At 39.8% G+C, this 72089-nt stretch overlaps 2 long non-coding RNA genes across 3 annotated transcripts; both read right to left on the bottom strand.

The window, feature by feature from the left end:
* Window positions 1–16607: 16607 nt before the first annotated feature.
* LOC130251758 (uncharacterized) lies at window positions 16608–28578 on the bottom strand. Its single transcript, XR_008840228.1, has 3 exons — window positions 28433–28578; window positions 27005–27177; window positions 16608–16693 (listed from the first exon to the last, which is right to left on the bottom strand). It is a non-coding gene; the product is annotated as an uncharacterized LOC130251758 (long non-coding RNA).
* Window positions 28579–34514: 5936 nt separating this feature from the next.
* On the bottom strand, window positions 34515–47307 carry LOC130251497 (uncharacterized). 2 transcript variants are annotated; one of them, XR_008840169.1, is made up of 3 exons: window positions 47251–47307; window positions 39447–39569; window positions 34515–34767 (listed from the first exon to the last, which is right to left on the bottom strand). It is a non-coding gene; the product is annotated as an uncharacterized LOC130251497 (long non-coding RNA). The 2 variants fall into 2 exon arrangements; XR_008840168.1 differs by lacking the exon at window positions 47251–47307 and adding an exon at window positions 40826–41218.
* Between the last annotated feature and the right edge of the window lie 24782 nt (window positions 47308–72089).

Below are 72089 nucleotides of genomic sequence, written 5' to 3'. Positions count from 1 at the left end.
AAATATGCAACCTGCATGTGTCTACAGTAATGGGACACCTTAGGATCTAATTCTTCAGTCCAAAGAAAAATAATCTGTTCTCTCTTAATACATTAAGGAGTAAGACACAATAATCATAATAATTCTTAATGCAGAGTAGAAAAATGGGAAGCATTATCACGACAGGAAAAACATTTCCTCTGTCAGCATTCAGAGAAAATGCTACCAGGAAAAAGGAGTTTCGGGATGCAGACACCACCCACACCTGCCTGTGCCTTCACACAAACCCCAGTGTGTATAAGAGCAGCTTCCCAGTCTACACAAGAGGGGTGAGCATAGCCAGAACCATCTCAGGGCACAGACTTCAGCCAGAAGAGGTGGATGTCCCACCAACAGAGGATTGAGGACACACCAAACTGTGGAGAAGTATCTGAATCCTCAGCTTCAGCTTGTGTGTGGTTAAAATTATCACTTCAGCTTATCTCAAGATCCAGGGCAAAGATGTCAGCTCCATTATGTTTACCTCTTCAGAGTCTGACAAAATAAATTTAATACCTAAACGCACTGTGCCCTACAAACAGCTAACCTTGGAGAATTCCCCAGACAAAACAAGGGAGAGCTGCCCACTTCAACATACCACCTTCTGCAATGTGTGCAATGCTGCATCTGTAAAACATCTCCTCCAGATGGGTAAAAAAAATAAAAAAATTGAGACAGCATGAGTGTAAACATATTCCCGTAACACATGAAGTAGGGACAAGTGGACAAGTACTTGACTATATGAGTTTCACAGCTCACTGGGTGTCATTCCAAAAAGCATCTGTCACCGCCACTGGCAATAAATTTTGAAAACAACTGTATTTTGCTTCTCAGTTTAACAGGATTGCACAGCTGTTGACAAACTACCTAAGCCGAGAGACCCAGGAAATGTGTGCCTTACCTCCCCAGATCTTGTCCCTGCTTATATTATCAGTGACAGGAGTGACAATGTTGCTAGGATGGTGTTAGACAGCACATTCACACACAGATCTGACTTGTCAAGTCAGTACTTTCTGCCTGAACTTTTACACAGTTCTATTAAGAGTAATTTCTTCTTCCTTTTTTTTTTTTTTTTTTTTTCATACAAAACACGTCTCACTTGAGGTTTTACCCATTTCAGTAATTCCAGAAGAGCAATACAGGCTTAGAAAATATATTGTGCCTTGCAAGAAAAAGAGAAAACACTTGCCACCTCCATGCTGAGATGTAGGTACAGGAGAGATGTTTATAGCAGCTAAAAATCAAAGAGGAGAGGGAGAAGGGCGAAGACAGAGGCCTCCTACACCACTGGGAATTTGGCTGCAACAGCATTGGGATTTACTCCTACCTTCATATTATTCTTAGATGTGAGAAACTATTGCACCAAGGGCCATATTAATGCATAGCAAGACAGAATCCCACAACATAAAGAATGAAAATTTTAAAAGGAAAAGGATGGAGAAAGAAACAAGACACTGAGAGGTAAGTTAATTAGCCCAAGTTCAATGGTCAGAAACAAAAGCCACATTTCTATTCTTCAGCATTCATTCTTCTGAAATAGGTCATTCTCCCATACAGGGCTGTTTGAGGGCTGTCACTGAACTGTGCTGAGGAGCTGCCCTTTAGCCAGAGATAAAAAAGTAGAATTTAACCATGGATAAAATTACCAATTTAAGCTGTTTTAGTCTACTATAAAAACAGAATATAAAACTTTTATATTAATTTAAATAGCACCTGAATTTATCCTTCCAGTGTACCTGGAAAATTATTGCTGTGAAAAAAAATCAAAATGGGTCACAATTTTTCATAAAATACTAAATTGAATTTGTACATTTTTGCCTCAAAGACCCACTGTCTCCTGCAGAAATGCTGGGAGTGTTGTTATTCCATCACCTGCTTTGGCTGGCAACACACAGGCTGCTGGACAAGGAGTGGGCATAGGCAGTAACCTCAGTGTAGGTTTGTCCAAAACAGAAGGAACAACCCAAGAAAGGCATCCTGTGATCCTATTAACCCATGTATATCTTTTACTGTCCAAACACCCTAACCTGTTTTTGCAGTGCTCAGCTCTGGGATGTCTGGGCTCCAAAAGTACAGAGCTCTACTTTGATGCCTGTGAGTGAGAAGAAAGGAAGGAATGGAAGAGCCAAAGGCAGCAGTGTCATGGTTGAATTCCTACTCAACAGTCTACACTTTCTTGCTGCAAACACTGCTGGCAGGTGACACAGTTAAGGGCTGGGTTGTGGCACTCCAAGGGCTGTGACACTGCCCACACACTTACACACATCTCTGTTTAAAAGATTTGTTTTAGTTGCTAATGTTTCTTCTCTTCTACCACTGTGTATTCTGGTTGGATCTTGATTTTGGTCCCAGCTGGGAATTCAAACACCTACTTGAGCATACCTTCCCAACCACTGTTGTAGTAACATCAGTTTCTACCCTACAAATAGGAAAAATATAAAACTTGAATAATCTCTCTACCCTAGGAGCTAGAGAAATATCCCTGTTAATACAGAACAGAAAATATGCTTGGTTTTATCATCACTCTTCTAGGCTGTGAGGCATTATTGCCCATTTAATATATGTGTATGTTAAGATTAAATAATGTATTGGAAATCACAAAGTTTTTTTCTTCCTAGCAGCTGTATAGCAAGCTAACACTTCAGTTTTTGAGAGACTGTCTTTGGCTAAATTGTGACAGAAAAACTAGGTTAAAAAAGAATAACCTCTGCAGAAATGAAAACAATGTTTGCAATAACTGCCTAATGATGTTATTTTCTGCTTCTGTGCTAGGAATTGCAGTTTGGATTATACAAATGTTTTACAGGGTGGGTAGTAAATTGTCATTCTCTCTATGGATTTACAATATCAATCTTGGTAATTTGTTAGTTACAGGGTATGTAATGTGATATTATTGCTCATGTTACACAAGAGGATTACATGGCTTACTAAATAAAGCAGTGGTCTTTCCATTAGGGACCGTACTTCCTTCCAGACTGATGCCAAGACAAGTGAAATTGGATTGGTGATCTCAGCCCTAGGACCATCCCTGGTGAATATAGGCTGAGATCCCCAAACGACTAAACTCACAGAGCCAATCACTCATCTCTCTCAGCTTGCTCCTAACACCTGGATTCCAGATTGTTACTTTTTGTTTTCATCAGCTGTTGAAACACACTGATGTGTGGTTTTCCAGTGCAAGATTTACCTTGCCTCAGATTTGTACCTATGCTCCTGTTAGTTTACTAGATGAAATTCTATTCCTGTTGTATAAGGGCACATTCAAATGGTCTGTTTGTCAGGCTTCAGTGTTTTGCAGTTTGAAAATCCTCCCCTATTTCATCTCTGACTTTCAAGATAAGAAGGTACTGTTATTACTGTGTTGGATGTTTGATGCAAGTCAATGAATAAAAAGGAGAAAGAGCTACAAAAATCTGCAGTTATGTTTGAATCCAATTTTATTCCTTGCAACACTTTTACTCTTAAAGTTCTTTTTGTGACATTCTGCTGCTCAACTTAAAGGCTTTTTTTTTTTTTTTTTTAATTTCACTTGTCACAGACGATATCCTTTTCCTCTGTCCATAAAGTTCATCCTTTTTATTATTTGCACTTATCTGTCTATAGTTGTCTTATCTCTCCTCCTTGTGATTGATTATAACATTGTTTTCTAAGCTCTGGCTATCATTTCAATATATTTCAGGTGAAGTGGATGGAGTGGGTCCTACAACTGAACATAATATCCCAGACATAGCTCGAGAGATTGAAAGAGAATGGCATTTTAACCACCTAGAATAAAATAGCTAATGTTTATTTTATTTTATTTTATTTTATTTTATTTTATTTTATTTTATTTTATTTTATTTTATTTTATTTTATTTTATTTTATTTTATTTTATTTTATTTTATTTTATTTTATTTTATTTTATTTTATTTTATTTTATTTTTTTCCTCATTCTAAAACTTTTGAATAAACTTTGTATCGATTAAAAGAGTTGCACAGACAGCTTTAAACCTGCCAGTCTCTGTTTAACTGCATAAAGGGTGAAAAGCTCAGCTTTGCTCTGTCAGTCTAGATCAGCCCTGATCACAAGGGACTTTATCTGTGGCTGAAAGACTTGCATTTGAGTGAAGTCAGCCTAGCCATGGACCCCTTAGCACTGGTGATTTTTGATGACTCTCAAGCAGCTACCCATCCTTTGCATGGCAAACTCAGTGAGGAAATTAATAGCGCTCAGATTTTTCAAAAATACTTAGGTACTGAAAGACATGGGGCACATTTAGAGCAAGGGCTGACCTTAAGGTCACTCTAAATCACAAACCCACCACTTGTTTCGACAGCAAGCCTCTTAGACTGACTGCCAGCACTAAACCTGCAAAAGCCCAAGACCCTGGTGTGGTCCCTGTGCTGAGGCCAAAACTATCCCTGCTTCTGTATCCTCTCCTCCCACTGTGGTGTGGCACACCCAAGCACTGGAAGCACATTGCTACCAGTCCCACAAAATCCCTCTTCCTGATTTAGGACTCATCCCTCCTTCACCTCCTGAAAGCTTTTGTGGGCCAAACCTGGAAAAGCAGATCAACAGTCCATTCCCCATTTCAGCAGTTTTGCTTGCCCCAGACTGCTTGAGGACTCTTCTTGGTGAAAACTCTAATAGTAAATGGGCCATAAAACCAAACAATAGAAATTTTGGATGCTATTTGTTGCATTAATTTGAAAATAAAACTCAGCTGAGTTTTTAAGTTCATATATATTTCTGGGGAATACCTCTCCATGGCACAACCAATATAGTAAACAAACAAACAAACAAACAAACAAATAACACATGGCCCCAGTTATCTTAAGGCTCTATTGAGAGAGGCACAAGAATACCACTTGCTTGAATAAGTGAGCTTTTTAGATGAGGCAGCTGAATTATTGGGAATGGAGCTGAGACTGTCTATTTGTTTTAAGTGGACAATAATGTCTGTTAATCACTAACTTCTGGTTACTGCTGACCAAGACTACTTGAACAAATAACCTGGAGGTCCAAGTATCTGCATTCCATTACCAAGCTCCAAAAGCCACTTAATCACTTCACCACAAACACTGCAGCTGCCTTGCAATGTGGCAGACAGATCTAATGAGTAGTTTCAACAGCCTTGGTTTGGCTTTGTGCTTTGCAAAAACACAGGCATGATAACGGGCAAGAGACAGGCAATTTGTGAATGCTTTCTGCATTTTTTTCTGTTGCAGCTAAAAGAGAACAAGAACCCTCAGTAGCTGAGGCCAGTGGAAGCAATACCAGCCCATTGGGCAGAGGCAGTGTGTGCCTGGGCTGGGTTCAGGGTCTGTGCTGGCCATTGTGGCTGATGCCAGCAGATCATCCCTCTGTACAGACCAGGGCGCAAGGGACAGAAACCTGCACCTGGAAGGGAGCTGAGGAGCAGCTGGAAACCTGAGATTACAAAGCATAACTCCAAGCCAAAGGAGATGATGTGGTCCCAGTGTCCTTCCACTTCCCTCCTGTCCCCACCTGGAGATTGTCTCCAGAAAGGGGCAGACCCAACACAACCACAGACCTTGCAGACCCAACACAGGGCCAGCAACCATGGGTGGCTGCTCTGAGGGGCTCTTGGAGGGGACTCCAGCTGTGCCACACTGAACCCACCACCCAGTGGCCACAGCTCAGACGCAGCAGAGCTAAACCCCTTTTAGACACCACTGAGTCTGTTGGTGATCCCCAGATTAAAAAAATGTCAGGGAGAGATGGGGAAACCCATAGAAACCCACTCCCCAGAGATGTCAGCTGAGGTCTGACAGTAGCAATTTCCCACAGTTTACTGCAGACAGAGACCCCACATGCCCATGTCAGATAGCAGGAAGAGAAGGAGCAAGGTCATCCTCCTAAAATCAGTTCTGCAAAAGGATTATTGCTTTATGCAGAGGAGATGTGGGAGTGAGAGTTACAGAGCTCAGGAGTTCTGCTCTTTGAGATTTTACAAGGGAGCAATGAGCCAGTGTAATTACTGGGCTGAAGCTCACAGCAGAACTTATAAATTCATTGTCAGGGCAGTTGACTCCATTCCCAGATTCTTAACTCTAGTTCAGTCTTTCCCATCCATTCACAGGTACAAATGCCTCTGGCTTCGTGGAAGTGACTAGAACAGAACTGACTTGCTACTTTTTACCCTAAGAAACTGTTGGTAGCCTACAGGTAGAAATCAAAAGCATGTCAGTTGAGATTTGGGTAAAGTAAGACTTGTACAGCATTAAGGAGGTTTAAGTGCTCAGATCTGCAAATTAGCCTGGTCTTTGTACTTTTCCTTGCTTTACCAAAAATCTAGAGTGAAACTTGCCATTCTGGGTTATCTCACCATCAATCACATGCACAAATAAGGCTTTGGGCACACACCTTCTGGGTTTTTTTCAAATATAAGTTCAAAGAATAAGAGAGCAGGTACTGATCATTTAGAAATCCTTTATAACAAACAGTGTTAAGAAAGTCAGTTTAAATTAATTGGTACAGCACATAAATATGTCAGATTTTTTTTCTGTGCTATATTGGTGATTAATATCTTAGGAGAGGAAACATATGCTACAGTCTAGCCAGTAACATTTAAATAATGCTGTGGTACTATCTTGACAATGAATGTTCAGGAAAGTTTACTTACTGTGAAATTATGTACAACTTTGAGTTTTGATAGTTGCTTAATGAAAACTTCTGCACTTTAAGATTGGGATCCATCTTCAAACAAACTGCAGCTCATAATCAAACACAAATTACAACACATGACTTGACAGAAGTTCTCTGAGGGTTCCACTGGAATATAAAAAAGGTGATGTCTCCAAGATGGCAAAAATGCTTCTAACAGAGACAAAAAGATATGTCCAAAGGCTCCTTTCTTTGAGCACCACAGAAAATCAAGCTGGCAAGGCGGGGATGGGAAAAATCTTTCCGTCCAACACACTTTCTCCTAAAGGCATCAGGAATCATTTTAGTCCATGTATCTCAGGAGACTGACACAAAGTCCCTTTGAATCAAGTGGGGGATTTTTATTAATATCAGCAGGCATTTGTTGGGGAGCCAAAAGCCTGTGTGAATTAGATCAGTGAATCAGAAATGGAAGAAGATGGAGTCAGGCCCAGGCTGGACTTCAGGAAGGAACAGAGTATACTTCAATCAAAGGAATGAAAGCCAGAGCCCCAGCTTCAGTATCTCCCCCTCTGTAATCCCTTTGCAGGCTGCTGCAGTTGGATATACTGAGGGACTCACTGCTGGGGGTGAAAACAGCAGTTTCCCCATTCTAGAAAAACAACTACCCAGCCACCCCTGTTTCCCAAACCAGGAACTACATCAGTGGTTCTCCAGGCTTTGCCATGCTTTATAGATTTAAGTAAAGGCAAAGGTATCTGGAGTTCAAGAGGGACAATTTTTCATGTCACAGGCAGTATCTTATGCTCTATTTCCAGCTAAAACACTCAAAAATACTGATTTCTTTCTAATTTTCCAGATTGAGCACAATGAAGCATGCCACAGCAACAAAATCCTTCATAAAATTAGGCCAATAATATTATTTTAAGAAGTTTTGCCAATGGTTTGTTCGTACCTCCTGCAGGAAAATACAGAGAATGACATGTCCCTCATGTCAAAGCCCCCAAAAGCAATAAAGCCAGCATGAAATACAGGGAGTTTTTAAGGGGTTATTTTGTCAGCCTTCTTCCCTCTGCCTATTTTCCCAGAAGACTGCAAATAAAACCACAAAGATGTAGAATGAGAGGAGCTGAGTAGAAAAAGGCAGATCTCCAAGGTATTGCCCACCCCAGCCCTCTGCTCCATGACAGCTCCCACCTCACCAGGGAGGTGGTGGCTCCCTCATTGCAAACACATCAGAGGATTTGGTGAGATCCCATCTCCTGTATTTGCATGGGGCAGGCTGGACCAGGAAGCTCAGTACAAGACTGAAGGTTGAATGGTGCCTTCCTAGAGCATGGTTCTGTTCTTACCCATCCACTATGGAAAGGCCACAAGTTCCTGGGAGTCTGCAGGCTCCAAAAGGCAAAGGCTCCCCAGAGACAGGGAGATTTCTTTTCCTGATGCCATGGAGAAACCAGGTGTAATGATGTAGTCATGTATAAATGTTACAATAGATGAAGCTCAAAAGGTAAACCTAGCTTGGACTGCACTGGTTGTAAGTACTCTGAAAAGATTGTGGAGCTTTAAGCTGCTCTCAAAAATTACTACTGAATTTTTGAAGTGGGGTTATTTTCAGAAATGTAAGTCAAACACACTTGACTAGATGGAGGTAGCAATATAAAGTGCATCCTCATTTAGATTAAAAAGTAATTGCTTTCCATAGTGGAAAAATTAAGGAAGTGAAATGTATTGTTTAAAACTACATTTGATTAGCTGAGACAGACCTTTGCACATGCCAATTTTTACATTTTACTCCTGAGATATCCATCTTTACTAGTAACATATTTTATGGGTTTATTAAAAACATCACGTTGTCTTATCCTGCTTAACTGCAAATAATTCAAACAGAATGTTGGAAGATTTCCCTTGCAGCTTGCAAGAAAAATATGTTATCTTTCCAAAACAGTTGTTTTAGAAAAAATCCTAAATATTTCAGAAACTATTTCAATAGTCAAGTGAAGTCTAACACAGTGAAAATATAATTCCTTAATACTTGTGGATCTTCACCTCACAAGTTGTTGCACAACAGTTTCCCCTTTTTCAGAGGGGCTCTCTGGAAAAGCTCTATCTACAGAGTGCATTGAATATCATCTGGCTGCAGAACTTACCCACAGAGGCAACTCTCATGCCTATAGAGTAGCAGAGAAGTTCAATTCCAGTCCAAATATTTTCCCTTTCAGGCAAGGCATGCTAGTCTTTTTACTTACACAAATAAATAAAAAGCAAATACTTCTGTAAAAGAAGTCTCACATCATCAGAATTAGAGCTGTGTAAATTATTGGATCTTTTGGTGTAGTCTAATTTAAATACTAATAGGAATAAAAACAACAATTAATTTTCAGTCTTGCTAAGTTTATTTACTAACCTATTTGTCACACTTATTTTCAGAAGATCAAACCACAAACCACCAAAATTGCCTATTCATTGAAAACCTTGGGTGTTGACCTGCTCCATCCATGACACAGCTACCACAGCCTGTGCTATTCTTAATAGAGCTCAGAAGAGGCAATCACCAAACCAGGATAATTTTAAATACTGCTGTTGAAAATACCTTTCAGTCGAACTCTGAAATTCTGAGATGTGAGTGCTGTGGTTAATTTCAAGTTTACTGATTGGGAAAGAACTTCTAAATCATGCCATTCATAAGAAATAAAAATCTACTTGAAATGAGTCCAAGACAAATGTTTTTCATATATAGGCTCAAATCTAGATTTTGAAATCATGCAAGACTGTTGAGTCCAATCAGTTATTCCTTCCTCACAAACTCCATTTTCAAGTATAATTCCATTCCATTTTATGTCTCCCAACATTCAATGACCTTTCTCTCTAAATATATGTTTAGGTCATATGAAGACAAGTATGGCATTTATAGGTCCATTCAAGATTAACTATATGAAATAATTAATGTACAATGATTAATGTAAAAATGCAACCCCAAAGCTGAAGGTCAGACCCCATTAAACACATGACTCTCCATATTTTCAGGAGATCCTGCTAAGTTGTACAGGATATCTGAATTTTTGTTATCTGGTCCTCACAATGTGGGCCAGGGGTTTTGTGCATGTTTTAGAAGTTAATCAGCCTTTTGTGGCAGTAACTCTAAAGTAAAATGTTACCTGGTGGGCCAGGAATGTCCTGTTTTCTTTTGAGAGGAGGCTGCCAAGGCACTGCATTACCATCACGTGCCTTTCATAACTGCTCACCATTATCAGCTTCTCAGTTTCATCTCTTGGATCAGCAGCAATTTCTGAGAAGTATTTATTTTCTTTGCTAGCCCAGCAAAGGGCTGTCAGAGCACATTGGATTACACCAGCAAACAGGCCCACTGGAGCAGCAGGATGCTTGTCCCTCCCCAGCCTTCTGCACCCCTTTGTAGGCATTGCTGGGGGTGCATGGTGGGTCACTCAGAGAGGAGCAGGAAAGGTAGGTTTCATCTGCTGCCATGGAAGGTGCCCATCCTGCAGTGGCACTGCCTAAGGGCAAATAAATTGCTGCTGTACTGCACTAGGCTGCAGCAGACAGCAGGTAGGCTGGCAATACTTTTTCCAGAGAAGGATAATTTCATTGCCTTGTAAAGAAACTTGACATCTTCTTCCCTCCACTTTACAAATCAAAGAACACAGGAGCAGACCAAAAGGAGCCTGCATACTCTGTACCAGGCTGGGAAACCATTCCTGTCATAGTTGCAGAAAAGCACAGCTGAGAACCCACTCACAAGTGCCAGCAGAGAGAGTTGGAGTTGGTTTAGGAGAGCAGGATGCAGTCTGGGTTACGTCTCCTGAGACCTGGGAGGCTGCTGGCTCTGGGAGCAGCTGCCCCAAGAGCCATGCTGGTGTGCTCACCTCCTCCATACCTGTGCTGCTCACTGTGACAGAAATTGCTCTTCTCCCACCACCTCTCCACTGCCAGTGCCCAGGACACAGGCTGAATCAGCAAGAACATAGCTCCATTCCCATTGGGAATCTCACAGCAGGCAAGACAAATGATTTTGCACTTGCAGACAATTGTTCCACTGGACAGATTTCTAAGTGAAATCAAAGACTTAGATAGGGACATCTCAAGGCCATTGCATGGACTGCTCTAAAGCTGAGAAAAATCTTAGGGTTGAGTGGCCTCACCAGCTCCCCTCCACCTAAGAGGTTAGTCTAGTGCTACACTCGAAGGTTGTCCCCCCAAGGTCATCCCTCTGTCCTTATCCTTCCCAACACACAGAGAACAAATCACCCTGACACCACCTGTGGCACAGAAGACCTCAGCAGGCAAACATTTCCAAGAGCTCCTGCACACAGCACTTCAAAGAAGGTCAAAAACTCTCACTGTTGTCTCACTGTTCCAGACTGATGGCTGTCACTGCTCTGTGTTCTCCGTGCAGAATCAATTAGCAAGAGCCAGTCTCTGGTGACTCTGCAGAGGCAGGACTTCTTCCTCTTCTGAAACACCATCAAGGTTTTCTCATCAAAGGATTATGCCTATGACAAGAAAGCAAAGTAATTTACTATAAGCTGAAAGGGAAATGGAAAACTCTCCCACCTAGGGCTAAAGCAGGGACTACTATATCTGGAAACACCACTATAATCTCCAAAACTATTTCTCACCTCTGCATCAAAAAAAAAACCAAACCAAACCAAACCAAACCAAACCAAACCAAACCAAACCAAACCAAAAAAAAAACAAAAAAAAAAGCAAAAAACCCCGAAATATCTTTTCCAGAGTATATGTGTGCAAGGGGGTAAATTGGCTTAGGTCAACCTCATGCCCACTAGCATAGGTCACTCCCTATTTCAGATACAGTTTTGCTATTTGTTCTGCATGGAAAGATAAAAACCACTGTAGACAGAAGTAAGGCTGAATGTCATGGGGTTTTGAGGTGACAAAAGAACAGTTAGAGCAAAACAAAATCAACTACTAAATAAACAGCATCAAAAATCTACCCATCAAAGAAGGAGAAAAAAAGCAGAGAGAGCAAGAGGAGAGCAGATAGAGGTTGCTTTGGCAAAGTAAAATAATGTTAATTGTTAAGTAAAAACCATATGTAAATATTACTATTAAATGTCACTGTTATTTTCTGTATATAACTGTACACTGTATATATATGTGTGTGTGTGTGTGTGTGTGTGTTTGTCTATAGAATTAGAATATATATTAGATATAGTAGTAAGCTGACAATATAAGGATAAGGGGTGAAATGTATTGAAGTGACTTTATAATGCTTGTATCTCCAAATTGTCTGTTCTGTTAAATATTAGGTTCTGCAGCTTTAAAACTAGTTCCAAAAGTAAAAGAAAAAAAAGTGCAGAGACAGAAGAACAGACAGAGCACTCCCATCCCACATGGCATCACTACCTTCTGGACACAATTTCACATGGTAAAATGCCACATGAGGTTTTAAATGCCTTGTCATTCTGAGGAACTTTGTAACAGCCTTTTTTGTTGTTGTTGTTGTTGTTGTTGTTGTTGTTGTTGCTTTTTAAATAAAGAGAAAGAATTGCCAATAATTTTGATTCCAAAGAGAAAATTCAAATTCACCAAAGAGTGCGTGTTTTCAGATCTCTTTTATTTGGATTCCAGATCAATCCAAAACTTGTATAAATCCTGAATTGAACTTAACTGAGACTTTAAAGAATTGTCTTCTTTTCTGTAGCAAGTGGCTTGAGATGAAAGCACCAAATTGTCACCAAGGAATTTCTCTTGTCATTAGTTCCACCTTAACTATAAGCAGAAAATACGTGCAGAAGATAGCCTGAGAAAAGAAATATTTTAAAAATTTTATTTCATTTTGTTCTTTTGCTCTTGCTCACATCCACATTAAAATAATGCTGGAGAGTGAAGAGTGCTTTCCCAGCATTTTCCCAGAGGGATGATTGAGTTGCCTACGGTAAGGGCAAACTTTCTTGGACAAGAGACACAATTTCCTTTGCAGCCTCTACAGAACTACAAAAATGCTCTGCTGGATGCAGGAGCCACCAGCCTTATTGGCTTTCCACTCCAGGAATAAGACCTATTCCTTCAATCAAAAGTTTATGTAAAAAATAATAAAACAGCACAAAAATCACATAATGCAGCAGATATAAAATAGTCCCAGGTAGCAGGGTAAAAACTTAAGTAAAGCAGACCTGATTTAGCATCTGTGAGATTTGTAGAAGTAATCAGTCCTTAGGAAATGTATGACTTAAGAGGGAATTAAGGCCTAGTCTAAGGGATGATCCTACTTCAGGAATGCCACAGAAACAAGGAAATGGAGGTGAGAAAAAAAAAAGGAACAAAAGAGGTTAGGAGACAGACTCTGTTTGAGGGCAATATGTTATTCCCATCAAACTGTTTCCACTCTGAGTTTTCATACTTGAGAGGTTGGATAAGCCTTGGACAAGCCTCTGACCTTTTAAATGCTTAGCTGAATCTGGAATTCCAAACCTTTTGAAGCTATCCCATCATAAACACTAACATACAAACAGATTCCACATAAATATTAAATGCAAAAGACATAATTTACAAAAATGTCAGTGTGCCAAAGAATGCTACTGAACCTGTAAAAAGATGGTTTTTTACACATAACACACACTGAAAAGACTAGCTAGACTAGCTCAAGGCTGCTTTTAAAAGTGTTTCACTATAGCCAGCATTGCTTCAGTGGGTCCCCAAAGGCACTTGGGTTGCAGTGTGCAAAACTCAGCACTTTCACTTTGCATCGGATTGCATTGGTATCTCCTTCAAACTTGAGATCCTGAGAAGATAGCCTGAACAAATCAGCAGAAATCCCTTGAAGTCTGGCTATTAATATTTACTATTTGTATTCAGAAGCTCAGCTATGATGTCTTTGTGACAGACACTTTACAAGAAAATAATTTGCTTCAGATAATATATATGGTTGTATTCCAGTACTGCTAACGACTACAGGAGTTCAAGGTTACTTACTAGATCCATGTGTAAGATTCATAAGGGTCCTCATTTTTCATGATATCAGCATACTTGTAAATTGCATCTCTTCAAACCACTTAAAACTTCCCTGTTCCCTGGAAGCACCAGTGAATACAATTTTACAGGCACACCTTAGTTCAAAGGCAGCAACAATAAAACTGTTTCTATCATTCAACAGAAAGATGCAGGCCATGTTTTCCATGTGCTCTTATTATAGCAGTCTCACCAGAAAAAGCCAACATATGTTCTATTTGTGCACATCTTGAAGTTCAAGCACTGCACACAGACTTCCTGCCACTGAGAACCAGTCACATTGTTGACATCCACCCATCTACATTCAAGACATTCTTCAACAGCCACCAGTCAGCCACTTGGAAATGCTGCTCAAGGAGCTACAGTGATTTGGGTAGCAGAAATAATGTGGTTACTGGGAGAAAGTTTGTGGAGATGTATTGGCAAGATTAGTGGAAGAGCATTTCCTATAATTTGTTGACCACCAAATTAAAGATATTGCTAGAGCTGACTTGTAGTCTGTTTGCAGCTCTTTGGACATGTAGTCAGGATAACTGAGCTGAAAAAAACTGGGCACTCAGTGGCAGTGTGTCTTTTTCCTAGAAAAGTAAGGTTGAATGAACATGATTAATGAAATTCAGATACATACTTTCCAGAACAACTATAACTACCCAATCTGTGCCTCTGCAGTACTCAAAAATACTTTCTATATTCTTGAATCTTTCGACAGTATATCTGAGCCAGAGTCATTTGTAGCAACTGTAGCATAGACATAAATAACCTTTAAAAGTTTCAGCCATATAATATTCAAATGATGCAGGTTATCTTCTGCTTGTTTGAAGGCAAAAAACTACTGTTGATTTCCCCTTGAAACAAGTTAATAGGATTTTAGCTCAATAAACATGATTCTAAGCATTTCTTTTCCTTAATTCTTTAAATAAACCAGGGCTCACATGCTGGATTAATGCATGACACAATCCAAGTTTGGCATCTTTCTCTCTGATACCATAACAAAAAAATGTGGCTTCTCATGGGGAGCCCATACAGCCCATATGGCTTGTATTTCTTTCAAGAAAGTGTCAATATATTAATTTGTCTGAGCCTCCTGTCTGAACACTACCCAACCCAACTCCTGCTTCAAGGGCCAAAGGGTATCTTCCCAAACCAAGCTCTGCCCTTGGGCTCTTTCACCAAGTTGTTGCAGATACCAAAAAGTCACAAGTCAACAGAAAGTCACAGTTACTCAGTGATAGCAAGGATAAGTCACAAGGGGAAAGGGACCCAAAGAATGTCTTTGTTAGGGCAGCCATTAAGCAAGGCTCCTCTCAAGCACGTGAGCACTGCAAACACATACGAGGCTCCAGACTTCAGTAAATGGTTGAACAAGTTCACTGACATGACTCATTCTATTGCTATGTCTAAACTGAATCAATTTTAGCTGCTCAGCTTTGATGAATGTTAAGGTCATAGCAACCATAAAAAATAAGAAAGGCACCTGAAAACATTAACAACATGGGAAAAATATGGGGTTTAGATGAAAATAATTTCAAAACAAAGAGGAAGTTTATTTGTTCTTTCCCAGAAAGATTACCTTCTCTCATAAAAGGATCTTGTTATTAAAGTTCCTTTGCTTCCCCAGCAACGGTGTCGTGGTTCTGTAACACTGTTAGGCTGGTCAAAGGCTATGTGGGCCACAGAACCAAGGCAATGACAGTTTATGAGAGCTGGAAGCAAGAGAAGGATGAGAAAGATGAGGAGAGACAATATTAGTCATCTACAGAATAAAGAGCTAGGCAAGAGGGCAAAATTGCTGAAGGGTATATAGAGCTAGTAGTGCAGAAACACCATCAATTTCTTTTTAGGAAAAGGGAAGAGGAAATCACACATGCTCAAAGAAAAGTCCTTGAAAGTACCTGACAGCCAGCTCTGACTGAAGGGGAAATAAAAATTAGATTGGAGCAACTTAGATCCAGCAAAATCTTATTCTGTTAACCCCTTTTGTTTAGAAAATTCCCTTCAAATTGCTTTTCCTGATAAGGAATTTTAAGGCCCAATCTCTCAGGAACTTGTAGGAATAGCACTTTATCTAGTGAGGTGTTTGAGCTGGCTGAAGCCATAGTAGCTGGAAATGCTGAAGTACATCTATGTCTACACTTCATACAGTCTCCTATTCTTAGTTCAGTCATTGCTGAAGTTCTACACAGGAGGTCACAATTTGGGCATCAAATAGAGTATTTTCCATCCACCAGCTAGAACCTAACAAACATTGCCTTAAATAAATTTGTGCCCAGGCCAAATTCAAAATTAACTTCCCAAGCCAAGCTAGGGTTGATGGGATGGGGCCAAGGGGCCCACAACTCTGCTGTTGAGCTAATGGAGCAGTCTCAAGCTGCCAATCCAACAAGGGAGACTTTTTTATTTAACATATACATTACACAACGTGTGCAATATTTTCCACATTCAATGAGAAGACTTTATTTATAAGCTGCCTGTGTTGAAATGGTCTCTTATTACAAGGAAGCAGCAAGCCAGGTTGAGCCTGGAAATGAACTCTCATTTTCTCCTTCACTGCAACATTCAGTGACATTTTCCTCAGTCACTCCGAAAATATTTTACAGATGGTTTTGGACATTTACTGGATATGCAGGCCCTAGAATAATGAATTATATTCTTTATAATCTTTTCATCTTGTTCAGTTTTCATTACTTACCGGAAGAGCCAGTGAGATACCAAGTTTAAGGAAGTGCATCTACCTCCAGAAGGAGTACCTATGGTGAAGATATAAAGATTTTTTTCAGCCAGAAAAGTGTCTTTTGTCTTAATCAACAATTTCAAATGGATCAACACGTTGCAGATAGGTTTCATACATCATTTTCAGTCTTTTCTACTAATGGAAAATTGAATTAGATACCTCAGAATTTGAAAGAGCAGGCCAAGTCTTCACATCTATGCTGACTGCAATATGAATTGATACTTACACAAATAGCAAAAAATATGTCCATAATTCTGTCTTCATTCATGGGCTTGGGATACTTTCTCTAAAAATTGCTAGGTCCAGATTCTGATGTCAGTCAAATTTCTCATAACGCAGGAAACTAGTCAACATCAAAAAGAAGTCAGTGCATGTATGAATTTCTTGTAGTGCTGCATAATAACAATTTATTATGTAAGCCTTTGGAATATCCTACAAATATATATATAATCAAAATGGCCATTCAGTTTCTAGATCCTTGATCTCATGTCAAGTGCTTTTGCTACACCTAAGACATTCAACAGATGGTCTTGGGTGACAAATCCCAGAGGAACTTTCTGAATTGTGAATGCTGGTCCCACAGAGGCATCATCTACCAGCTTTGAATTAAATACATATTCCTTACTGAGAAATGTATTTTCTAACCTCAGTGTCTTCTTTGTATTTCCTATTGCTGGACTTAAATTACCTCCTGCTTGGAGAGTACTCATAGAACCAAGAAGCATTGGTGGCTGTGTGCTTCATTTTGGATATCTGCCATTGCTCATGTACTCCCCATGTTTATGTACTCACTGGTATGTAAACCAGTGCATTGTCTTGTGGAGCTAAGAGAGATATCTCTGAACAAACCAGCTGTGCTGCAAACAACACGACTAATTCAGGCTGATAGCTCTAATTCGACCTCTGGTACAACCTTTTCCACTCCAGGAGAGACCAGATTCCACTCCACTGTTGCAACAGATGTTTATTTAACAGAGGATATACATTAACCTCAACAACTGGTATATAACATAATTATTCAAATGCTCTATAAATTAGCACTTTGTTTAACTGCTCTCTCTCTCTGACCAGAGACTAATTAAGAGAGAGGAACAATTAGTAATTAAGGACACTTTTGAAATGGGCCTACAGAGGAAAGAATCGCTTGTCTACATCAAAAAAGTCACATTGTAGGCACTTAAAGTTAGAGGAGTGTCAGGGGAGTTTTAAAATGAAAGGCTGTGGAAAGAGCACAAAGATTGCAATGACTCATCCTCTCCTGGGAAAGCAATAAAAGCTCTCTATCCTTTGAAAAAACAAAATTTAAGTCTGATATCAATAAAATTCTAATCGGAAACAATGACTTTTCAACAGCATTTCAGTAGTAAAGTCTCATTTATGCAAAATTGATAAGAAGACCACAAGTAAATATTTATTTCCATGCAAATAATAGAAGTCTAACAGTGCAAGGACTGACCTAGGCTGTCTGAGTTTAAACACTGACAGCACTGACTTTAGGGTCTCCTGGTACTTGAGAAAAGACAGAATGACAACAATATCATTTTATCAGTGGAGACATGCTGAGTGAGATCAGAGCCACTGGACGGACAGACAGCACAAGGCAGTGAACAAACTGCAACAAAAAGTTGTCCTCCACACACTCGAAGAACTTCCGGGCTGCCTTTTTTCTGCTGTATTAAGTTCCCAGCAGATGTCTGGTAGGTTGAAGTCACCTACAAGAACAAGGGCTGGTGTTCCTAAAACATTATCCAGCTGCTTACAGAATAAGTTGTCCACCTCTTATTCCTGATCAGGTGGATGATAACAGACTCCCAGTAGGATGGCCTTCCTCTTAATTCTTACCCAGAGGCATTCAACTCCATTGTCATTAGTTTGAACATCCATGGCATCAAAAGCCTTCCTAATATAGAGGGCCATCCCTCCACTTTTTCTCCCTTTCCTGTCTCTTCTGAAGAGCTTGCAGCCATCCAGAGCAGTGCTCCAGCTGTGTGAGTCATCCCACCACATTTCTGTGATGGCAACTACATCATAGTTCTGCTGTTGCACCATGGCTGCCAGCTCTTGTTGTTTATTATTCATGCTGCGTGCATTGGTGTACATGCACCTCAGCTGGGCTACTGATTTCACCCGACTCAGGCTTAACACCCTTGGGGCTGCTTCCAGACAGCCCAGCTGCATCCCCTTCCCCCTTCAAACCTAGTTTAAAGCCCTCTCAACAAGGTCTGCCAGTTCATGAGTTAAAATCCTTCTGCCCTTAACGGAGAGATGCAGCCCATGCAGATCCAGCAGGCCAGGCGCCATAGAAGTTGCCCCATGATAAAAGAACCCAAAATTCTGCTGATGACACCAACTCTTGTGCCACTTGTTGGTAATGTGGGCTCTCCCATTCCTTTCATCATTTGTCTCTGCCACCCAAGGGACTGAGCTCCTGCTCTACATGTGCTCCTGCTCTATCAACCACTCGACCCAGTGCCCTAAAATCCCTTTTAATTGCCCTAATACTTCTCTTTTCAATCTCATCACTGCCAGCCTGGACTACCAGCAGTGGGTAATAATGAGAGGGCTGAATTAGCCCAGGATGTCTCCCGGTAATACCCCATACCTGGCCCCAGGGAAGGAGCAAACTTCCCTGTGGGATGGGCCCTCTGTTCCCCTCAGAAGGGAGTCACCCAGCACAACTACCCTTCTTTACTTTTTGATATTAAAGGTGGTGATCCATCTGACAGGTGAAGTGCAATTGCGAGGCTCGCTGGGCAGAGAATTTTCTTCTAAATCATCTAAATCATCTGGCTGAATGAAAGAATGATAGAATGAGAAAGAAAGAAAAAGAACAAATGAAGGAACATGGAATGAGAAAGATCCAGGGCCTCATTCCTGTTCTGCAGTGGCACCTAGCTGGGTGATGGGGGTCAGGAGGAATTTTTATCACTACCTCCCCGAGTAGGGACTCATTTCCGCTGCCCTTCATTGACCAGCTGCCCTCCTATTTCCTGACAGTGGGAGACAAGGGAGTCCTCTGGCTCCTGCTGGCTTCTCTCAGGGATGGAAGGGTGGAACTCTACCAAGCTATTTCCCTTTCACTTTCCCTAATACACCTTAGTCTTTCAACTTCCTCCCTCAGTTCTGCCACCAGCAAAAGGAGATCATTCACCTGCTCACACTGCAGGCAGGCTTCTTCTGCAATGCCCCCAGGTACCTCTGATATGCTCAAACACTCCACACAGGAATGGGTCTGGACAGACTCATCCTTCTTGAAGGGTTCCATTTGGCTACATACACTTGTACTAACTGCAGTTTCTGATCGTGTAAAAAACCATTCCCAACAAAAAAAACCCTAAACCAACCAACCAACCAACCAACCAACCAACCAACAGAAAGACAACAAACAACAAACTAAACACCCCACTAGCAGGAGGAAACCTTCAACCCAGCCTGCTCACCTGCACCTGTTTGCTGTGCTCTGGCTCACCATGCTCCCTAGAGCCCTTTTTTAATCACCCCTCTGCTCACCAGAGGAAAGCCCAGCCCTGTGCCTGCGTGGCTAATGAGAACCAAGTGCTGGACAAGTGCTGATCCTCACAGTGATTGTATTCTTGAAGCAACTGGTCAGAGAACTTCCAAATAAACAAAAATAAACCTTTGGTTAATTAATTTCTCAATCGAGAAGAGATTCAAAATGTTACTTTTGAACATCTTGACCATGATGTATTCACAATCTATCTACTTGATATATATACTTGTATTCACTATCTATCAACCTGAAAACCTCAACCAGGAACTATTAATTGCTAAGTTAAACAAAAAGAAGCAAAAAGAACCAACAATATTATTAACAATTGGTACAGAGAGTTTTGGTAAAAAATACAGGGCTGGCTGCAGATTTTGAAGATTGTTAGATAGAAAAATAGTAGAGCTAAGCACCAGAGTAAAGAAGAATATTAGAAACAAGAAGGAACCCTTCAAAACATGCAGTTTGTACACAATGGAGAAAATAATTTAATAGGTAAATTAAGGCACGTCAAAAGTAAAACCAAAATAAGAAAGGACAAACATGACCTTGAGAAAGAACTTCCTAAAGTAGTAAAAAATAACAATAAGAATCTATTTCTAAAACATCACAAGCAGAAAGCCTGCCTGAGAGCCTTTAGGGTTGATAGATAATCACAGTCTAATAGGAGCATTTGCAGAAGTACTGTTAGGCAAAAAAAACTGCTTACCTGTGATTCATTAATGAGAAACTTACAGAGGATTCTTTTTTTTTTTTTTTTTTTTTTTTTTTTTTTTTTTTTTTTTCCAACAGAATGAGTTGGAAGAACTGTCTCAAACTGAAAAGTCAGGAGAAAAGTTCTTAAAATAGATCACTAAAACAGTAATAAATTGGCTGGAGCAGGTGACATTTGCCCAGGAGTCCTAAGGAAATTTATGTATGAAATTCTCAAGCTACTAGCTGGTACAATTTACAGTCGGAACATCTGTCAGTACCATAGCAAGGGTACTCTGCTTTACAGAGTAGACATCTGAGAAATTTAGGAAAGTACAAGTCAGGAAGCCTGACTTGCTTATTGGGCAACTTGGCAGAAAGCAATTTGGGATCCTAGTTGAATATATATAGGATTAATCTGGGATGTCAATCTAGGTGCCTTCAGCATTGGAATGAAATGCAGAAAAGATCTGTTCAGATTCCTTAAAAGAGTAAATGAGCTGAAAACTTTGGTGGTCAGTAAAGGCACATGAAGAAAATGGCATTTTAGGAGTTATGAAAAAAATAGGAGCAGTGAAAAAAATGCAAACAAAATACACAAATACAAACACAATATTATACCATGGTTCAGCAGCTCGTTCTGCCTGTGCTGTGCACACTTGTAATTCCTACATCTCAAAAATAGCATGCCTGAGCAGGAAAAGAACAGAAAAAAGCAAGAAGAATGGTCAGCAGGCTGGAGTGACTCCTGGAAGACGGGAAATAGACTGTTTTTCCTCAGTTTTGAATAGAAATGGCTGACGGAAGATATGGTAGAGTCTTCAAACCATGACTGGAATATAAAGGTTAATAAGGGCCCATTATTTGTTATTTTTCCTGACACAAGATCCAGGGGATGCCAAAGCAAACTCCCAGGCAGCAGCTATAAAGCAAATAAAAGGAAGTACTTATCTCTCATGGGATTATCATACATTAATTGCCATCCAATGTTGTGGAAGGAAGAAGCTTCCAATTATAAATGTGTTCAACAAACAATTTGACAAAATAATAGAAAATAAAAGTTCACCCGGAGTCATTAAATCCATGGATAAAGATTTTAGTCATGAAAGTCTGTGGGAGTACAGTAAAGACTGTTGGAGTGCACAAAATTTTAGTAAAAATGCTAAGACTGCATGAATGGAAAATGAAGACAGACATCTGTGCCTGGGAGCACGAAAGAAGAGCAGAAAAAGGAAAATATGAGTTATAGGCACTAGTGGCACCCAAACCAGCATATGCTCAAATTCCTGGCACATCTACATGCAGTTTTCCAGGACAGTTGAGGTGGGGAGGCATCTCAGGAAACGATCTAGTGCAGCCCCATGCTCTAAACAGGGCTACAGCCAGCTGAGTTTTGAATACCTGCAAGGATGAAGATTCCACAACCTGTCTGTGTGAGCCATTCCAGTGTCCAGTGTTTGATCACTGTCACAAGACAAGATTGTTTACTTATGTTTAAATGGGTTTTTCTGTGTTTCACCTTGTGCCATTTCTTCTTGTCCTTACTGGGCACTACTGAGAAGAGTCTTGTTCCACCTTTTTAAATTCCCAACACACACATTGATAAGAGCCCCTGAGCCTTCTCCAGGCTGAACAGCTCCAGCTCCCTCAGCCTCTCACCATATGTCAGGTGTCCCAATCAGCTTTGTGGCACCGATGGCCTCTCCTCTGACCAGGTTTCAGACTAAGTTTTGCTGTCACGTTTCTGCAATGGCACTTCAGTACATATCACAGGTGAATTATCTCTGGATTTGCCTTATTCAGAACACAAGCCTTTGGCTGGATCCAGTACAGCTGGTTTTAGGTGTCTCCACTGCCCTTCCTGTTTTCCTCTCCTGCTGTCATGCAGACAGTCCCTCTCCCAGTCAAATGGGCATCTCCACTACAGTGTACCCAGTGTGCTGGAACTTCCCACTTCCCTCAGTGCAAATAGAGTTGAATACAGCATGAACAAATTTACAAAGAAAAGGCTTAAAGACATTTTTCTGAAATGGCTCTGAAAAGCTGGTGCTGCCTCCCAAAACACAATGCTACAACAGAGGAACCAGGGGAGCTCAGCTGACAAAAGCAGAGAGGTCTAGTTGTGTTATATTTATTGCAGCCCATACAAGAGCAGCAAATAAAAGACACAGGAAAGTAACGGGGGACTATAACAGAACTTCAATTTCCAGTGATATAGCTGGGAAATGGGTTCCCTGTTTCTATACATGCCTTTCTTTATACAACCTTCATTTAGACAGCAAAGCTTTCTCAAAATGGTTTACAATTTTATAAGGACCCATTGAGGTAAGAACACAGCCTAAATTACTCGCCACATCATGAAATGAACTTTTTTACACTCGGACAGTAGGGAGTTTTAAATTCACACTGCACTTCAAGCATGAGTTATTTAAACTGGGAAAATCTTTTCAAACTTCAGACAAAAAAAAAAAAAAAAAAAAAAAAAAAGTGAGATTCATTATATATAGTGCAAAAGCTACCAACTCATATACATGACATCAAGTCGTATATTACAGACATGAAACTTTTCACATTTTACAGAATGTCATAAGGTTTGCAGTTCCCACATTGTGTTTCAGTGTTTCTGCCAAAATTGCCAACAAAGAACGTGTCTTTAACTTCTCTGACCCTATTGTGTCAAAAACATTTCTCATGCACCCCATACTGTATCTTTTAGACCTACTTAGTGTTCATTTCTGAAATTTCAGAAATGCTCAATAGGAAAACCTCAGAACACACAATACAGCTTCTTTACATCTGGAGCCATACATCAAAAATCATGGCTATGAAAAAACGTTCTGCAATTTTTTTCCTCACAAATTTAATGAAAGAACTACTAATATTTCCATCAAAATAAGCTGGATATTGTAAATGGCTAAAAAAAAGAAGTAACTGAGCTGATTAGAAAGAAATTACTTTTGCCATTTAACTCTTCGGCAGGCCTTAAATATCTATCAAGAAGAAAAGGCAGAGCTCATTAATTCTAATATCAAAATTGAAATTTCATATTGGTTACTGTATTTTTCACTGCATAAAATTACTTTCTGTTTAGATTCTGATTTACAGTCACCCTGAAATGCTTGTCTCCTTACTCATTAGGCATAGCTAAAAGAAATTATTATTCCAAAGTCAGCATGTAAAAGGTCAGTAATTCTTGGCTGTATCTTGGCTCAACAAAATATGAAACAAGGGTATCTGCCTCCTATTGATTATTGCTGTGTATTCCGATTCCTATTTTTTTTACCAATCTTATGGATGTTTGAAGAAAGGCTCTGATTATGATCTGGAAAACATGCTGGATTTCCTTTAGGCAGAGCCTTCTAAAAGTGCCATCTACTCCATAAAAGTATTTACCAACACAAAAGCTCCTTTTAGAAGGTAAATTCTTTCCTTGAATTGAGCCACAGGAGAGGAAGAATCCCTTCCATGGTTGAATTTAAAAATAAAGAGGATGCTGAAGAGGCATTGCTTGCAAAAGTTAGCATGATGGAAATAGTTCTCTTTTATTATTCAGAACAACATACCACTGACCAGAGATGCACAGAAGAATAAAGGATCTGACATAGAAGCTGACACTTGAGTTTGAGATGTAAGCAGGTTGATATCTGGTAAATTTCAACCAGTGACAGACAGACAGGGATTTACACTTTGGCCAAAGACTGTCAATACTAAGAGCAAAGCTCAGGAGTGCTGTAAGTTACTCCCTAGAGTGTGCAAAGACTGTCAAGCAGCTGATAGTCCCCATAATCTGTGTGCACTGAACTCTCCTGTCCAGAACACCATCTCACTGTATCTGACCTGCTTTGCCTCTGCAGCACAACACCCTGTTGTGGAGGTAGAGTCACACTCCATCAGCAGCACCTACTGTATTATATCCTGTTTTAAAACAGGATGTACACAAATATCGAATTTCTGCACTATCAAAATAATATTATACACTTTAACTTGTTACAGCTCTAACCTTGGCTGGATCTGTGCACAATTGGTGGACATCAAGCAGTGAAGCTCTTTAATCACTGACAGGGAATCAAATGCACACAAATTTTCAAATGCAATATATTTACACGTTCCAGTTTACATAATAGCTGTAGCACATAAGCCTGCTTATTAACAGAAAGAACTCAAACAAGGCACAAGGACATTTTTCCCACAAAGCTTTCTATTTCCTTTATCATGTCACAGTTGCAGTTATACCAAGAGTGAACAGTTATACCAAGAGTGAAATTGGTTCTAAAGTCTGTTTCCATGATAAATGCTTGGGTATCCAGATTTTATTTCTTGACTGAATCCTTGGATTCAGGATGCCTTGGATGCCAGGAGCATCCTTCTTGCAGTTTTTTATCAAAACAGTTGAAGACAATAGCTTGATAATGTGTGGAAGATATCAGACAGATAAGCTCAACTCCTTGAGAAGGAGATTGGCTTCTCTACAAAGAATTCTTTAACTCCTCAGTAAGGAATGAACCTGTGCTAGATGGCTTTCCAGTATACAAATAAGCTTACTCTCTTTACCTTCACACTACTAAAGAAAGCTGAAATAACCATTTCTTGGTGTTTTAGATGTCTGTATTTCTTCCATTATTTCCAGAAGTTTGGTTCAAGACCTATCATAACCATGCAATTACCGAGAATGTACCAACACTCCAGCTTTTTTTTTTTTTTGGTTTTTTGTTGTTTTTTTTTTTTTTTTTTGTTTTGTTTTGTTTTTTTTTGTTTTTTTTTGTTTTTTGGGATATTTAAAGGTGCTGCATAACCTTACAAATCTAACATAGAAGTCAAGACTAGCTTGCCTTCCATTAGAAGTAGTAACACACAAATCAGGAAACTCAGCCTTCCTATCAATCATATTATAGTGTCTGAACAATTTTTCCACCAGTTTTGAAAAGGAAGAATTATCAATATGTTAGCAGATTATGGATTGTGGATGCATGTTTATCCATGATGACTACAGGCTTGAAGAAAGAAAAGTGCAAGCCAAGCTTTATGCCCAGCTATGCTATGAACAGCTCAGTACCTAAGACCAAAAGTCCATCCCAGTACCTCCTCATAATCTTAAATATAACTAGTAGAGATGCTTGACAGGAGAGCTCAAAACACAGGCAAGAACACAATGAAGCTTTGTCCAATTTACTAAATTCTGGTGGAGTTTAGTGATTACCCAGTCTACTGCTGTATTTTTTTTTTCTGCAATACAACCTAGTTTCTTAGAGTCTTTGCCAAGCACACCTTGGAAAATGCTTTTTTTTGAAATCAGAGTTCAAATTGTTTAACCTCTTTACTCGGTCACCTAGATGGAGAGATAAGATTAAAATGTCTTTCTCTGTGAAGCATCTTTGAGATATTCCAGGCCAAGTCTCCATATAAATGTACAGTATTAGATTATTAGTATAATTTTTGATAGGGCTTCTGTCTTTCATTTTATCCTGAAGTCAGTAAGCACAGCACTTCTCATATTCCATTGTGTGGTTTGCTTTGTCAGACAAAACCTGATATCTGCTTCCCTACTAATATCATCGCACTGTCTGAATGTATTTTAAGAGCTTATGATACTTGGCAATGAGCGGGTTTGCTTTTGTTGTTGTTGGGTCAGAAAGCAGTGCATTTAATTTAAACGTTAGCACAAGATGGGATTTATCTGATCAAGAAATCATGCAATAATAGAAAGGGGCATATTTCCTTTTAAAAACAGGGACCCCTTGATATCTTTTCAATGCCAAAAGTTTTCGTCTGTTTGAATGACAGCCACATACTCCCATTACACTGACTGAAACCAAGCTGGACAAGGATGCAAAAGCAGATTTTTTTGGCAGCTGTCTGTAATACATTTGAACTTGTGAATGAAAGATGGTGACATGGCTTCAGCTACCCAAAAGCCCTTTATCAGGCAAAAATATCCTTGAAACATATTTGCAGAACAGTGTTAAAACAATTAAAAATTATTGACGCATTTTTACTGGAACATGCAAATAGGAATTTCAGCCTTTCCTTGTCAGTGATACTGATTAATGGAGCCTGTCCACGAGGAGTCAGCCTCTGTGCTCGGTAGCCTTCAGCACCCCAGCCCAAAGCAGCATCACCCAGACACCAGCACAGCTTCCCCCACCATGGTGTGTCACTGAGCCCAGGGCAGAGCAGGTGGCAGGGGCTGGGGCTGCAGGCCCTGCTCCTGGAGCAGCGCCGCTCCCGTGCTTCCCAAACTGGGGCCTCACCTCTCCTTCCGTCTGATTAAATCTGACGTTTCCCTTCAGTAAGAGAACATATGCAGGAACTCCACCAAAAGTTTGAACCTTGCAATAATTTTATTAGTAGTGACAGCAGCATCTGGGGTTTCCAGAACCTACACCCCAACATAGTCACCACATTTCTGCAGCAAGCCACCATCCTGGAATTAAAGATTTTATGTTTTATACTCACCTTTACAATGGGACCATGTCTGACACAGGTACCTGGGCACGGCTTGCTCTTTTGAAAGAAACATTTTAAGTGTGTATTTCTATCTTCCATGTTTTTCTCTCCTCCCCTTTGGTAGTGGCATATGTTGACTCTGCTAAGCTTTAACAGCAATGTTATATATATAGAGATTCTATCTGGACAAGATATGAACAGAAATATTATACACAGCTAAGTAAGAAAACACTGATTTTTGTGTGAGCCCCCAAAGGCCTACTTTGTCTGTGCAACAGTTTGTTTTACTTTTCATAAAATTTATTTTGTCTCTAGCCAGATTGATAGTGATTATATTTGAAATCCCTCCCACAAATCTGCCACATAAACACATCATTAATTTAGGATCTTTGAAATTATTTGGATAATGAATACATTTTCTTATTCATTAGCAGATACCAGTCATTGCTATAAGATCAGCAAACAATCTGAAACATTCCTTGTGTTAGCAGCCCTTGGTGCCAGGGCTTGCTACTGGTTTAAATACATTCATACTATTTAGAAATCTACACAGCTTTAAGAAATAGAAAAAAAAAAAAAAAAAAAGAAAAAAAGCACCTCAAGTGATATCAGATGTCTTATTAGCCTAAACTATGCAACCTGAGCAATGGCCAAATTTGCAGGTTCTCCTTTTGCCAAATAACAACAGTGAAAGCCAACAAAACTCCCATCTTTAAAGAGATTTTTGAAGTTTGATACAAAGTAAATCCTGAGCTTCATCGGTGTTTCTGCTGATAATACTGGTAGATTTGATATCTTCCAGCAAAATTAAAAAAAAAAAGGTGCAGAAAGAAAAAGCAATCTCGAGCTGCTGCAGTGAAGGGGGCAGGAAGTGCCCACTGCAGGGTCTGTGGTCCACACAGCTTTTATTTCATGGAGACACACAGACAGCCTATTCCCTGGTGACGGCTCTCTGCGCTTTCCAATCCTGCACAGGATTTCCTTCTGTCTGAAAGTGTAAGAGTCGCTCCAGTAAACACTCTGCATATGTGTTCCAGCTGCTGCACTCCTTCTGCCAGCACAGCCCAGTGACAAGAAAAGTATTATTTCCTACTAAAACCTTCTAATCACCAGACCATGCCATTTTCATCTGGCTGTTCAGGCATCGAGAGCTTGCATTGCTTTTGGTAACCTAATCATGATTAAGAAATTAGCTTTTGCATCCCAGCACAGTAAACCCCATCTCAGGATTCTGCAAGCTGCACTTGTGAGCAGGCTGGGCTGTGCTGAGAGCTCAGTTTCCAGGAAAGCTTGCATTGATTAATATAGGATCCAGAGCCTATATTCTTGAAAATATTGATACATATGCAAATGCAAGTAAATACACAGGTCTATACACACTGTATATTGGTATTCATATTATATATAATACATACACACATGGTTAAAAGAAATTACCATCTGTACAATTTGCTGATGTCCCTATTTATTTTGGCAGGGTCTTGCCTTTACAGGAAGAGGAGTTTTTCTTGTTGCAAAGCCCTGCACAGTTTTGCCATTCCTTTCTAGAACAATTTCATAGAACATGATGGAGAGAAACTTTCTCAACCTGCAGTAAAGAAAATAAGAACAAGCTTAAGGCATATCCTATTACTAGCATAACAATGACTTTTTTCAAAACTGGACTATCCTGTCCCTAGGGACACTTTAGCAGATTTCTTTTAACCCTTTCTTTAGAGGAATGTGGCAATTTTTAAAAGACTAATTCTTCAAATATTGTTCAAAGATAAATTTTGTTTAGTACTAATACTTTTTTCTTTTTAGGGAACCACTGTCAAGAACTCTGCTATGCTGCATTTCCATAAATCTTCTGGAAAAACAAAATGAAATACAAGTCCAACTGTCATCAATTTTTGTTGTCAGGTTTAAAATTTTTATCCCTTTTAATGAAACAAAATCCTCACAACCCACCCCTCTGCACCCACAACAGGAAGTTTTTAATTGTTCAACCCATGTATCCTGAAACAGAACTGACAGGAGAACCCTGATTGTTCAAATGGAAATTGGAGCATGGTAATTACACACTCAAAACTGACTTCAAATAAAGGGCAAAGCTTTTTCTATACAGCACAAAATATGCAAACCTAAGTTCAAACAAGGGCCAATTCAGCAAAATACTCTTTTCTATACAGCTTAGAGCAATTTTGGGATGAAGAAGATGTTTTAACTCTCATATTTACATTTTGATGATTATTTTAATGTATTAATATACATAAAGGAGGCCAAGGAAAAGCAAACATTTCCAGACCTGTAAATATGATGAACGTATTATCAACATTTATGCTGGCACCAGATTTCTCCACTTAGTGACACATTAACACAAAGCTTTGCATTTAAAATATTCACACAATTATTATGTTTTTCTAAAAAATTATGTCTTTCCATAACCCATTTCATATGAAAATATCCATGTTTTATGCCCTTCCTTTAAAACCAATCAAAATATTTTACTAGGTTGATGAAGTAGCTTGGCAATTTGGCATCTACATCTGCATGGCCATTGAGGAACACAGTTCAATTCCCAGCTCTGTGAGCCAAAACAGATGTGGAAACCACACCACTCATCTTCACATGCTGCAGGAAGGAACTCTCTCCTTTGGAAGAACTGCATTCCCTGAGAGCAGAGTGCCAGGTGAGAGTAATGAAATGAGCTAGGGCTGTGAATCCCCAAATAATGGAATTCATGGAAGACTTGCCTGCTGTGGACAGACACTGTGTTATCACAGGCCACCATCATTTTTATCCATCTGTACTGCAGGGATGAACTCATCCATGTTAATATCCATATGATCTGTGGTCAAAGTATAGAAGACAAATATATGAGGAGGAAAAAAGAAAACCACAAAAAAGTCCTTGCAATATTTTGCTCATTAAAAATAACTCCTTTGGGGTGTCTTTACTGAGGAAAAATTGACACAAATAAGCCTTACCACATTAATACTCACACTGGGTGCATTCACCAGTTTGTCTGTTCCTCTTAATATTGTTAATAAATAAATTGTTAATAGTTTCTCCAGACAGGGCATATCAAAGGGATTATTGCACTTAATGGGTGATTAAAGCCACTCGCCCTTCAGCCTCATGCCTGCAATGCCACCTTAGGCAGAACAATAATAACCCTGAAATGACTAGCTGTCACGTCTCATTGCTTAATTATATAGTCAGGAAGGTGCCCTCCTCAGAAACCTTCTTAAAAAATCCAAAATAAACACACTCCAGCAGTAGTTTTCTTTTCTTCAAGGGTTTTTACAATTATTATTATTTCTTAAAAACTTAAAGAAAACACCAATAGTCTTAAACAAGCAAATCCATAGAGCTCCAAGCCCAAAGAGTCCCAGACCTCAAGGCTGATGTGAAATATCTCACAAGAGATGGAAATCCTGTCCTGGCAGGAATCCACTATGGCAAAGAGCAGCTCAGTGGTTATTACAGCTTGTAATACCTATTGTTTAGCAGTATTTTTCAAGGGAATTAATTTCAATTCAAATGAAATGTCCAGGGACTTTCCATACACCTTGAGTCACTGGCTGCCAGATTGCCCCAGGAGGGACAGTGGGGACCTCTCAGGCACTGCCTACAAGTTTCTTGGTGGCCAGAGCTGCAAGAAATGTAATGACCATCTCATTTCGCCCAGTTTGGTTGAAGTCCAATATGACTTCTGTACTCCAAGGGCAGGCCCAGACATTCCCTGAAAAAGCAGACCTTTTTCTTCATGTGGAAACACTATGAAAGAGACTTTATTATTATTTAAATTCTCCCCAAACTTGGCTGCGTACAAGTAAGCAATTGTTTTTTTCTTATGTTTTTCTTCAGGAGTAGATGATGTTGAAGCGTTCCTAATTGCATTGTTTGTAGACGTATCTCATCCTTTGTGGGGAGAAAAGGAATTATGCCCATGGAGCTTAACACAGATTTCTAACAATGCTCACAGCCCTCCTTCTCTGCCATCCAAGAGGCACAATGGAAGGCAGGCCACGTGGGCAGTCCTCTCCCATGCATGAAGCTAGGTCTGAGAATTATTTCCTCCTTTTTGTGCTTTTACACATATTTATACACAGGCAGATGCAGAATTGTAGCTCATTTTCAATAAATATGACCAAGACCAGTTCCATTAAAAAATTGCTACAGGCAACAGCATAAGGGAGGAAACCATTCTGCAATGCATTAATCATGAAATTATAAGAGTTTGACAGCTGCTCATGACAAAACATTGAAGAGTTTTACAGAGCTGTGATTTGATAGCTTCGTATTATGACAAGCTGGTCCTGTCTGTTCGTGTTTCAGTGATTAACTCCCATCACTCTGTCTAGCTTTGTGCAGTAAGAGCAGTTTCAGAGGTGGAAACTTTGCCCTTCTGCTACTTAGTCAAAGCAGCTATAATGTGTCTGAGTCTGTCATGACAGTATCAGCAAGAGACAAATCTGGGAATTCAGCTTAGGCTAGATAAGCCTCAGGAATATGGCAAAGAGCACAGACCCACAGATTTACTCCCCTAATCAATTTTTACTTGCACATTGGTAGCAATGAAATCCATGAGCTTCCTTGATCAAGTATTCCCCACTGTCGTGGCACTGTGCATGTTGCTTTTGCATGATGCTACCTGCACCTCTGGCTCTGATGTCAAACCAAATATATTTATAGCAACTATTCATGTGCTCATACAAAGTAGCAACAGATATATAAGCAAGCAATATTATGTTAAAATAGATCTATCAGAGTTTCAAATAATGTCTTGGAGTCCAGCATTTTGAAGTGCACAGCTGACTTTCAGAATAACTGAAATTTTCCTCTGAAAAAAAAAGATCCTGTTCTTTGCAATTTCCATATGTGAAGTCAATCCAGTCCATTACAATTCAATTCACTGACTCCAACAGTAAAGAAAACAACCATTAGCTAGCAACCTATAGAGATTTCCTTTCTTCTCATGGTCCAGAGCCTTTAATCTCTTAGCAAGTACAAGTGGCTGCTGAAGTGAATTTGTTCAGGGCTCAGTTTAAAATATGAATTAGCAGAGTTGTGATACTGCCTTAAATGAAGATGTTTAACATTATCCTTAAACATTACAGCTAGTCTACAGCAGATTAAATCCACTGAACACCCAGCTACACATATTTATGCTAGTTGGGTGTCTAGTAAGGTGTCTTTATTACAACAATAAGAGAATTCAGCCATAACTACTGCATAGCAACATCTGTAATTAGAAGACTTCCCATAATAGTACAGAGCAGCAACAGTTAATGGAATTATTTCTTTTTTTTTTTAAAAAAGCAAGCATTACCTCAAGAGGGAATATAGTTCTTCTTTTAGAAAAATGACTTTTAAATAACATCTTAAAAGGCTAGCAGGTCATTAGTCATTTTCAATAATGACAACAGGTAATTTATTGTCATGCACATGCCATGCAGTTAACAAAGGGGTCAACTCTAGGTGTGTTAGCAGCAGGAGTTCTGAAAATAGATGTGCAAGGAACAGTCACACTAATCTAAAAATCAGGTCAGATTTTTTATACTTTACTTTGAATCAAATTATTTCCTGATAGAAATACTAAAATTTACAATGAAAAATATCCAGAATCAGGTTACATTCTTGAAAGCTGCTAATAATTGTGAGCATTCAATTGGCAATGCATTAACATAGTCAGATTATCAAATCTGGGATCAGATTCTCCAAAAACAACAACAGTAACAAAGGCTATTTAAAGTGTCACAGATAATTTCCACAAAGGCAGAACCTTGTAAAAGTGACTGTTTCAGAAAGTGTACCTGTTAGTTCATATGCTGGTATGTTCTAAGTCCATGGACAGGTATGTGAGGGTGACATCCATGTAGTCATCAACCCTTAGCAGATTCCAGCATCATCTGCACCTAAGTGTTTTTACAGCCAGGGTTTCCTGGATGCAGGAAAGAAGTCTGTCTTAACTACATCATTGCACAGAAAGCATATAATGTGTTTTAAAGAACAACTGTTATATGATGTTCTGTTACTGTCAATACTGAATCAGCTTGTATCTCAGCCTAGAGCATAAAGTGTTTGAAAATCCATCCATCTATCCGAAGAAAAATGCTTAGAGTTTTCATTTTTATCAGGATTACTATCAGGGGAACAAATCTGTATGATACCTGGTGGAAGTCTGTTGCCAGGGTTCCCCCAAGTTCTTCCTTAACCTGCAAACACCACCTGGGATGCGTAAGAAGCCGGGACTTGCTGCCTTCATAACTTCACTGGCTTGGTGACATGTTATGAATAGGAGAAATATTAGGAATGATTTTAAGCATTCCTTCCCTGACGCTCCAAATCCCTTGTTTACTTTATTGCCTGAGAGCTGTCAGATTGGCCCCTGAGTTGACAAGTCTCAAAGTTGAGTGAAGCTGTCAAACAATGATTTGCAGTAGGCAGCCGCCTCTGAAGGGTTTCAGTACACAGGAATTCGAAGAGAAACAGTGATAACCTTTCAAACTCCCCTAGCTTTCTGCTGTTTGACATGCACAGAGTTTGAAGCAATGCCATTTAACACAAAAACATCAAACTGAAAGCAATTACTCAGCTGCACGGGAAGAAGTAGGAAAATACTTTACTTTTCTTAAACCAGATTCCAGGTGGTGCTGATCTTGAACTTCAGAAAGCTTTATCAAAAGTTATCAGCCTGGAAAAACACAGCCATAGGAAAGCTGCTATTGCTAAACCAATATGGCTACCAAAGTCAGTCTAAACTATTAAATTCAAACCCAAGTATGAACTAATGCAGAAGCTTGAATTTGTTTGGGTCTGGAATTTTGATGAAGTTTAAGCCCTCCCTCTTTCAGTATATGAACCTAGGAAACAGTGACAGTTTTCGCAATTGTTTACCAGGAAAGAAAGTTTACAACTTGATTTGGAAATTTCCACAACTTGTGATCCAGGAGGGATCCTTTGGGTTCCTCCCTGGAAATTGCACAGACTGTTTCAGTACTGAACTCTGTTCTTTAAACAGCAACTTTAAGAGGAGCCTGAAGTTCAACGAGTATTTCAGGAAAGTGCATACACTTTTCAATAATAAATCCATCATTAAACTTCTTGGCCTCGTGGCCTGCATCTCTTAACACCTTGTGCCATTTGTATGTGTTCTGAAATGCTATGGAAGGATGCTGTTGGCTGATGGGGCTGCGCTAGCAACTCCAGGAAGGAATTTAAGGAAGAACAGAAATCTTTTTTTGAGTAAGATGATCAACTTGATATATAAGTGCTGAATGAATATCGAAAGAAATTCATTTTGCAACAAAGTACATATTTTTTGTTTAGATTGCAAGAAAGGAAAATATATTTCCTTGTTTATATTTACACTTACATAAAATTGTGTCATACAAGTATGGCATGACTACATATGACTTCCTGATGGAAGTGTTTTCTAGGTTTTTAGATTGTTGTATCTTTTCTGATTTAATAGTTAATATGATATACTCATGATTTATATTTTCTGTACAAATTTCACAAAAATCAGCTCTGTAGGTAATTCCTCTTTTATTAAATTAATTAAATCATCAATCAAACCTTTTGTGACTTCCTCCCTCAAGTCGTAAGAAAAAGAGCAAAATTCCCTGTTTCATTATTCTCTTTTAAATCTGTCCAATAGAAGGAAATGAAGTTTTCAAAGGGATCACATGGAGGCTACAGAGTCGGGACTGGCAGGGTCCGTTTGCTCTCCAGCCCTGATATCCTCTGTGGCCTTTGGCAAGGCACTTTCCACTTCAGTCTCCCTGGAGAGAAAAAAACGATTTATGTAGAGTTAGACACATCAGCTACAAGAGTCTTGCTCTTTTATTTCCTACAGTACTTATATGAGTCCCACTCCCTTTGAAAGAGGTTTCTGGCAACACTCGGTACTACACAAGCACCAATACCAAACCCTAACCCTTCACAGGAGGAAATCGCTCCTCCAATTAAACCTGGTCCAAGCAGCATGCACTGTGTAAGTGACCTTAGATGGAGGAAAGGGTGCAAGGAAAAGTGGAAAATGCTAGACTTCAGTCAGGCCAGCTAGCTAGAGACTGCAAACTGCTCCGGGATTACACTGAGACAAGAATGCAGAGCACACACTACTCTCCTGACACTGCAAAAAGAAAAAAAAAAATTAGCAGAAGGCAGCCAAACAAAGCAAAGCACCTGCAGCATGAATTTCTGGGCTTTGGCATGAGAATTAGATCATGTTGCTTATAGGACAATAATTAGGAAGGGAGTTTCTAGGCTCATAATTAAAGAGTTAAGGGCTTACCAGCCCTGAGTTGCAGATGTATTACGTGCCATAAAAGGTGTCAAGAAAAGTTCAGGAGAGTTGTGAAGAAATCCTGCCAAAAGTCATGCCCAAACACATCTAATAACAAAATATGTGTATATGACAAGCATGTCTGACAGTTCAGTTTTCTAGACGCTACATGGCGTTTTGAAGAAACATTAGATGTTGATGGATCTGCTTTTTACATTTAATGGTGCAAACCAAAAGGAAAAAGGAGATAAACATTGTATAACCTAATTAATGCATTAGTGTAGCTTCTTCCTCATAAACCTTGGCAGCAAACCATTTTACTTTTGACAAAGAGCTATTCTGATCCTGTTACAAGCACTCCTGCTTGCTTGGTAAAAAGTAATAATATTCATTTGAATTCTGGATACATCCCTGCCTTCTTCTCCAACTTCATATTAGCTACTTGTCGAAACCAGTGATGCTCTTTCAATCCACAGGCTATAACTCAGTTTGCTAAAAATATCTCATTTCATGCACTTAATGCCAAATGGTTAGTGGTGATGATAAAGCAGGAGGAACCCATGCCTGCCAAGGCTTTGCACCCACTCAGGAACTCCCTGAGATGTGTCTGGGGGTGTGAACACAGATTCTCCATTTTTGCAGAGGCTGGATGGAGGATCAGGGTCCAGCAAAGCAAGGCAGGCAGATCCCACACTGGCAGATTGGAAGCTGCCTTCTGCTTTGCATCTCTCTGAGGGTGTCTTGTGATAAAAGCTTCTTCTTGCTGTAGGAGTTAACATTTTAAGTCCTGATTCTGAGTCTTGACGCATGTGCTGAACTTTTTCTTCCTATCTGCAGTCCCAGGAAAGTCAGTAAGACTGCTTGAAATATGTACAGCCTGTATATCTTTGCAGGACCAGGGCCCAGTACAAACAAGCCTGTGCCATTTAGCTTTGTACTATATGCAATATACTAGAGCTTAATACCATAGGGCACATACCACATACAGAATTCAGTTTTGCATTCCCAACTGCAGTAATTAATTAGAAGCCAGTAAAGCTATATGTGTGATTTAGGAATGGTGAATGCAGCCCTGGGAAAAGGTTAACATCAAGAGCACCCTAAGGAGGCTAACAGGATGGAGTTGCAAGCATATTTTCTCAGGAAAAGCAATTAAAAATGACATGATGTTAAAATAAGTCAGTCAGAAAGAATAACAGAACATTCACCTGCAAGTAATCTCAGGAGACTGGTCAAAACTTGGAGAAAAAAAGAGATCTCACAAATTGCTCAGTGTTTAACTTGAAGTCCATTTGTTAATTTTGTAAACACTGCTGCTTCCGTTTTGCACTGACACGCTATTGACAGTGGGACTCCAATCCCCCCAGGAAGGAAGTATCAGGTTTCAGGCAGCTTCGGGACACTTCTCAAGTCTATCTCCACCTGAAGGGCTTTGGCAATAGTTACTGACAGAATGGTGCACTTTGGGCTCCATGTGAATGAAAACTGCCTTACGTTTCAGGTCCGTGTTCGGGATTGTGGCACAGCCAGCTCAGGTGAGGCTGCTCTTCCCTTTACCAGCCTTTACCTAAGAGATTTCATTCGCCCTGCACCAGCCATTCTGCAGCACCAGCTGACAGCAGATTCCTGCTTTCCAGCCACCTTTGCCCTGGTGTGGATACAGCCAGATGGGCTGGGAGACCTTGATGTGGAACTAGGTCAGGCTTCTTCAGCCCAGCCACTCTGCACGCTGCCCTATCCTGCTGCCAGCCATCCCAATTGGTTTCTCAGTATGATTTCACCCATTGCCTATCCCATTTGGTATAATTGTGTCTCTAATAACATGGATGCTACTCTGGCAGTAGGGTGCTCATCACATATTCCTTGTTCTGAGCTAAACAGTTTCAAATAGAAGGCCCAGTGCCATGATTTTTGAACATCTTTCCTGCTGGAGGATTAGATGCAGATTGCTCAGGATTTGAGAAATTAAATTCCACGTATATGATATTGGAAACCATAGGCCTATAACATATTAATAATGCAGGCAGGAAGGCACCTTCGGCAGCTACTTATTTAGTATATATACTAAATAAAGAAGAAACTGGCCTCTCCCACAGCACTGGGGCACTGGGCACCCAGGTCACATCATTTCAGATTACACACAGAAACAATTATGCATGTTCATATGAAACACAGGCTCTTGTTAGCTTCATTCTACTAGTTTCATATGCTAACTTTGAAGGTTGAAGTATTTTGTTTTAAAAGCATATAGACAGTAACTTGACAAGTGATCTGAAATCCACCAACCCATCAGCAACTAGCATGTCCTGGTGAGCATCACAAACCAGGAGGGATCTACTGAAGGTGTCCCATTACTGTGAAAGGGGTTGTCTGTAACTGAGGTGCCCCAGGTAGGTGAGGTGAGGTGAGGTGAGGTGCAGCTTGCTGTGGGTGAAAGGAGCACCCAAGAAGCACATGCAGGTCTGGGACATGGCCGAGTTGTACTGCAGCCAGCAGAGCTCCTGCAGTCCCAGCTGGTCATCTCCAACCTCTCAGCTGAGTCAAGGCATTGCCATGGTGGCTGCTCAAAACAAGCCACTGCATTTGTCACCTCCACACAGAGCAAGGACGCACTCTTTGAGGACCATCACTAGAGGCTTTTCTAGGGGCTCAGTTCAAGAAGGGGAGACTGGTCACTTTTGAATTGTGCATGAGAATGTGCTGTGAAAACCCTTGAGGTCCATTTCTAAATGTAACTCACATGGCTGCATTTTCATTCCAATTGCCATTTTTAAGACACACACCTTTTTTTCCTTTTTCTTTTTTTTTTTAAGCCTTCCTGCTTTCTTTATTTATACCTCAGGTACATGTGGTATGAAGGACTAATCTTAAACATTTACAGCCTGAGGTTGGTTTGCGGTATTTATTTCAACTTATTATATATTATAGTATGCTTTTGATTATATATGACAATCAATTTGCTGGAATTTATAGCTCTCTGACTAATATGCTTTCATGATGTACTTGCCCTTAATTTGTGGATTTTATAGAGAGTTTATTGAGGTTGGATTTCCCGCTTCTCTTTCCATGTGCTCTTTCTTTTTAAATTTCAATTTGTATAAATGCATGTCAGAGAGAAAGGGGAATATGAAAGTTTAACAATCACAAAAAATGATAGTTGTTTTGCAGAATAAAGCTCCCAGAGTAGTCCCACAGCAGCCTTTCCTGGGCTCAGTGACCATTTGGTGGAGATCCCCTCTGCCTTTGAATTTGGTCCCTCAAGATAAATAAAATCTTCTGCCCATATGCAGGACCCAATATGGGAATTGTTCCCAGCATCAGCAGGGAGGAAGAGATCAAGAATTAGCGTGGGCCCAGCCTGGCACAGACTGGGGGGACACAGCTGGATTTTTTGGTAGAGTGCACTCAGCAGTGGCATCCATTCTCCCCTCCCCATGCTTTCTCATTACAGCTCTGCTCCCCATCTCTTTGCAAACATCCCTTCTGCCTTTGCCATATATGCTGAGATCAATGGGAGGTATATAAGAACAAAAGAAAGAACGTGGCCTTGCAGTCCAGGCCTGCACTTTTAAGTTCTTCCCAAACACTAAACACTTTCTAATTTAAACCCCCTGGTTACGGGATTTGGATAGTTCCTGAGCAGTGTTTGTTTAATTTTTCAGACCAGATAAAAAATGTTTCAGGTTCTCAGCAAACAGGATTTGACACAGTGCTGAAAGGTAAGAAGTCAGAGGAAAGGGGGGTTCAGCTCAGATAGTGAATGTGCAAAGCACAGTCAATAGGCCACAAGTAGAGGCAGATTGTGGCAAGGAGGAGGTAAGAAACCTACTGTGAACACAGCAGGGACCTCAATCAGTCCCTCCCCAGGCAGTGATTACGGCAGCAATGACTGAAAAGCGTGTAACAGCCATGGCATCTGAGTCTGCCCAGACTACCTTCCTGGGCAGGTACCTTCACAGGGGCTGTCTGGTATGAGATTAAGCTGGACACATCAAAGAAACATCAAGGCAGGTAGAGCTGTGAGCTGGGGGGAGAGGATGACATAAGATGACACCTGATACAAGAGGAGTAGAGACCTACTGGAGCCTGAGGCTGAGCTCTGATGCAGTGCCATAGGGCCAGGGGGATGGAGAGAAGCCAGAACAGAGCTGACAAGAGGTATCACCTACTCACCAGTGCAGGGGGTGCTGCATCAGGATAGCTGTGGAGAGCAGACCTTGGCTTTGGTCTTCCGTCTCATCTCTTCAGAGATTGTTGCTTCATATGGCCTCAGACTGCTGGTGAGTTGTACTCAAACTGGCAAAAACAGAAAAAAAAAATGAGAAGGTGGATTAATGTTCAGAAAGGGGAAAATGTAGCCACAAGGAGCCCAAGTTTAATTAAAACTTAATGAAGCTGAAGATCCTTTGTGACTGAAATGCTTACAACAACTTTAGCATAGGTATCTTCTAACCTCAAGGAGCACTCAAAATCAAAAGCAACCTAAAATTTAGCAAAGAAAGCCAGACTTGCTATAGATCTAAGAAAAGGAGTCTCCAGGGTATAAAAATACCTTAACAGAACAGATACACAACCTTTTTTAAAACTGTCTATAGATTTTTAAATTAATTTCTACTCAAACCAAATATATCCCTGCAGTTCTTTGCAATGGCACCATCACTGTTAAATACAATTGGGCTTTTCCCACAGCCTTGCCACTGCTCACCCAGACTCCCTCTCTTTTCAGGGTAATTCTGGTTTGAGATGCTGGTCTTCCCATTAAAACAACAGGAGCCATATGAGAAACTCATATTTGTTATTAGTCTAATTCAAGATTCATCACCTACTGCCTTTTGAGAGTGAGGAGGGCACAGCATTCATATGGGGGAATTTCCAGGGCTGTCCACATATTGCTAAATGCCTTTAGGGCACACAACATGACAGGGAAAGGGAAATTATGCAGCCACTGCCTTATCTCATGAACCTTGCTTTTCCTTTTCTGATATCCTCACTGAAAAGATTACACACAATTACTAGACTGCACAAAGACTGCAGAGTCCTTTACTTTGCTCAGAAGAGGGATTACGTGTATTTTACCTTACGACACTACAGATCTCATGACACCACAAACTGGGTGAATATTTTGGGACATCTGCACTTCTGAGCTCCTGCCTCAAGCTATTCCTCATTATTTACTGCTAACTAATGAGCAGTCAGGTGGCTGATTCTTTTAACAGAGGGCACCGTTTAGACTGCTGTATACCCTCGAGCACCATTTACCATCTCACACTTTGGTCTGGGCTTTTCATTTAAGCAAATATCTCCCTTCCTTCAAACACTGCTGGATATAACAGATAGAGAGGCAGCCATGTACCAAAATAGACGTATTTCTAAACATTTCCAGCTGCCTTTAGGGCCCATATAGTATATGAGGTGAGATACTGTGAGGTTTCACCACACAGTAAAGAGCAGCCAAAGGGCATTTTCTAAACTTTTTTTTCCTACTGTCTTCCATTTGATGAAAGACTTGTGGTTAAACCTTTATCTTCTATAAACATTTAAAAGTAGGTTACCTTTTATTTTCACGTCTCACTTTTGTTTCATTAGAGGATAGGTTTTACTGCAGTAATTCAGGTGATTGATACCTTGGATCACCTTCAGAAAATAGATGTTAATGATCTGTATCTGTGTCTGCATTCCAGCACAGATGTGAGTGCAGATGTATTTGCATGCAAGATGCCCACGAAGCGGTGTTTCTTTCCAATGGCATTTTTTCTTTGCTTTTACATAAGGCAGCTCCCATGCATGTGGTATGGAAACCTCTAGGAGCAGTATTTTTCTAGCATTTCTTGCACTCTCTTCTCCTTTTCCCACACCTCAGCAAGTACCTCCATGCCATCCAGGTTTACTGATTTTTTTGAACAGTAGACCATTACTGATTATGTGGCAAACATGTGGATGTGGTTCATCACCAGGAGGCTCCCCAAATTAAGTTTTTTTTAAAAAAAGGTTCCTTTTCCTCTGCTTCCTTTGAGGGACGCCACAGCTGGTATTCCTAAATTCTCTCTGAAAGTTCCAGTCACAGCCTCACCACTGAGGAAAAAAGGGAAAACACAGAGCCTGCAGTTAAGCAACCATCTTTTGTCATTTTAAGTGGTTATTGCAACTAACTGCACTTCAAACCCTTGCTGCAAAACAGCTCAAGCCTGGTGATTGCAGTCACCATGCTATCACCAACCATGGCTGCACTGCACATCCAGCAGGGACCACGGGAGAATTTTAAGTGTTTACTATTAATGACACTCACCCTGTCTCCCAGTGAAGAAACTGTGCACTTGCTGTCACTGTAGTCTGAATATACAGGTTGAACAGGAAGGTGGCACTAAAATTTAAGTAATATCTAACATGTTTCCAGAAGTCAACACCAAATAAGGATGCACATCTGAATGAACCTTAATTCCTCAGTGGAGTGATGGTTAACAATTTCATAGTAAACTGTTAAGAAAACTGAAGCTCACATAGGAAAGCTGGAATTATTAAAAGAGCTCAGAAAGCTACAATTGTTAAATCTCCCTTTTCCTTAATGTTTGGGGTTTTTTTTCCTTAGCAACCAGTCTCAAAATTCAAAAGATGCCAGAAAACTATGAACTTATTTTAAATGAGCTGTGGAAATCTCCTGCTGTCCTGTGTCTCTCTGTCTGAAGCTATGACCTTCCTGTCCTAGTGTCATGTGTCTGATCGTATAAAGAAATAATTCATAGTGCACTTCTTACATTTTACATAATAATTGATTTAAAATGCTTCATATTCTATTTCACTTATTTAATTCACTTTTTAAGTTTGAGTCCAAATAAATAATGTTAAAAAGCCTGGTTTTTGAAGCCTGAGAGCTTGTACACAGCAACAAAACAATGAGAAGTTGACCTGGAGAAAACAGTTATTGGGCAGACGATAAAAATTACATCATTTATCTGTTAAAGAGAGATTCCTACCAAAAGCATGAAGCATAGGGAAATGTAGGTATAACAAAACATCTGAAATACACTTTAGAACAAATCAGCTAGGAGAGTGAAGAAAAATGAGGGAAATTCCCCCAACTAACTAAAAAGACCCAAATGCCCAAATCTTCTTGAAACAGATCTGTGGAATGAATACTTGCTTCTGTTTACTAAACTCAAATACTTCTCTTAAAATACAAAAAAAAACAAAACAATTTTTTCTAGGAGAGTAATTTCCTAAAAGAGGTAACTCAGTCTGCCACAATGCTAATTTAGGAGATTCTGTTTTGAATGTATCCTTAGAACCGTGAACAGCAGATGAGCTCTTTATTCTCAGTAAATCTCATCTCCCATTCAAATATTCCCTCCAGTGAATAGTAATGCCAGAATAATATAAACAAATGGGTGAATCGTGATCAGAAAACGCAGGGAAAAGAAAAGAAAACAGAGAAAATTTAACCCCAAGACACAAGAGACAGGTGCAAATGAGGTCTGGGATTTCAAACATTAGTCCCAAAAGCAGCAGTTCCGTCCTCACACTGGGAACTTAGGTTGTGATTAATTAATGGCACTTCACTCTCCTGAACTGTATTTGGAAAGTCTTTAAAAAGGCTCTGGAGGAATATACAGATTTCTCTACTGAAAGAAAAGGAAGCTTCAGATTCTGTCCCTGCTACTGTTTAACTGCATCAATTTACAATCTATAGTTACTGAATGTTCAATTCATCAGCAAACCCAGCCTGGAGGGGCTACAGCCCATTCAGTTAAAAGAAGTGTGGGCATTGGGATCTACAGAATCAGGGTTATCTTGGGCCTTGGAACCTTACTGTGGTTTATAAACTGACTTGGCAGAAATTATGCACCCCAGACCAAAACTGCCAAGATCTTTTCCATAATGGAAGAGAAATCTTGCTAGTTCAGGAGGAAGAACACCCATCAAGAATAATGTGGATGATGAGACATAAAAAATGAAACAAAATAAGCCTGGCTACTTTGCTTTCTTTCTTCTGGTGATGTCTTTTTATCTAAGATGAGAGAGTTTGAAAATAATAAAACAAAAGGAAAAGAAAAGGAAAAGAGCTATCCAGCGATCCACATCATTCAGCAACAAGAGAAACAAAAGCACTGCTAGTCAAATTTTTGAGCCATGAGAGATCTTGGCTGAAGTCAGTAGAGAAATACCTCCACTAAATACTCCCCTCTCCCCAGCTAATCCCTAACTCCTTCCCTCCCACACTTTAGGAATGAGCTCAAAATATCCATGTTTTACTGTGAGCACAAAGTTTCTCTCTCACTCTCACTCTTTTGGTGCTGATAACTGATATCACCCTCAGATAGTGCAGATGAATATAAAAATATAAGTACTGGCAGCTTTCAGACTTGCCTTTTCATCAAAAACTCGATGGGAAGAGGGAAGCAAGCTGCTGAGTTATTCCTAATCTACCTGGAGGAGATTTTTCAGTGGAGCCCAAGTCTCTGGAGAACAGCTCACAGCAGCTCTAATCACAACAAGGCCCAGGCAGCCATTACTTGATTTAACACACATTTAACACACACACATCTCATGCAGGTGCCAAGGTATGGGAATGCTTGTGAGAAGATTAGAGTAAAATTTGGGGAGAGTGTAAAATGGCTGCAAGCAGGGATGCATCCTGACAGGGTTCCCTGTCTGACCCAGCCAGGAGGGAAAAAGTGCAGTACTCACTAAAGCCATACTCTCTCTGTGTAATTCCAGCCCAAAGCATCTTTTTGTACATGCTTAGCTCTGTATAGGTTTATAACATTCCCTAAACTGTTTTTTTTTTCCTTTCTGCATTCAGATCTAAGGTTTCTGACTATCAAATCTTTAGGAAAATTAGCAGAGCTTGCCTCTGCAAGGAATAAGAGAGGTAAAGGAAACTGCACTGAACTGGGCTTGTAACCTGATGTGTACTTTGCTTATAAAACAGAAGAAACACTCTTAATCTCATTTACTTTCTGTTGATGGCAACTGTTTTTAAAAAAATCTCTTACTGAGTGCAGAACCTGCTTCCTACAGAAATTTATGGTCATAAATAGAAAAGATACATTTCTGTCTGTATCTACATTTGATCTTATATTGGAACTCATGCTTTTGTACTGTTCTGAGCACAAAAGCCTATAGCTGACAGATAAACAATATCAACCACTCCTTGCACATAGAAATATAAGAAAAGGTAAAATAATGGGCATGTTGGGTCATAACTCTAAACTTTTAGTTTTGCATCAGTGACTCCCAGTGATGTTCATTTCCACAGTGAACCCAGTCCTTTTAAATGTCCAATTTCTGGTGCCAAGTCATTAATCAAAATTAAAAAGCAGCTAGTTTTTAAAAAATAATTGGCTTCTATCTGGAGTTTGTTAGATCTTCATTAATGGATAGTCTTTCAGTTTCCTGGTTGTCATCAATCTGCTTTAGAAACATCTCTTCAAAGTATTTTACTAAAGTGTTTTACTAAAATACTGAAATCTTCATCTCTCATTTGTTGTTTTGTTGATCTTTGCTGGCTTCATAGTGCAACTAGGAATTGATTCTTTAACTTCCCTGTAAGGAAGGGAGAGATTCTGCATTTTTTGCACACAGAGAAGGGAGGCTGTCACCCATGAGCTGGAAAAGCTGTTGGCAGTGGCAAAGCCAAGTGAAGGCTCCTTGTTGCCAGCGGGAAAATTAAAGTGTTAACATTAGTTCTGTCATAAGATATTAAACCCATTCCTTGTTTCCACTGCTATCCTGCTGAAAGGCCAAATCAGCTCAGTTGTTAGGCATGAGAAAACTCAGGACAGCACCAAGCATGTTGCAGGGATGAAAAGCTCTGCATACCTTGCTTCCCTCCTGCAACAAGCTATTAACTTGCTGAGGGAAAAGGCAGGTATTGCTGCTGAGGAGATGACCCAAGTCCAGAGAAGAAACTGTATTCCCACCTTGGAGCCAGGTCTGATGAAGTAAATTTCCCAAACCACGCCATTCCTCCCCTTCAGCAACAACCCTGAACTACACCCTACACTATTACACATTTCAGATCATCCCCACTGCAAGCTGCAGCACAAAAATCCAAATGTTAAAGTCATATGGTATCAGTCCTTTCCTTGTCATTGTCATCACAGCTAGATGAGATGTTCCAAGACATCTTTCCTGTGGTTCTGAACTTTGTCTTGGTAGGGGTGGACAGTGCGCACACTCACTTTGGCTAGCAGAAGACTGGGGACAGCAGAGAACCAACCTCCTTTGTAAAGGATCAGCTGGGCATTGCCTGCTCCTGCCAGAGCCTAAAGAGTTGCCTGAGAAGGCAAAGTCATGCTGGCAGGTGGTGGCTGCAAGGAAACACCATTGACATTGCTTGATGGGCGAGACCCCAGCCCCAGCACAAATGAATGTCCAGTCACTCTGGGCTGGTCTAGAGAATACTGAAGGCAAGGGGTACTGCAGCTGCAAGTTAAATGCAAACTGTTTTCTGATTTTCTAATCAAGATAGCTTAAAGTAGTGAACAGTTCACTAAAATTCCTAGCACAGCTTTTCCAATTAATTATTGGATATTGCACATAAAGTTTTATTCAGCAATGCATGGTGGTCCCACAAAGCAATATTTATGTTTTAACACAGACTTAAACATTTGGGCTAGGAAAATTTTGTCTCATTTTGAGTCACATTTTGAAGACTTATACACCAGCTTTCTCCCTGGAAAAAAACATGCAAAAGTGGAGTCATTAGTTACATTCTTTGCAAGTGTATGATTTCCACTTCTCTCTACCTGTCTAGGCAAGCACACGAGTTTTCACATTGCTGAATGAAACCACTTGACATAAGCCTTCCTGGCAAAATTCCATCCACATACAAATAAAAAGCTCAGTCTCATTATAAAGGAAAAAAAGAAAAGTGATTTTTGAGCGATTAGTAGCACACACTCCATTAAAAATCATGAGTTCAGATTACATTCGTAAGATACTGCATCTGCAGGGTAACAAGGGACACCAGACTGCAATTGTATTTTAAATCCTAACAGCACCTTTGAAAACTTTGAGGGCTCTTCTTGTTGATCCTGGGTAGCATCAGAGGCCAACAGGGCTCTGACATTTCCACATATTCTACCTCAAGGAAAACAACACTTTCAGTCCTGCCTATCTGCTCTGTTCTGCAACAGCTTATCCTCAGAAAGGGGCTGTTTCATCAGTATTTGTCAAGCCCTAACCTCACAACAGGGGCCCACCAGCACAGGCACAATCAAAATAATGCATTAGTACATCTAGACAAATGAGTTCCTCCTTTTTCTTCAGCAGTGTCATCTTGGTTTGTGCACTCCCTTCAGAGATGTTAACAACTGGCAGCTCTGCTCAGGGAGATCACTGATCTAATTTATTTTTCCTTCCCCCTTTAGGGAATGCTATCACAGTGCTCTAAGATCATTGCCTTGTATGTCTCACTCTCCTCCCCTGATGAAATGGCTCTGAACTATCACCACCTGATCTGTGGGGGAGGCTGCACCCTCACAAGCCCTTCCATTAACTATTCCTGCTGACAGCTCCTTGTTTCTTCAGCGAGCTGTCTCTGCTTACCCAAGGGGGTGCTTCCACAGGACCTTCATCCCTGGCTTTTAACAGCTTTGTATACACAGCTCGCAGCAGACTGGTTGGCAAACTCCTGATTTATCAATATTTTATCCTCAACACTAGATTTTCCATGATGTTGCTCAGCCTTAACTCGGGGAACACTATTTCCCTTCCATGTGTCAATGTCTCTTAGGGCTTAGCAGCAGGAGATGTGTTTGGGAACCTAAACAGCCCCACCTCTGAGGCCTCAGAGGATGCTATTTCTTCTCCTCCTTTTTGAGGCATTTGAAAGGATTTCACAAGATGGAGAGAAACTTTACAGGTTTATGCTTGTTCTCAGTGTGTTTGTTCAGCAACAGCTCCTTGTAAATGGCTGATTTAGGGCTGTATTTAAACTGGAAAACACCTCAGAAGAGTTGGATGGAAAACATCCTACCAGCAAATGCAGTCATCTGGAGGAGGAGTTGCTCTCTGGGGCCATCACACCATTTCCCAGCAGGATAATGTTGATGCTGTCTGAAAAACAATAATACATAAGAAAATAAAGGGAAGCCTGTGTTTTTTATTGTTCCTACACACTGTGGCAATTTTCTGTGCCATGCAATATTTCTCACCCTTGTTCTTCCATACTGCCCCCTCTCTTTAGGATGACTTTTCTATTTCAGTTCAGAAAAGTAACATTTAAAAATCAAAATATTACATTTCTCTTCCTTCCCCAGTGTAACCTCCTGCCTTCAGACATGCTGTGTGTATGGTTTCCCACAGTAGCACCTTTGTACCACCCATTACCCCTTGTCAGAGCTGTTGGGCACCACCTGCTTGGATGGAACAGAGGACTGGTGGCTTTACAGCTCTCCTCCTGACAAGGTACAGCTTTTCTATTTCTCACACTAGCACTAGAAAACTGATAGATTGTATGCCAGTGGAAAAACTGTCCCTTCCAAGATAACCTATTCTCCATCTTCATACAGAGTATTTCCTTCAAAAATCAATTTTAAAAACCCAGAATTTCTTAGCCTATGAGATATTCACCTGTATAGGCCTTATCATGTCTAATTTTACATTTTGCCATCCTTATCTCCAATTTTACCATGGCAAATACACACAATAATATTTACATATTAACATTTTAGCCTTTTATGTTCCAAGACAAAAATAATTAGCTTGTTCAGGAATATGCATTCATTTTCCTTTTCTCTTATCCTTATAAATATATAGTCAGATTCTGCATCACAGAAACAAAAGCTCTTGCATTTTAATAAAAAAGAACTAAAATTCTTTAAATTTATACTTAAAACCCCCACGACTGCACATACACTACAGAGTAATGTAGGCACTTGCTCATTAATCTCCTGCTACTTATTAAAATGCATCATGAGTTTCAAAAAACTGATCATTGAAAACAATGCATTTTTATAAATTCAGAGTATGAAATAACTAAAAAGTAGGGTCATTGAAGGTATTAATTGTTATTTCACATTTTTATATTTAGTTGTTCCTATTATTTCATGATAGTTGGAGAATATTCATATGTCTATATATGCATGCATTTATGCATATATGCATGTATGTATGTATAAAAGATAAGCACAATGCAATAAAGACTACATCTAAAAAGCACTTGGCAGCTGTAGAAGGCAGGTGTTTTCCATGGCTGTCTGTGAAAGAGCACACTGCTGTTAACAATGCTGTGAAAGACTGCCTGTAGACCAGAAACATATGCATCAACAGAAGATTACAGCCATGACAGACCTGCAGGTATATGGGTAAAAACACAAGGCTAAACATCAGTGCACTCAATACACTCAATCCTACATCTAAAAGCATCTTTGAACAAAGAAGTTGCTGTCTAGAATGATACACACATGGGTAACGTGGGAGCTGCAAACATTGCTACTTCCGCTCTGGAATAAAATCAAAGGCCAAGGGCCAGATTCCTAAAAGGCAACGTTCAGTCTCCCACTTTTCCTCTTAGGTTACATCCAAGAGAAAGTAAGGCACAGGATCACATTCTGGTCTTCCAGCTGTATGAAAGGCTCCATTGAAATCAATGTGTAAAACTCAGCGGTTCCCCACCATGTAATTTTCTATATAACATTTGTGCCATTTCCCACTGGGATTAACAGTAACCCTGAAAATCTCCCGAATCTGAGGCTTGCATTGCATAGAGGATGCACAGCTGCAGAGGGAGCAGGGTGAGAGGGAAGCCTTGTCAGTGCTCCCCTGGCACAGAGCCCTGCTTTATGCCCACTTGGTGGTGGCTGCAGCACTCTCTGATCTGGGAGCAGGGTGTGCCACTTAAAACTTCATACTAAAAATAAATAGATAGACTAAAAAAAAAAAAAAAAAAAAAAAGTGAACACATTCACCTTGGTTAAGTAGCCTGATAAAATGGGGTATTTTGCACATTTGTAGAGGCCCAAAGCAGAGAAACAGGCAGTAATCTTATCAGGGAAACACAACCCTGGAAAAGCAGTCCAGCCTCACAACCCAGGCTGCCCTGTGTCCCCAGGCTCAGCTCTGCCCTCTAAACCCAGCCACTGCTCCTACCTAGGCTTAGCCCTGCTTTTTTGTAGTCAAGGATAACACACTGCACATCAGAAATTATGTACAATATGCCTGGCTTTCCAAGTCTGCAAACCAGCAAAAGCATGTTTCTACCAGTAACTGTTGCTCTTCCTGAAAAATGATATTATTTTCTTTGAGCTATTTTTAAAAATTAAATAATCAGGCTCCTTCTATCAAAGTTTAAAGCACCTCCCTCAGGAAACTCTTTTAAACCAAAGAAAACAGCAAATGCAAGATATTTTCAGGTGAGTGGGTTTTATTTATGGCTCTAGCAATTTAACCAAAAACTAGAGACTGAAGCTACATCATAACCCTCATACTTTCCTTCTGTTTACCTGGATAGGCTCTAATCACAAATGCAACATCTGTTGATACTCTGGCACTACTGGCAAGACACCAAAATAACCATGTTCTGCATAACAAACAGTTGTGGTTTTCATCTCTCTCCTGGTCTCTCTGCTCCAGCACACAAAGCCACAGCAAACTCTGCCTGCCTGCCAGGGTGTGAGTGAGATCAGAAAATGTCCCTTTAAGGGTGTGATAGAAACCAGAATTGCATGATTATGGTGTGCTTTCAAAAATATGTCTTTGGGCAATTTTCAGTTCCTGTATGAAAAGAGTGGGATTAGACGATAAAAACTAAACCACAACCAGAGCTGCAGAGTCAAATACCAAGCCCTTTTGGGCACAGACTCAGAAGCACTCAGACAGAACACTGGCTACTCCCTTCAGATTTCCAAAATACATCTTCTGAAGCACTTCTTTAAGCACAGATTTGTTTACAGGTTTGGAAGGAACGAGAACCACCCTTGCAATGTGTTCTAGGTGTGCTAGGAGTGTCTGCCTGGCTCCCGTGGCTGCCTGGGGTCTGCAATCAGAGCAGAGGCAGCAGGAAAAAAGAGCAGTGGGAAGAAGAAGACAAGGTCTGGAGCTGAAGTGACTTTCTTAAGAGTGCACACCAGGCCAGAGCTCAAAGGAAATCACATCACCATAGTAGAGCTTTTTACCTCTAGGTTTTCTAGAGTTCATGGCCAAAAGCAATGTCAGTGCTGCTCAGACTCTCAGTCTCCTTTCTCTTTCATCCTTTCCATTCCCTTGCCTTGTCCCTGTTCTGTACAGCCGACATTTCACAGCAGGTGAAGGTGCACTTCACCCACTGAAGTGAAGGTGCTCCCACTCCCTGGGGATCAGCTAAGACCTCCACCACCCCATCAGGGCTTGGCTCGTTACCCAGCCCTGCTGCCGCTCTCTCTCCTCCCTGGAAGATCAAGGAGACACCTCCTAAGGCTGGGACTCCAGCCTGAGACCTTGCTGCAGTGGCAGAGGTGCCTGTGTGCATAGCAAACCTGCAGGTGCCACCTCCACTGTCACCAACCATCTCACAGGTCCTGAGGAACAGGGAAGACAAAGCTGCCAGGTTACCAAAATGCTGAGGGAATAGGGGGATGCATAACAGAGACATGCTTAGCATGCAGATTAAGGTCAGTACAGTTAACTGAAGAGCAAAGAAAAAGGATGTTGTCATATACATGTATTTTCAATTTATGACTCACTCCAGTTTTTATTCCTTCTCAAACCTTTTAAGTTTCAAAAGGAAAAAAAAACCAAAGCACAAAGCAGCTCCCCCAGGGGAGAAGAGCACAGTACAGGGTACATGATGAGGAAAATAATGTACTTTCCTGTTGCTGAAAAATATCTTACATATTTGGATTACTTCAGTTTCTCCTCAAAATTAATGCAGATGCTGCTGACCATTTCCCTTTTATACTGATTAGCTTTTTCCAGGAAGAATTTTTTTTCCCCCCAACACACTCCTTTCCTTCCGGAAGAAGCCTGGCTCATGCTAGAGGATGTTTCTGTCAGAATGAAGTCAGAGGATTATTTTTAAGAGGAAAATCCTATGTAGAAAGTGATTTTCTAAGACTCATGAAGAAAGCAGCTCGTGAAAAAAAACACCAAACCTATAAAAAAAAAACCTTTCTTCTTTATTTTTTTTTAATATGGGTTTTATTTCATGAAAGACAGGGCTTTTTAAAGCTTTATTTAAATGTAATTGCACATGGTCATCCCACTCAGAAAATATTTCTACCAAGGATTGTAAAGTATTTTGATAGGACAACAGTAAATATGAGCAGCAAGTAACTCCCATCATTGTCAAGGACTTTGTCACATGCACTGGTTGTGCTGGTTTCTTCTTCAAACTGAGATTTGCCACATTTGTGTTTGGTAAAACTGGAGTAGGAGCACAAACCAATCTGTGCAGGCCTGACAGAACTCGCTGGCCCTACTCCTATGTGTCTTTCACAATGTCATTACCAGAATGAACTCAGCCAAACTTGGGGCAGTGGGTAATATCAGCAATAGTATTCAATAAAGGAAACATAGTAAATAACCTGAAAATTGAGATCTGTGTAACTCATGATGTAAAATCAAATATGTCTTCTGGGAGCACCCTGGACTTAAGCACAGGCACCTGCTTTACACAGAGGGATTAAAAGGATAACAGAAATCTTGGGAACAGATTTTATATCCTGAAATTACAATTAATGAAGGTACATTGCACATTATTTATTACATGCAAATATTTATAAGACCTATTGCTGCAAAACACAGGGTTTCTGGCTGCATGTCAGTGCTAAGCTTCCCTTGACTTTACCAGAAGATGATCAGATCCTAAATTTAAATTAAATTTTAATTGTGAAATTATCCTACAGGGAAAAGAGGCTCTTGAGGACAAGGGAGGGCCACTGAGAGAGCTGGAACAACTCTGTGAGATGATTCCCAAATTAAAATTATTATTTTTCTAAAACCTGAAACACAGCTGAAAATTCAGCCTTTAAGTGTAAGAAAATCACCCCTGTGTCCATCAAACTGCTGAAAGGCTACAGCACCCAGGCAAGGCTGGAGGTCCTTCTTTTCCTCCATAATTAATACATAGTCTTGTTCCCTCATTTCACTGTTAGGCTCTAAACAAGAAGCCCCACCCTCACCAAGGGACAGAATGGTCTGGAGAGTGAATCTCTTGCTTCCCAGTTAAAGTAACAAAGTCTGATTTGCTTGTCCATCTGTGACCAAAGTCTTTAACAAATTAGCAAGCATCCCCACAAAGTAGTCGTTTAGCATGATATTTACTCCATTCCTTGATAGTTATTTCCAGGCACTACAAAACATACCTCTTAGGTGCATCTTTGCCAACAAACTTGCCTCAAAAACACACTTGGTGCAGCTTGAAGAGGAAGAAGTCTGTCAGGCTCTTGTAAGTGCCTAAAGAAAATGAAAACAAGTCAGTGGGGGACAACACTGCTTTCTGGTCCTTATACTCTCTCTTTGCTGCACAGAAAATTTATAGCCTCCAAGCTCCTGAACTAACACTTTCGCTGCTAATCACATATATGATATAGCTGTAAAAATAATGTTCAGCTAATGCTGCCTTGGTTTGGTATTTCTTACCCAAGTTTGTGTGCGATGCAAAAATTACATTTCCTTGCATGCTTCAGAGGCCCATGAGTGTCTGTGTGCACACACATCCACATGCACAACTGTGCATGGAGTTCATCTGTCACAATCAGTTTCTTAAACTTAAAAACATCATTAACTCAGAGACAGGAAGGAGCCTCAGGAGCGAGGGGGAAAAATTGTTAAGATAATTGTTTTACTCTAAATAACCTGACAATCTCTCCTTCTTTGGCATTTTTTAATAATTCAGAAATACAGAACATGATGAGGCAACTTGCATGACCAGTGTCACCGGTTTAGAGTTTCTCCAAGCAGCTGAATTTATAATGCTGTAGGGTAGAATAACTTTATTTTTTATGCTTAGCTTATAACTATGGAAAATCCTTTATAAGCATACTTCCTTCTAGCACACAGTATCTATCCAATCTATCCTGAAGCATGAACACTGACCCATATTCTTCCTTTCAAAAATGGCAACACTCCAAAGACTGTTCCACTCCTACGGTTTTGGGGTTTGGTTCAGCCTTGAGTTTCGGAGCTGATTTCTCCTGAACGGATTCTCAGAGAAAAGATGCTTGTGAACAAGATTCACTGTCATGAACCATTTACTTGCCTGCTGAATTTGCTACAAACGTGGGTGTACAAGACTTGTACAACGTTATAGTCCAGCACCAAGCTCTACAGCAGTATGTGTAGGTCCATTCCACAGCTCCAGGCAAGTTAAAGGGACCTTTCAGAGACAAGAAGAGTGAAGAAAGAAAGCAAGAGAAAAAGTTTGTTTATCCAGCATGTGAGCAAGTCACAGCAGGACTGCACAAACACACCAGATGACACGGTCAGCAGGGAAGGAAATACCCAGAGTACAGTCCTTGGTGAGGCAAGATTATCCATTAATCTAAGATTGCGGAAAACAGAAAATATGATCACAACCCCTACTTGAAAGGAGTGGAAAAATCCTGAACTCTGATAATTCCACCCTGTTCAGTGAACCTTTATTTCTTCACTTAAATCATTGAAAAAATAAGAAAGTTTGCTGCTAGTGTCTGTTTGACTGTCCTTAATCAAAGGCATTGAGTGGATTTCTTAATGGTATTTCAGTAAACACTGCAGGGAAACAGCAGTAGATTGGATCTCAAGCAGTCAGAAACCCGATTAGCAGATACAGATCTCTGTGCACATATTATACTTCTTTTCACTTAAAAAAATCCCAAGACTTTCTTCTACCACCCTGGAATCATCTTCATTTATTGTGCTAAAATTAATATTAAAATTTATAAAATCCAAGGGGTCATATACCTATTTTCAAATTTTATTAAGAGGTTAATAATTTTAATTTGCAGACCTGAAAAGGAAGTCTTAAAACATTATTATGATTAAAGAATCTCTCAGTACAATTTTTCCACAACAGGCTTTTGTTATTGAAATAGCCAGCTACTTCACAGTTCCCAGTTCCTGAATCCAGACTAAACTTGTGAGCAGTTGAGCCAGATTGGATTGGAGGTTCTGTGCACATTTCTGGCAAACACTTCACACTTTTTAGGGTTGGGCTTTTACATTTGAAACAGTTTTTTGAAAATTGGAAGGTAGGGAAATATCATTCATACATAGAATTGATCTGTGGGCTTCATCCCAGGATCGTGTTACAGGAATCCCTCCAGCTGTCTTAATAAATTTGAAGAAGCTTTCATTACAGGATGGTCTTATTTGATGGAAGACATTTATCTTATGATCAATGTGTAATTATGCTCAATGTTAAATAACCATTTCTTCTACAGAAACTCTGAAAGGTGACATAGTGTGTAAATGTTTCACAGAACATGCTTCCCTGAATTATACTGAAGAAAAGATATATTTGTTTCAAGAAATGCATGTTGGATTTTATTCAGCTTTAAATTGTAAAATTAAGAATATTTATTAACCTTAATATCAGAGCAAGCAAAGTTATTTAAATATTTACCTTTCAAATATTTTGATAACTACATTAGTAACAATAACACTTTTCATAGTTTAATGTTTCTGAATTCAATGATTTCTAGTTGTCTCAAGTTTTGACAATGTTTAACCTCACAACATTGTCAGTTGTCAGTTAAGACTTCTTTGGGATTGACATGAATGATGTGGACTGAGATTAAAAAAGAAGATTAGACATCTGATAGGATTTTAAAGAAAAAGGGGTTGTGGATCTTCTAGGAGAGATAATAAAGAATAAATTAATATAGATAGAAGGATTCACACATATCAGTAAAAACATTCTGGAAAAAAAACCAAACCTGACACAACAATACGTTCCTAGCCATAGCCAGATATATTTTGCGTTTTACATAATTTTTTAATTTTCACTCTTTCTTATAACCTCTTTGGAAGCTGTAGCAACAGCAGCTAAAAAAAGTTCAGTATGAGCTACTCACTTCTGGCACTGGAGCCAAACTCTGGTCTCAACAGCATGGCTACATTGTTTATGTAAGCCTATGGGAAATTTATCGGGGAAAATGGTAAATTTTCTGGTTTTACAAGGCAAGCTGAGAGCAGAATTTGGCCCCACACAGGCTTGGTGTGTAACAGCTTGAGTCTACCCAAGTGAGTTGCTCTTCTGGTATGGATACACATTCTCCTCTGCCTCTGTGTTTTTGACACTCTTCAGTGTCTCACCACAAGGCTCCCCCAGAGCTCCCAGCAGGAGAAGACTTTTTCATTCAAATTTATGGGGACAAACTCAGCCCTCTATCCTCAAAGGGGACAGAATAATGTCTTAATGCTGCAATTCCTCACCTTCAAGTTTCTCCATTATTTAATTAATTTTATTGTACTTATTTATTCAGACTGAGTGACTGTCACCCTAAACGAGTCCTGAGTTTAAGGCCCCATTTACTATGAGTCACATTTTCAAAATTAGAGGAGTCTCCTGGAACAAGCTGCTTATACCATTATTATTACAATTAATTCCAAAATCACTAAATTCAGCAAGGAAACAAAAGGGAAGAAAAGGCAAACAATCTTTTGTTAAAACTGACTGCTTCTAAGAGGAGCATTTTTACAAGAAATACAAAAAGCAATGAAAATGTTCTCACCAGATTTTGATGAAATATCTCTGAGAAAAATCCATTAGAAATACATTTGCAATCAGTCCAGTGTCAAATTTCTACTGTAAATATGGCAATTAAGAAGGTCAAGTTACCCGAGGTTGTGTAAGAGTGAAACGAGCAGTTCAAAAGGAATTTATGTTGTGAGTATTTTGTACACAATTTATGTCTTTTGCTCTCTGTTAAAAGACATCACACATTTTCTTATACGTCACAGGACATTATATTCACAGTAACAGGCTACTGAAATAATGACCCATGCCTTCTTTAGCTCCATGCAAACTCTTTAGAATTGTGCTTGAATCCAATGCATGGATTAGCTGGGAGCTGAACCCATGCCAATAAGAGAATGGCTGTAAATTGTTGCATGAGTGAAAATGACACCCACACCACTTGTGGAGCAGAGAAAAATATGTAACTTGAGATTATGAAGTGTCCTGCTGTGACATAAATGGAGTGGAAAGGCACTTAGTCCAGAGAGGACCATAAATGGTTTAAAGCCAAAAAATGCCCAAGTAATGTGTATGGGTAGAAAGTGCTTAAGGAGGTGACAAAAGTGAAGGTGGCTATCTAACCTCCAGTGCTCTGCAGTTTCATAACAAAGCTTCATCTGCACAGGGCTGTGATGCACAGCCACAGCTGTGCTGAGATATATATTTGGGCAACTGCACAGTGAATGGGAGCTATGAACTCACCTCAAATTAAGCCTTCTCCCTGATACACCAGGAAGTTTTGTTGACCCAAGATCAGTTCATCACGGCACCACACTCTACCAGAGGAGAGGATGCTGCTAACACAGTGTCTCTGGCACAAAGATGTGCATCTCTTGGCTTGTGTACAGCTCTGGAAGCAGTGCCCTGTGTGCACATACATGAGTCAGGAGAGGCAGCATCTCACACCAGGGACAGCTCTGCTGTGGTACAGCTCCAGAACTGCAGCAGAGCTGTTCCTGCAGGCAGCAATGGCAGCCAGCCCATGGACAGACAATGCTCTGTGTCCCCTTCAAAAGCAACAAGTGGGAGAGGATCAGCAGCTAAGTGAAAAAAATTATGCCAGAGACATGAAGAAAATAAAGAGCCTGAAAAAGGTGGCATTAGGAGAACAGAAGTGGAACACAAAACTATACTGGGAGGGGAAAAGCAAACAGCTTGCAGGCATCATGAAGACACCAGCCAGAAACTTTCAGGGAGCAAATGGTAACCAGCCTCAAATGACAGCCTCCAAAGAAAAGGTGCCTGCAGAGGCCGCAGAATGAAGGAGACAGTGAAAATCCCATCTATTGCCTTCATGCACAGCCACCAGGGTCAAAGGACTTTTGATTTTGTGCACGGAGACCAACCTTAATGTCACAAAGGACTGAAGGGAAGAATAGAAATGTCTCCTGTAGGTGCTTTGTTTACCTGTTCTCCACTGCAGTGTCTTCAAAGCATTTCACAGCTATTAAAAGTTTATTCTCACAGTGCTCCTCAGGAGGCAGCACAGCAGTGTTATTGCCATCCTGCAGGAAGGAACACACAGAGGGAAAATGTTACTTGCCCACACATCATAGGATGCCTGCTGCAGAGCAAGGAAGTGAGCTCAAGCTTCCTATGTCTTCCCTTCATATCCTGCTTTGTCCTTTTCTATTTCTCTCTCATCCCTTCTGAATGGGCAATGATTGGAAATGTGCCACTTCTGTGCTCAGAAATACAACAATCATACCACATATGAGTCCAGTCTCAGTTCCATTTACATCCATGACTAAAAGGACTTGAGACTGCTTTAGCAGAGCCTACTAAGAACCCTAAGAGGCATGATTCATTTTGGAGAGGGAAAAACTTCAACCAAAAATCCCCAAACCTTACCATAAAGTCAACAATAAACCAGAGGTAAATAATTAAAAATATTTAGATAACAAATTATATTAAGGAGGAATAGATAGTAACTGGTAATAATTCAAAATTATGAAATGAAAAATTAGATTAATTGGACCTGTCTTATAACTTCCTCTATATCTAGCTTTATGGTCTTGAGGGGAAATACAATTTTTTGGCTGACTCATCACATAAATGTACAGAATTAACTTTGAGTTGTCATGCTCCTTTCCATTCCCTTCTTCACTCACACAAATGCCCTTCTCCACAGAAAGATCATGTGCAGATTCAGGAAAATCATGAAACTAGAAAGTTAGTGATTCTTGTAATGCATTTCTAGTGCTTTAATTTTGCTGAGGCAAAGAAAAAAAAAATCACAGCTCCCTTGCTTTCTCAGAAATTAATCTTGCTGACTACTAGCAAGTCTGTCATCCCCATTGGCTTTAAACATCATCCACATTGTTCTGTATTGATACACATAACCTTTTGCTTCCCAAAATTATGCCCATATGTTTAGATGCTAAAGTTTCCTTCAAACTCGTTATACAGACAAACAGTGAAGGAGATGAAAGTATTCTCTTAATTAGCAGTGTCACTGACACATTTCCTACTAGAAAATCTTCCACTGAACCAAAAATTTCCCGTATGCTTCTTTATATTGATTTGCACCTGTTATCAATCCTGTGCCAGCAGAAATACCTGAAAAGTGTATGAAGAAAAAAATGTAGGATTTCTGGTGATACTAAAACATTTGACAGCAAGCCACAGTGACTACCAGCTGCCAAGCACCCAGGGACAGGTTTCAGCATCCTCTCACAAACCCTTGCAGGCCAAATAGATGAAGCCTGACCAACACTGCTCCAGTGTTTCTCTTGAGTAAGAAAATATTAGATCAGATGTGCCTCCAGAGAGAGTAGGACTAGATGGGCAGTGACATTAACCAGAGGATGCTGTAATTAAACATTGAATTGGCTAAAACTCAATGGCCCAAGGCTCAGCAAATACCAATCACTCATGATCTGCCTTCTGGAGAAAGTTCTCAGAAGAAGAGAAAGCAGAACAAGCATCTGAAAGTCACAACCTGCAAGAAGCAGAGCAAGCTGTGCAAGGTAAGTGTGAGGTTTCTGTTTTCACTGCTTTCCCCAAAGCATAAACACCAAGTTGTTCAGTAAACAGTATGAGCCCAGGAGTCCAAGAAGGGTTTTTGACATCCCATGTTTGAATTCATGCTGTTGGTCATGCTGCAAACACACAACACACCCAAACAACATATACACCATCTTTCTTGTAAAATTGGTGTGCATCAGCTCCCTGGGTCATGCTGCTTCATCCTGCTCCACCTGTCCTTGCCTTCCTCCTTCTTGGTGCTAGGAAGAGTGTTTGATTATTCCCTGCTGCTGAATGTGTCAACTGAAAGCCACACCACTGCCTACTGTCACAATGGTGAGTGTAGAGGGGATCTCTTTTCAAAAAAGACATGTTAATTCGTGGTATTGAATCACAAGTTTCTGCTTTGTCACATTGGCTCTCTGTATAAACCTCTGGTGGCACCATCACTTGCTTCTGATTCTTCATGTCAGTGAAGGCAACCGTTCATTGGAGGCATCCCCATCCTTCACTAGCACCATCCTGCCCTTATGCTCTGCTGAACACCTGCCAGAATCTGACCCTGGAATCCTTTCCAGTAGAAGCTTTACTATGCTAGCACTTACTTGTACCAGTCTGGAGACTGGGAACAGCACAGAGCAGTGGTTGCACTTTAGGGATGAACAAGCCATGGCTCAGCCAGCTTGTGTTATACCTACTGTATCTAATGAAAATGCAATCAAAGCACACAGCCTTCTGCTCAGGTACACCCAGTAGTAGAGCCATCACATCAAAGCAGAGTTATATTCTAGAACACATATGTAGTTTCTCTTAGCCAAGGCAAACAAACCCACCTACTTTGCCTCAGGAACCAGTTTTTCCTAGACCATCAACACAGGCCACTTCACCTGGTTCATATTTCTAACACCAGAGATGGGCCTGAATGACTTTCTCAGTGACTGTTATTTGAGGCCAGTAAAAAGCATTTTTGGCCTTTCTCTGAGGTTTTCCAATCCTTAAATTACCTTAATGTGGTTTTCCTACACATTTTCCTGTAACAAAATTCCTGCCTTTGGGCTCTAAGTCCCATCCTCTGCATGTCCAACATCAGTTTAAACATCATTTAACTTGAAGTTGAACAAGGAGTGGCAGATATTCACATATATACATGTGAATTATCTACTACAAGTCTTCTCTAACACAAAATCTCTCCTTGATTTGTTTTTCAGTGTGCAAATAATACCTGTGTGGCTGAAAAGAATCCCCACATTTCCATGAAGGAGAGAAGTGACAGAAATTTGTGTGTGTAAGCATCAGCTGCATGACAACTTTGACTACAGCTTTTTTTTTAGAGGCTCATACACACCTAGTTTCCAATTTTGTTAGAGAAAATTGTATTCCTGACCACTGCAGTGATGGCACTCCATGAACCAAAAGCTTAGACACACTTGCAGTAATTAATGTGTTTCCCTGCATCTCTTTTTATAAATTGCAATTTTCTGTGTTAATATTTACAACTAGTTTTCATTTTCTGAAGACTGCTGTGTGAGATTAGCTTTCCTCTTAACTGAAAGTTACGTTGCTTTTTTATACAAGTGTGATCTTACCTCATGCACCTGTATCCAACACAGAATTTAAAATGTTCATTTATTCTCAGATGAAAGTCCTTTTCTTGCTGCAAAACTTCTTGCTGCTGCTATGAAGAACTCCTTTGGAATTTTAAGTATTTTGTCATCAACTCCTCACCATGTTATGCTTATTCTGATATCCATTGTTTTCTGTTGCCTTTGGAATCAGCTTTTAACCTCAGATATCCTTTATAATCCTGAATTTTTCTATTAGACCCTGAGTTACCTTGTGTCTCACTAAGAATACACACTACATCTATAGGAAGAAAACCAGGCATTACAGCTGGATGGACCCCTCATGTGAGCATCCATCATCAGTTTAAATGTAGCCTTAGCTTCCCAAATGTAGCTCTTAACCTTAGATCAGTTACACTGATTTTTCACTTTCGTTTTCATAATCTCCATTTGAAATACATCATTCCCTTAGTTGGGAGGAGGGGTACTATGGAATGCAGCACTTCCTAAATGTGTACTATACAGAGCAATAGTTAGCCTTCTCTGCCCAAGTTACATTAAACTCATGAACAAGATGAGAAAGGATGTCAGCAATAAGGTTATCTTCTAATTGCCTTCCCTCACCAGGGCACCTGTTGCCTAAAGCTCCAGCAAAGTGCTGTTTAAGCTGCTTCAACTACCCTCTGTGTTTCTGGAGAGTTCTCATTTCTGATGGGTTTAAAGAGCTCCATGTTTTCACTCAGGTTTTTTGTTATTTCATTTTACACTTGGAGTCAGTGCAAGTAACCATGCCATGCCCTGCAGTGTGACTGAACCCTTTGGCCTGTATATGATGCCTGACAAATCACCAATCTGCAGCTTCTGCTCCTGCCCAGCATGGCACTGAGCTCCAGGAAGCTCCCATCAGAAAGAGCAGAGGGCATCTTCAACACCAAAAGGGCCTCAGCCCAGCATCCCCCAGCAACTTCCATGCAAATCGGATTCACGGATCTTTGATTCCACTGTAACTGGAGGTTAAACTACATAAAGCCTCACATCTGGGTGAACAAAACAGAAAACCAGGTCAGGAGAGTGTACTTTAAAAATGCCACCTGAAGAGTTTAGCTGTGCTCCCTTCCCCACCCTGCCCTCGCATTACTGCTGTGCCAACCCTTGTGATCCAGGAATCCTAGGGTTAGTTTGGTGATCTGGGAGGCCAATGAGATAGAGTTTTACTTAAGACTTGACTTTTTTTTAAGGGTTATTTTTAATGCACCTTGTAAATGAATTCTAATTTGAGCTAATGATTAGTACTCGTATTTACATGAAACTGATATGGGACAGTTCATAAATCTTGGGTCAATTTCTTTTTAATTATTTGCTCACTGGGACATATGCATAAGCCACAGAGCACTGCAAACTATTAACTCACATCTTTTTGTCTTATGGTTCGAGAGCCAAAATGTTCCTCCCTCTCAGATTAATTTTTTTAATCTCTGAATCCATTCAAACTTTACCCAATAAGTGTCAGTAAGTGATAGTCACATTGAATAAAAGCAGAATTAGTAAACCCTCTAATTCCAAAGTGTTTAGCTTTGGAGCACAAGAAGTTAAACACTCTCTTGCAACACATTGTAAACATGTCAATGTGTTTAACATCTTAAATGTGTTCTGTTCCCTTGCGCATGTGTTTAGAAAAGAAACAGGTTATGATATTTAACTAGCGAATGGATATATGTGCTCATTCCTACCAACACTTTTTAAACACTTGTGGACACTTAAAATTATGATGTGTTTAAGATTTGAACATGTATGCTTTTCTACACTCCTAATCCAATGTTTGATGCATTTATTTAGAATAGCAAGAGTTTACCAGGCTAGGAAAGCATACCATTTCTAATTAGCAATGCTTGGTTTTTCTTCTATAATTTCTTCAGACTACTCAAAACAAGAATATAATCAGGTGAGGTTTAAGCACAGTGTGAAGAGGTTTTCCCCACCAGAACTGTGCTAAGCTGAAGCTGATCTTATTTGTGAGGTGCAGAAATAGCTACAACATTTCAAACATACTTTCTTAAAGAAAGAAGTCTGAACTACATGGGAAACACAGGAAGTTTGCAAATGGAAAGAAAAAAGGCCAGAGGAGAACATCTGCAAACATTTTTAAGAAGGATTGTTTTTTTTATTATGTGCTCTATAGTTGGATAAAAGCATAAATTATCTGGAAATCATAGAATGGTTTGTGTTGGAAGGGATCTTAGAGATCATCTCATTCCAAACCCCCTGGCATGGGAAGGGCTGCTTAAGTAAACTGATTACACTGCTCACTCACACACATATGGGGATACTCAGAGAGAAAGTGGCACAGCCTCGTCCATCTTTGACTCCTGCTGTACCTGAACTCTGCTCACAGGTCTAGCTCTGTTCAGGCTACTTCTAACCCTCCAAACCATGAAGCAGCTGCTAACAGCTGTCATCAAAAAAAACCCCAAACAAACCAAATGTCAGCAATAAAATTCTATCTATCATTCCTCCAAATTAGCTTAACCTGAGGCCAAGCACAGGCAATGCTCAGTGCTTACACCCATGGCATGCTATTTCAGGACTTGTAAATGCAAAACTGGGTTCTTTTTTAGTGTGATAATTCAAATTTCCCTGTAAAATCCAATTGCAGCGGCTGTCAACTATTTCCATACCATGATCCTGTTACAACAAAAGAACAACTTTATGTCCCCACTCTTGCCCATTGCCTCCATCTTCCCCCCTTAAACCTGTCCACAGGAAAAAGAAGGCTACTTGGGATTCCCTGAAATATCTTTATAATACAGAAGCACAGTATTCAAGGTCCATCTAGGATTAGGAAAAGACACATTGCATTGTATCAAATAGAGAGGAAAAATTTACTTAGTTCTTAAGGATATCTAATGTGTCTGTCTTAATTCTTTCTCTTTCAAGAACCAAAAAACATGGATAATACAGAAAGCTATTTCGAATTTTATTTGACAGTCAGCCATACCAACTTAATTCATCCATCTTTACATTCCAGTTTTGCCAGTAAGCTCAGAAAAAACCCCTGTATTGTTTTGCTTGAGATTGTACGAGGCTCTGGGAAGAATTTGCATCCACTAAGGTTTCAAAACAGAGAGAGAGAACTTACCAGCTCTTCCAGTTCCCCCTGCAGGCCAAGGGAAGCGGAGCTCAGCTTCCTCCTGACTTTTTGTGCCAAGTGGCCTCCACAGAGCCACCCTGCACAAAGGGAAAGGTCAGGCAATTTACAAATGGAAAAGAAAACAAAAGATGTGTAGATGTGGCACCTAGGAACACTGTTTAGCGGTGTTCAGCGCGGAGGTATTTTTCTTTGAGGTCTTTTTCAACCTAAATGATTCTAAGAGTCTATGATTCCAAAATACTCACTTGTATCAGCCTGTGAAATGCTTGACCCCACTTATGAGACATCTGCAGGGATTTCACTCTTCCCTTCCTGGGTGACTGCCCAGCCTTGGCATAAACAGACCTTCTGGAGCTCTTCATGTGGTGTCCTGTCCTGCAGAGAGGAAACCATGCAGGATCTTGCCATGCTTGTCTCTGGGCAAGACAGCAGCACAGAGCTTTCCACAAATTGTTTTTTATTGGCAAGAAAACAAGGGTGAACTTTGGTCATACTGTAGGGTACACAAGCTTACCGTGGACCAGCGTTCAAAGGCACTTTATGAAAATTTTCAGCCTTCACTGTAGTACCAGCAATGTAAAGCTCAGTGCTGGAGTCGTTTAAGATTTGAATGCCAGCTGCATTTTTATTGGCCGTCTGTGACTTCAAAGGGCTTTTCCTCCACTAATGTCCAGACAGGTAGGCTGCCCTGAATCTCTCTGCCATGTTGACTTACAGATTGTGAACTGATTTTATCTGCAGGCTTATGCCTGAAAATAAGCATTAAACATACTGGGGCAGAAATTAATTTCAGCATCTTGCAGTCCAGCTACAGTCCTGACACTTAATCAGGCAGGGGACAGTTCATCTGAAAACATGGAGCAAAGATGTTCTTTGTAGTCATACAAACCTTCATCACTTACTTTAATCCCCAGACTTTAGGACAAAAACTTCAGAAAAGCAGATACATTCCTGCTTTGCCAAGTTTTTATTAGTAAGAATAAGGAACAATGAGGAAATTCAGTTGGATGCTTAATGTATTTTTCAGTTTCAACAACCAGATCTTTACTACCCCGTTTTATAAGAGTATCCAAAGCCCCCACCCCAGCTCAGGACCCCATCTGACTAGCTGTTGGTTTGGTGTAAAAAGGGACAGATCTTAGTACAGAGAGTTGCAGTCTGAGGGGCAGAATTACGTAAGTGGAATGTTTCAGGTACCACCTGCCCATATGGGCATACACCCACAGTACCATAAAGAAAATGTTCGGGCTAATACCATGTGACAACAGCCATCTTTCTGTATGAAAATGGATGGATTATTTAACTGAGACACATGGGGCAATTTTCCATCTGGTTGCTGAGTGTTGTTCCTTGGAACATCTCTAAATCCTGTTTCACTGTAAGGTATGAACAAGTTACAAGGCTCCAAAGTGCTGCAGATACACAGGCATGACTTAATTTGTAAAGTCTGATTATGAGGTACTGCTGACCATAAGGAGATTGACTGAAATGTTGGTAGTGCAGGCAAAGATACTATAAAGTTAAAAGACACATTTCTAAATGAAAACTTAAAAATCAATGAATTCCTCTTTTATGGTAATCAACTTGGCTTGCTTCACAAACAGTACAGCAGAAAATTAGATTTATCTAATTATTAGATAAATACTAAAATTCAGTGCAATTGTCTGAAATAACTGAGTCATTCTATTGAGTATCTGACACCAAAAACAAACTAGGGCAAATTTAGACACTTTTATACTTCAATATATCTGCTTTTGATACTCACAGAAAACTGAAGGTGAACTTTTCAAATTCATTTCAAGACACACATGCTGTGCTTGACCTTAAGGAGCATTAGTGATATTTCAGGGATTTCTTCTCAGCTGTTCAGGATGTTCAACAGTTGTGTGTTCAAGACGACTGACAGACCTCATACATTCAACAATACTTCTAGAGACACTTATATTTCTTCCACACAAAAAATCTTGCCACAGAATGCCTGTTCAAAAAGAGGGAAGATCAGGATCCCCTTCACCTAGCCAGGGAGGGAATTTTTTTTAAGGAAGGCACGTGCCAAAGTAATAACAGTAAAGCTAATTTTCAGGTGGGAGAGGGAAGAGGAAAAGCGGGGCTCTAGCACATTTGGGGCAAATCTCTTTTTACTGTCTGCTTGTCATCACATGAGTTTTATGCTGGAAACAGAAACAAACACCCTGTCAAAATACTTCAGGCATCTGTTACTTACACAGATCTCTCTGACAGGTGAAATAACAGAAGTCAAAGAAGGGGGAAAACAGCAACACATCTTTATTAATGACATAAAAAAATTTAAAATCTTAAGCAGCTCAATAAGAACATATTTTCAAGATATTGCACACTGAAAACAAATAGCTTGACTTGTAGGTAAAACCATGTTGAGAATCAATAAGCCAGGAAAGGCAAGCCTTAGGGCAGCCCAGGTTACCTGACTGGGCTTTAGAGCAGGAAAGCCTTTGAAGTTGCAGACAACCAATAAAAATGCAGCTGGCATGCAAGGCTCACACATCTCCAGCATAGGTTTTATATCAGAAATATTTAAGCTGCAGTTGACTAACCTGAGAATACTCAGTCAGTTCTTACAAATATACAACTAACAGTCAGGCTGGGAGCCCCTCTGATGCTCACAATCTAAACAGAAAGGTTCTTGTGCAATTGATGCCTTCCAGGTAAGTGCAATTGGCCATCCTTGCCATCTCCCTGCTTACCACCACTTTTCAAAGTGTCCAGTTTTGATCTTGCTGAGTATATAGCTATGAGTCAATTATGACCTACATTCAATTTGCAAAATATACTTTACAACTCTCTGATTAAAATAATGTGGGAAATTTTATCACTCTTTTTTCTCTGCCAAGATCACTTTTATATATGATGCATTAGAAGTATATTTCCATTTTGGATCAGATTTTACCATATAATGATCAGATAAACAGTCCCCTAAAAATGACTAACTGCAATCCCTATGCCTATTTTAATAAACTTCTTCAGACATATACATTTTGAAAGGCAAGAAATAGATATTTCTTCAGCATCCCAATGGTAGAGTGGCCTTCCTAGGAAAACAGAACCGGACCAGTAAAATAACAGCATCTGCTATTTTGACTTTCATCTCAACATGTACAAATTTCAGAGTTTCCAGCTGATCTGACAGAACACTTCCTGTTCAGGAAATAAACGTGTCAAATGATTTCTTGATTTAAAGTGATGGATCACAGTAGCTCTCTGTACTGCAGGGGTGCTATTCTCATAAAACATATGCAACCTTTATTGCTAAAATGAAGGGGAATTACTCCAATATCACTTAGGGCAATTTCCTCAGCAGTCACCACATATCTCCAATGTCACAAATCCCAAAAGGAGTAGGAGGAGGGGTGGGAGCTGAAGGTAGCTTGAATCCTCTGCTTAAGTCTGGTGTGGGGGAAAAGAGAGAACACTATGACATGTTTGTAACTTGCAGTTTAATTTAAAAGAAGAAAGCGAAACCCTTTTTTTAATAAAAGAAACACAGATGAAGTTTAAGTTATTTAATGAGGTATGGGACATTTTTTTCCAGACTCACTTTTATGCTTGAAAAGTTCAACACAAAGTTTCTGTGGTGGTAAATGAGGGTAGTGGTAGGTCTTTTACACAATGTGATCTGAATTGTCTAAAGAAAAGGAGGAAAAACACGGTTTTTTAAACAATATTAATCACAACTACATAACTCAGGGTAAGGAACTAGATGTATTATATGTGATCAAGAAAATGAGAATGGCAATTTGGAAAAGTTCTAAGCAGGGGACAAAAAGCACTGAGTAATGACTTACATATCTAAGCAAAGTATCAAGGCTTGCTCTAGTAAGCAGCATTCAGAGGAATAGCAAGGGCTTCCTTTCCACAGTTTATAGCAAAAGCTGTACTGGGATATCCTTACCAGTATGATGGCCTCATTACTTGGCAACTGGAAGAAGATAGCAAAGAACAGGAAAAGATTTCAAACTAAATTCCAAAAGTGTTGCAATACATAAAATTTTAAAAGATGAGACATATCTCAGAAGTATTAAGAATGCCACATGCACCCCAGAGCCAAAGCCTGATGGAACTCCATTGACAGTAGAATGCTACGTTATTTACCAGACATTGGTATAATAAGATTCCAGGCTTGATATGGGAGTTGAAGTCAGGTTCTATGATGACCTGTCTCTCACAGATTCCTGTATATCAGGAGATCACAGTGAAAACTACTTCTATTGCCAGGAAACAGCTGCTTGCAACCTCCTCCAAACAGCAAGAGCAGCACTTCTACAAAGCGGAAACCAAAACAACTGAAGTGTCAGTTCTCTAAGTACTCACTCACAGCAAAATAGCAGAAAGGTTCAGGGAAGTGTTACAGCAGGGGCAAAAATGAATCACAGCCTCACAAAGTTATTCTCTTAAAAACCTGTTTTTCCCTAAGTAACCAAAGCCAATGCACAGTATTCACTGAAGAGATCAAAGTACCCCTGACATATCCTCATCTGCTCTTTGCAATTTCTTTCATGTACCAAGAGGGCATTTAGCAATGGAAATAATCTAATTTTACCTTATTGCCTTGCAGCATCAATACTAAATATTAAATGGAAATGCTACCATCACTTCTGTCCAGATTCCCCTCCAAACCAGAAGAACCAGGCTGTTTGTTCACACATGGCTGCCAAAGCAGGCTCATAGCCTCATGCTACAGCTTACCCATGTTTCTGAAACAAATCTGAATTTAAAAGGGGAATTTTACTGCTGAATGACTGACATGAGCATGCACAAACTTACATGAAGACAATCCAGGGCACAGTTCATCTTTAGTTTCAACGTTTGCCCAGATATCATCACACAACCGCAACTGTAAACCACGTCTTTTTTAATTTCTGTGCAGTGAATACAGCTTGCAGCCTATTTGACAGTAACAGAAAAACTAAAGTGATAGAGCCATTATAGTACCAGCTATATGGAAAGAGGGAAATATTTAAGTTAGAAGGACATTCTTGCTCAAGTGAAAACTAGCAACTCCACTGGGAATTTGGTTTGAGTCTCCTCCTATAGTTGCATCTAAAATTGCAAGATGTTGAAAAGCTGAGCAAGCTACCAAAGGAAAAGAACAGGTGACCCTTTCCTCTTGAAGGAGAAGGCAATAGAAAAAGGAAGCTTACAGACGGGAAGCGTAAATTTATCCTTAAATGTCTCTTGTAGACTAGCTTTGAAAAGTATCAATTACAACTAAAAAGTGGAGAGGCTTTTTATTGCTGTTTTGGAAGAATATCAGCTTTGAAGAAATGGCTATGCATGAGGATACTTCCTTAATGCAGAAGGCAAGTATAAATGACTATTCCAAAAATTATTGCATGGAAGTCTACCAGACTATTAAACCTTATATAATTTTATACCATTTAGACATATATTTATTAGAAGACAAGACTAGACAAAATAGACATCAAATTACTTTTAAAAGAGAAAATCCCAAGGAAAATATCATTTTCTAGAAGTTAGAGATGGAATGAATTGCATTTTAGATTCCTACTGATATTGTTTCCGTGCTTTGACCCACTGAAATCAGAGGCTCTTGGGACTATACACTGAACAACACCTCTGAGAAACTTTTAATTAAATGCAGAACACCTAAGGGATTTGCCCACAAGGCAGTGGCAAAACGAGGTGTAGAAGCCAGACTGTGCTTCAGTTCTCTGCTTTGCAACCAGCCGTGCTGTCAATATCAGTAGTAACTGGCTCTTTAAGGAGAATCACATTTCATACCCAGGATAAAGCATTGATAAATGCTTTTCTTGAGAAAGGTAGGGCAAAGAACCCAGTCTGCCAACAAGTCTATTTTAGCAAGGAGATACATTACCCTGTTGTGAATAGGAGGCTAATGTACAAATGCAGGACACCTACAAACTACACCTCCTCCTTTCATGAAACATGAAACCTGGCTTAATTTCCTCTCTCATAATGACCACTAAAAGCCTTAAGGTTGCACTTGTACCTTAAGCAGAGTTGCGCTTTTAATTTTAGCAAATCCAAATGTTCCCTCTCATTGATATCCCTGATGCCATAAGACTATGAATTATTGATATTGCTTGACTTTAATATTTTATGCTGCTGTGGAAATGGATAGCAGAGCCAAATCACAGCCTACAACTAAATTATGAAGGTCATCTAAAAGAATGCTGAACAACCAAAGTCTGCTTCCCCAGATCAAAAGAAGGTCTGCAAATTTTCTGTTGAGTTATTCTTTCCTCTATTATTTATTAGTCATACACAGCTGAGCAAGGTTTGAAATAAAATACTGGAATCTGAAATGCATTCCAGGAAAAAGGTTTGCTGTCATCAGCACATGTTATTGGCTACAGTATTTTGTAATGAACTGTAATTTTTAGTGACAAGCATTTACTTATGTCACAGATTTCAAACCAGCTTCTTGCAAAACAGACCAAAGCAACCTCCAAGCTGCACAGCTAATTTCAGGTTTACAAGACAAAAACACTAAACATAGCTGAAGGTAATGGCCAAATGGCCATTTAGTACTGAAATGACTGATTTCTCAGAGATCCTTACAATTAAGGATCATATTCAATAGCTTACAACACCATTTATAACATCTGAGAAAAAATAGCATCTGTAGCACAGCTGGAGCAGCTGTGTTGGAGAATCAATCATTGCCTGGCAACTGAGCAACTGATTTTCCATCAATCAGTACACAAGGTATTCTGTTAGGTTTATAAAACACATAAATTTGTTGCAGTATCTGCAAATGCAATAAGTGGGTTAGAAATGTAAGAGCAATAGATAAAAGACAGGTTTAAAGTGGCTATCAGGCTTAATATGAAAAGAGCTGTATTTAAGCATGCTGTAAATACAATATTATGGTAATAAACAGATGAACTGCTCAGTGTGATTAGCTTAGACAACAGACAGAGCCAAGAGTAATTCAGAAAGTAGGACTTTTTCCACCCTAGCAAACATTTTGTGCTACATAACTCTAATTTTTCTTTTTTGATAAAACAGCCACTCATGGAAACAGTTTCTCCCAATTGTGCCAAGAACTCATAAATCCCTGAAAATTCCTGCAGCTTAGGCCTTTTTTCTAGAATTTTATTGGCTTAGCTGAGCCCATCAGTAATACTGCAAATCTTATCATTCTGTTGAGATTACCCAACTTTTACAATAATGTCTCCCAGCTCATTTTTAAGGGACAATAAAGATTGTAACCATTCTTCTAACTCTAACATAAAAGAAGAAGCAAGGGTGGGGGAGTTACACCAGAAATTGTACAAGTTAGTACTAAAGTTATGACATTTTAATACTCATAAAACATAAGCCTATTGCCTGATGTCAAGCCTCAGCAAGGAACTGAGATGCATTTGTGTGTAAAGTGATAGCTATAGTTCGTCACGTTACTCAACAGACCCGCAACACTCAACAGCTCAAGCTGGCAACCCTTGAGAAGTTGATATCCTTCCCCTTTGGACACTGCTGCCTCTGTTTAGACATGGCCATCTGGAAGGCAAAAGTCTCTTCATACAGCATTTCCCATACTGTGTTAGGAAACCTTATTTGTCCCTACAGTGTTTTATCCAGCAGTATCTCTTATGACCCCAGTACCCCCAGCCCCTGTGCCCATCAAACATCCCCCAATAGCACTGAGCTGGCCCAGAACTGTGGAATACAGCACGGTGGTACTAACAGGAAGATCCACCCAACACACATGAAGGTTTGCATATTTCCTTAAGTATGCCTGACCAAAGAAAAATTACAGTGGTTTTAGATAACTGTTGGGAGGACAACCAATGCTCGGTACCCACAAAAAACAAGGTAGTTGGTTATCCATGCAGTCACGCAATTGTAACCAAAATGACAAAGCAGGTGTGAGAAACACATCACAAAGTAACCACATGCCAAGCTATGGTCAATTATTATTAGCTTAATTCTTAATCAGTTTAATTGATAAAGCCTTTTCCAAAGCAATTTTCCTCCATGTCTGGGAGATAGATGAAGAATAGCACAGAGGTAGCTTCCTGTATGAGTGAGTGATTTAGGCATTTTGATACAGACCCTGGTAGATCTACTGGTCACCATATTCTATAGTGGGTACTAAAATATTGCAGGGGCAAGAGACTACAGAGATACACAGAAAAAAAAAAAAAAAAAAAAAAAAAAAAAAAAAAAAAAAAAAAAAAAAGTAAGTCTGGTAAAATAAAGCTTATTCTTTATATGATCCCCAGCTGTGAAATCCAACCCCATGGTGCCACCATATACAATCCTATAAAAACACAAAGACTGAAAGTTTCTGATTTAGCCATACTGATGCAGGTAGCATGTCAGCAGTAAAGAGAAGTGCCTCTCTTGCTTTTTTTTGTTTTTAGACGTTCACAGGTGCTGTCTTCTAAAACTTCTAAAAGTATATATATATTGAAGAGACTGCAGAACTGAATGATGGAACAGTACCTAGAAAAATCTCAGACACCTGAAATAAAAAC

Source organism: Oenanthe melanoleuca, chromosome 3 (genome assembly GCF_029582105.1).
Source record: "Oenanthe melanoleuca isolate GR-GAL-2019-014 chromosome 3, OMel1.0, whole genome shotgun sequence".
In the NCBI taxonomy this organism is placed as follows: domain Eukaryota; kingdom Metazoa; phylum Chordata; class Aves; order Passeriformes; family Muscicapidae; genus Oenanthe; species Oenanthe melanoleuca.
Note: the sequence above shows the minus strand (reverse complement) of the source record. Positions and strands in the feature narration are given on the sequence as shown.